Source organism: Hoplias malabaricus, chromosome 4 (assembly GCF_029633855.1).
Source record: "Hoplias malabaricus isolate fHopMal1 chromosome 4, fHopMal1.hap1, whole genome shotgun sequence".
Taxonomy (NCBI): domain Eukaryota; kingdom Metazoa; phylum Chordata; class Actinopteri; order Characiformes; family Erythrinidae; genus Hoplias; species Hoplias malabaricus.
In genome coordinates this window covers 32988476-33049576 of record NC_089803.1, presented here as the reverse complement: position 1 = coordinate 33049576, position 61101 = coordinate 32988476, and the positions used below count along the sequence as shown (strand labels likewise).

General features: G+C 39.9%; 3 protein-coding genes across 7 annotated transcripts; all 3 read right to left on the bottom strand.

Annotated features, from left to right (window-relative positions):
- Positions 1-5399: 5399 nt before the first annotated feature.
- Positions 5400-6916, bottom strand: c4h11orf96 (chromosome 4 C11orf96 homolog). The gene has a single exon (XM_066669571.1). It carries the CDS (start codon positions 6549-6551, stop codon positions 6180-6182), a length of 372 nt encoding a protein of 123 aa, XP_066525668.1. The 5' UTR covers positions 6552-6916; the 3' UTR covers positions 5400-6179.
- Positions 6917-11933: 5017 nt separating this feature from the next.
- Positions 11934-21556, bottom strand: alkbh3 (alkB homolog 3, alpha-ketoglutarate dependent dioxygenase). 5 transcript variants are annotated; one of them, XM_066670014.1, is made up of 10 exons: positions 21133-21556; positions 19867-19960; positions 19405-19478; positions 19271-19305; positions 19114-19161; positions 18892-18998; positions 18216-18304; positions 17237-17446; positions 16503-16601; positions 11934-15328 (listed from the first exon to the last, which is right to left on the bottom strand). In XM_066670014.1, the coding sequence occupies exons 2-10, from the start codon at positions 19937-19939 to the stop codon at positions 15236-15238; spliced, it is 828 nt and encodes a 275-aa protein (XP_066526111.1). In that variant the 5' UTR covers positions 19940-19960; positions 21133-21556; the 3' UTR covers positions 11934-15235. The 5 variants fall into 5 exon arrangements, with proteins under 5 accessions (XP_066526111.1, XP_066526115.1, XP_066526112.1 ...); XM_066670018.1 differs by having other exon boundaries at positions 11934-12788; XM_066670015.1 differs by having other exon boundaries at positions 21258-21556.
- Positions 21557-28128: 6572 nt separating this feature from the next.
- hsd17b12a (hydroxysteroid (17-beta) dehydrogenase 12a) lies at positions 28129-43418 on the bottom strand. The gene is made up of 11 exons (XM_066669645.1): positions 43137-43418; positions 35467-35513; positions 34971-35046; positions 32641-32748; positions 32405-32469; positions 31657-31701; positions 31495-31529; positions 30916-30997; positions 30094-30159; positions 29830-29979; positions 28129-29347 (listed from the first exon to the last, which is right to left on the bottom strand). Exons 1-11 carry the CDS (start codon positions 43315-43317, stop codon positions 29240-29242), a joined length of 963 nt encoding a protein of 320 aa, XP_066525742.1. The 5' UTR covers positions 43318-43418; the 3' UTR covers positions 28129-29239.
- Between the last annotated feature and the right edge of the window lie 17683 nt (positions 43419-61101).

The following is a 61101-nucleotide window of genomic DNA, read 5'->3' as shown; positions in this document are numbered from 1 at the left end:
ACTCTTACATTGTCCAAGTACTATGTCTCTACACCTGACCTCATCACTTCTACATACTATACACTACCAAAGCTACTATCGCTCAGACTACATATCTATGTTTTAAACTATAGTTTGCACTTTAACTTCTATCTGCTGACTTTGCACCAGAGGCGATTGCTCTAAGACTGCAAGGGAAGCTCAGCTTCCCCTAAAATGTCAAAAAATAAGTGATCAAATATATACTCTTGAGTGTACATGTCATTGAATAAATATGCACTACAACACGCTCAACTTTTGTTCAGATTCAGCTTCTTATCACTGGTAAAAACGCGGCTTTCCTCTCAATCATTCCCTTCACGGTGTTTTAAACATTGTGGACGCTGAGCGTCCTCAGAGTTCAAAAGCGAAGCAGCGAAGTGCAGCGAAACGAGACGAGTCATTGGATAAATGCTGGGCTTTGTTCTGCCCATAGGACGCTCAGCGTCTCTGGGGGTCTACGGGGCAGTGGGCTGGCCTCGGCTGGCCCGAACGCTCATCTTCTGCATGATGATTGGATGATCTGTCTGAGGCTGAATCCCTTTTAGATTGACAGCGAAATGAGCGAATCAGCGATCCTTTGGTGTAAAGATCCGTGGGAACATTACATTTTCATTCTGTTCTGAGTTGAACCGGAGACTTTCTTAATCCTCTTAGTGGCATTTTCTTTGTTAAAAATGACTAGCGACAAGTCGAGCTTCTATTTCTGGTGGGTTTTTTTGTAGCTGCTTGTGTTTGGAGACTGACTTCTATCACTCTTTCTGACTTCTATCGCAGTTTCTGTCCAGTGGGTGCGGCTGAGCCCCTCCACCGTCACAAAGCACTCACAGGCGGACACACTTCACATGGGCCAAGGCCGTTTAAGCAGCCTAGCTCTGCTGGCCATTGAGAGGACACTAGTCAAGTCCCTGGAAAATACGCCTTGTTGGTACGACAGGGTCACAGATCATTTTCTTGAAAAGGAACGGAGGGTAGAATTTATGTATAAATAAACCGACACATTTTATGATGTAGGCCGAAATTGAGCTTCCCCTCCTTGAAAGACCAGCATCCGCCACTGCTTTGCACATATTTTGTATTCTGCATTTAAGGTTTATGTATATTAGTCTTAGCTTTAGCCTTTGTGTTTTTGGCTATTTCACTGCACAGGAAGTGTAGCTTGAACAGTGTTTCATTATACTGAACAACCCTCTGTTGGTTTAATTACAATAAAAAATTGAATCCTGATAAGTAATTCTGCGAACTCAGCTGGACTCCAGCAACACAGGACCACTGTCATATGCTGAGTCTGCCTTGCTGAAGTCAAGAATCTATGTCATATGAATCTTATAGAAACTTACCATGGAATAAGGTAAGTTTCAGCAATTTTGTGCATCTATAAAAATATATATTATACCAAAACTTATTTTACATACAACGTGATGGAAATTAGATAATGTGACCATAGCCATTAAATGTAATGTTTTCAAGTGAGGATAACATTGGAGGCATTAATCTCTGCAGATATCTGGCTCCTATCACAACTGCAGTGAACTATATTGACTAAGCAAATTTGTCTTGCAGTGTATTTCATTTCATTCAATCAATCAATCAATCAAAGAATCAATCAAAAATCAAACACTGTTAGTTTAAATTGCAATGATAGAATCATGCATGTAGAACATTGTACAAACATTCTTTTAAATAGAGGATTAAAGGAGAGTGATAACACTTTTGGCCTGTGTTGCAGATATGTGATCTTGAAACAAAAACCTGTCAGTTTTACACATGGATTTGAACTAACATTGATTCAAGACTAAAACGACAAATAATGAGTCAGCACCACAACCGCGCAGTGTGTTGGAAAAAAAAATAAAAACAGAAAAAAAGCTGTTCACTGTCAAAAGGATTGATCTGTATGCCTTAAAGTGGAGCACAGCTTTCTCATATTACCCATCAAAAATAGGCTATTCATATTAACAAGACTGAAAAAAAATCTATTTTAAAACAAATGTGCAACTAAATTAAAAACTTTACATGAAAATGTTCCTATTAATTTAGAAGTAGCATAACTCGTCTCATTATGACTATTGACCACGCTACCTAATAAGCAATTAAGTCTGCTTTCTTTCTCTGACCCAGTTTTTCCTTTGAGGTAACTTTCCATCTGTGGTAGCTTCTAATGGCTAAATGCCAGACAGAAAAGTAGCTGGAAGATAAGAGTGAGCAATGTTCTCTTCATACATAATTATGCCTAGAGTTTGTTTCCAAGCTTGGTTTGGTAAGTATGTGGAAAAATACTATCTTTATCTTTATACCTTTGCCTAAAATGGAAATGTGTTCATAACTATTTTAAAAAACATATTTTTGGATATGTGTGAGACACACACTTTCAGTTTAGTCCATGCATGGGACAGATTCACAAGCCTCAGCTGTGTAATTGAATGTCAGGTTGCTTCCCTTAAACCTTTGTAAATTTGTATTTGAAAACAGACTTACAACAAAGTGAAGGCTTAGACTTGCTGCATTAATCAGTTTCATGACACACATATTGACAAGTCCCATTATCTGCTCCCTCGCCAACTGCCCTCATCAGTGGTTTGAGGAAATGAGATTTTGGATGAGAGATAACTGGGTTGCCTTCTGTTCAATAGGCTTTTTAACTGAATTCTTCTGACGGTGCAATGTTGGAGAGAGGGTTGTTCTGTTAGTTATCTGAAGTAGATAGAAAGAAAGAGCAAGTGAGGGAGTGAGGGAGAAATCAAAAGCCTGAAGTTGCCTGTCTCTTGGTTCTGGCCCAAAACTCACGAGGATTCGGTTTTGTGGCACATGAGAATCTAGGTCAGGAACAGAGTGAGCATGGTCTCAGACAGCACCAGACAAATCTGGAAAGAGAAGAAAATTATCCAGGATTATTCAGAATATCATAAATATAAATGCACATTATATATTTAGTTTGTTTTATAATAAAATATAATATATGAATAGTTGCCCCCTCCAGGGTGTGTTCCTGCCTTGCGCCCAATGATTCCAGGTAGGCTCTGGACACACCGTGACCCTGAACTGGATAAGCAGTTACAGATAATGAATGAATGAATGAATGAATAGTTGTTAATCAGTCTAAAATACTTTATAACCTTATGTGGCAAGCAAAAATAAATGTAGGCAGAATGCTTGATCATGAGGACTTTTACATGTTCAAAGCCCAATGGTACAATGCATCTATTCATTTTCACCTCTCATAGATTAGTAACGGCTCAACACGCGTTCATTATCAAATTATTTATTTACTTATATTAATGTAAAATATCTGAATTAATTTCCATTTGTCAGATAAAAAGGCTGTTAGGGGTCTACTAGTCTCAGCCACAGATTCTCCACCCATAAATTAACAGAGCGTGTTAAACTGGCCTCACTTTCAGGATTCTGCCTGTTGCATTGATTGGCTCTCTCTATTTCCATGTATACACATTCCATATATTGTCTGGCTCTGGTACTGGTCCAAAGTGAATCACAAAGACTACTTGTACCTCCTACTCATTATGCCAAAATAGCAGACTTTTTAATTGGTCTTTTTCGTGTCAGTCAAATTTCTTTTACTGCAGTAGTACGCATTTCTTGGCCATGTTAAATACACCCTGGAGGGGGCGCCGGTCCTTCACAGGGCAACACACACACACCCCGACACATTTGACCAATCCACCTACCAACATGTGTTTTTGGACCGTGGGAGGAAACCAGCACACCCGGAGGAAACCCACGCGGACACAGGGAGAACACATAAACTCCTCACACACAGTCACCAGGGCTCGAACCCACAACCTCCAGGTCTCTGGAGCTGTGTGACTGCAACACTACCTGCTGCACCACTGTGCCACAGGTATCATTCATTCAGTGTGAATTGTTTTCAGGCACAATGAAATTAATAAGAGATATAGAACAGTGGGTTATGTAAGCAAGAACAGGAGTGGCCTTCCAGCTGCTTGCTGAGGACATGTTTTTTTGTTTGTTTGCTTGTTTTTGTTTAGTTTGTGTGTGTGTGTGTCTGTGTGTATGCACTGATCAGGGACTGGATCCAGAGACAGAGTTCAAGAATAATGTGTATTATTTAAGAGGTAATTTATTTTTAGCATGAAAGACAGAATCAAAATGTCATAAAAAGGGCTATAGCATGAATGTAAGGGTCAAAATGCAGTCTCAGCCTGGCTGGTGTGGGACGATGTATTGCTGTTTTTGGGTGAAGACTTGGAGGAGCTGTCCACAGGACATTCTGCCTGAAAACAGAACACAAGGTTTGTTTTTCCAACAGTTTCGAGACATAATGTTTCATCACCAAGGCAACCGTATAAAAAGTAGGCTGCAGGGATCAGATCTGAGCAGAGAGGTGAGGGGATGAACTGGAGCAGTTTCATATAATCGACACATTTCTGTTCTTTCTCTTACATAAACTCAGATAAATGTGTCATGGTTGCTTCAGATATACAACCCTGGATCATTCAGCCGTGGTCATCTAAAGCCTACAGAAATATTAAAATCAGGGGGGAGTTAATGCTGTATATGATTTGTACCCCTAACACAAACACAACAACTGGGATACAAATAAGAAGCTTTAAAGACATTTGTCAAAGTACAGTGATCTCTTGAGTTGGCAACACAAGCATGTATTTCTGTAATGTAACTGGATCAGAAGGAATGTCAAATTGAGGCTATTTTTAGCTTCCATCCACCAGCCAGCGAAGAACAGATCACTCTCTGGGTGAAGAGTCCAGCAGGGGCTTGTTGAAATCTGTTTTCAAACCTAGGGTGAAGCACTGTGTAAACACATGCTAGTGATCCTGAGAGAGACTGACCATTGGACTCTGGAGTCATGATAGCAGTCTACACAGGGCCACACTGATCCACTAGTGGGCCCTAGAGGCTAAGCTGAGTGATTATAAAAATCTATCCTTGTTTGACAAAACCGTAGATTCATAGCAGTTTAAATAACTTTACCATAACATTGTTTTTACTTCAGAAATGAAGAGGCAAATGATGGTACATTACTTAACTTTAAAAAAAAAAAAACTTAATATACCTACACACACACACACACACACACACACACACACACACACACACACACACACACATATATATATATATATATATATATATATATATATATATATATATATATGAAACGCTCTCACAGTGTCATAGGGAGCCAACATATTTCTAACATATATTTAATGTGGGTTTATATATTTTCTTTGGCAGTTTGCACAGGTCCTGCCTCTCAGACATCTTTGTCCTTTCTCCATACTCCTCCTCCCTTCACCTTCCTCCTTTAGATGAATTTGCCTTTCTTTAGAGCAGGTCAGAATAACCTTACACAAACACAAACTGTCAGACATGCACTGGATTTATATTTGCATTTATTTATTAAAGTAGGTAAGAAATCATTTTACAAAGATAATAAATGTAAACCAAAAGTACAAAGGCATTTTATTTTTTTTCCTTTCTCTCTTTCCCTTTTGAAACTGTGATAGTGACCTTGCAAGCCCACAACGTCAGCAATACATGTTTCTTATCTCATTGTTACATTGAAAGATAATCTGTGAATAAATATCTGTAACATTTAGCAAGAAAATAAGCTGTTCCTCTCTGAGTTCATTAGTAAATACACTAGTTTGGCAGACTCAAGTATCTTCGTCAGTTCTCCTGTCAATGATTCGAGTGCATAATCATGATGAAGTGTTAAAGGTTATCAGTCCGGAAATCCAGACCGGATCGTGGATGAGCCATTCTCTAATCTGTAACCAGGCACATATAAAATGATTGACATGTGGGTTTGTCCTTTTGTCCTTTTGGAAAAGCAAGTAGAACTTTAAAGCTAATGATAAATTGCTTTAAATCTTAAACTGCAAATGATGTATGATTTTTATTTTAATTTATTTTCTGGAATCTTTTAGATTAGATCTAGATGTTTTTCAAAAGCTGAGGAGCGTAAGATGTCCAGTCAGCCATTGCTTGGCTTGACTGGATGCTGTAACTAAGTCATAGCCACAAAGTATGCATTATGCTTGAAGAGAATGATATGTGCAATGTGCGCTGGAGTCCAGTCCAGTAAAGTCAGTGTTACAGTAGAGGAGAAGGTTACGTACAAAATCACATCTCTCCCTCTATCTCTCTGTGTCCCTCAATCATGGGGCTGAGTCAGAGTCACTGGAGTCCAGGCTGGCCTGTGTGGGAGAGGTGGTTCTGCCGGAGTGTGTGGAGCCTGTGTGGTGTAGTGTCTGTGTGCTCCTCCTCAGACTCTCCAGCGATTGCAGAAAGGAGCGCCTGGCTCTCTCCTCCTCCAGCGGTGAAGCTCCTTCTTCCTCCACCTCCGCAATCTCAGCAAAGGTTACTGGCTGAGTTTTGAAGCGCGCCTCTCTGGGTCTCCGGGGTCGACTGCGGCCCTTGGCTGGGCCCTTGGGCACTGGTAGCTGCTGGGGAAACTCCTCCATGGCAGAAGCCAGTATGTGGGCTGGAAGCATGGAGAAGCCCACTGTCTCCACTGGACGTGTGGCCATGGGTGGTGGTAAAAGACGCTGAGCGTTGGTCTTCTGAGGTGCTCTAGATGTTCCTGCTCCTTCGCTCCCCTTATCTCTGTTTGAAGAAGATTCCAGTGCTGACTTTTAGTCTACTTCACCTCCGTTCAAAAGAGTTCAAGTGTACTCACAGTCCACAGAGAATGATTCCAATATGTCTTATGGTCCTGCTGCTTGGAGGATGCTTTGAATCCACCAGGCTTCCTTCTGGCCCTTGCAAAAGCTCAAGCTGCAGAAGTCCCCTCTCTCTGGCACTCTCTGCAGTGCAATGCGTTTTTCCAAGGCTGCCTCCTGCCAGTGGCTCTGGATCTGGGTCGTTACTGTGGGAGATACAGACTGAGAGAAATCCAGCCCAGGCTTTTATAGCTGCATACTCCCTCAACATCTCCCCACTGCCTGCAGGCCCCTCCCTCAGCCTGTGAGTAGGCCTGGTTCTGGCCAGCCATACCAAGCCCCCCTGAATCAGCCCCCTTAAATAAACGCTTGCTAGAGGATAGCTGAGTGGGAGGAGGAGGGGGAGGTGGAGCAAAAGCAGCACGCATACAACATAACATGCGCACACACACAAACACGCATCAACCAGCTGGAATTTGCTTTAAGATCAAAAGTTTCCCATGAAAGCAGTGGTGAGCTCAGCACAGTCACAAGTTGCAGACATCACCACACACACACGAAAACATGCAAATGTCACATAAACAAGACAATGCAAATCAGGGGATTTACAGTAAGCTTTCATCTGACTAAAGATATTAAAATGACCACTAGTTGCTGTGAATGTGAATATATCATTAGTGCTTGTTCGCTTATTTCAGTATTCTTTTATAATTCAACTTTTTTTTCCCAGGACAATACATTAACAATCTATATATCGCTGCTCTCTAGTGAGAAACATGTACCTCAGCTGTCCTCACCATTTCTGGAAGTTTCATGATGAATGGACCAATAGAAATGCTACAGAATTACTTGGAATTAAATCTTTTCACACTGACTTCCACTGAGGGTTAAGAAGGTGTAAAGTGGCCATATAAGTGGACATAAGTGATATTCATTGGGCACTGGACAGCGTTGATATAGTATGTAAGTATATACATGAAATCTCAATGAACACTTATTTTATTTTTTTTTTGTTTGTCCAATATATTAGATATTTATATTTGCAATGCTTTGCATTGTTCATAGCCCCCTTTCACACTGTTCTTTAAAGGTCAGGACCACCACAGAGCAGGTATGATTTGGACGGTGGATAAGTTTGAGTGCTGCCGTGACAGTGACATAGTGGTGATGTGTTATTATTGTGTGTTTTGCTGGTGTCAGACACATTTACTGTCCACAGTATTGGACTACCTTGTTGGTCCACCTTGTTGATGTAAAGTCCTGACCATTGAAGAACAGAGTGAAAGGGTATGCACAGTAACAGATGGACCCCAGTCTATAATTGTAGAACTTCAATGTGCTCTTGTATGGACAGTGGAGAAGAGGAAACAGACAGTGAGTGTAAAAACAAGGAGGTAATGTCATTGTTATGGCTTCTGAAGAAGTCATTAAGACATTTTTTTAGGTTGCTGACATGGCAGCATCCCCACCCAACAGTGTCACAGAACTAACGAGTGTCTCTGTCGTCACTTTCTCTCTATTCCTCTCCCTGTCCAGATCCATTAGGTCTATAATTACTTCTGGCAGGACAGTGTCAGTTATGATGCACAAACAAGTGCACAGTGACCAGAGCTGTGTCAGTCACAACGTCACAGCAGAGGATCAGCTGGATGTGTAAGAGACTATAGCTGAGCTCTTTTCATCATATAGAGCCAGGATGTGCCTTCATAATGAGCATGAGCCTTAAAAAAGCTCTTAACAGCAAAGGGGATATCACACTAGTGCACACTCACTCACCCACCCACCCTCCCAATTATTTCTGAATGCCATACTCCAAAGGCCAAAGATTGGGGGTAAGTTGCTGTTTTACTATAGGTGACCTGTTCTATTTTGGGACTGCAAGGGCAACGCGGTCTTTCTCACTCACTCACCCTATCCAGAAGCCCAGTCCACTAGTCACTGTTTGTCTAATGACATCATGTGTGGGAAGTTATTCACACTATGCGTTAAAAGAATGTGAAGTTAATTTCTTTTACGGTAACTTTACTCATTATTTATGTATCCCATTAATATTACCACAGTTTTCTGTGGTCTATATATATTTATCATGTTAATCTTTTATTTCTTATATTTTCCCTTTGTTTCATACGAAACCATGAGGAATTTCAGTAACATTCCCATGACACGCAAAGAAGTAAAAGTGTCATCCACTTTTCATTTCTCAGTTGTCTGACTGACAGCCACAGCAGCAGGTTTTATTCTATATGCCTTACATACAGGACTAATGATGACTATGTTATACCCAAGACTGGCATTTTTAATTATCCTGTTGTTCGGACCCTGCAACAGGGTCATCAGCCCCTAGGCTGCAGCTTGTCATAATAAACTATATAAACAATGAGACGGTATCACACAAGGGGTTTGCTTTACAAGTGTTTTTGAGTTCACGCTATACAGCATAAATGTCCTTGACTTTACAAACAAGGCTTGATTTACATTTTCCAGTTGGGGGAGAGGGGCTGGAGTGTGAGAGATTTGACTAAAGACCTAGTGACTGATTAATGGATTGTTTTTGTTTTGTTTACGTCATACTGGTGTCATGGTCATATGCCTTCAATATAAACACTCGTAATGGTTAAACTGAGTCAGTTTGGGTTGATGATGTGTAATTCAAATTATTTTTCTGCACAGACATATTTTTTTTTTTTGATATCCCTTTTAATCTAAACTAACCACAATCTGTATATCTCTATCTATCTATCTATCTATCTATCTATTTTTTTTTCATCCCAATTACATTCAGAGTTTTGGTTCATCTCAATATTACATGTCAATAATGCTCAGAATAAGGACAAAAATAATCATAATCCATACAGTCATAGCCAACAACTCATCAAACAGTCCAACTGTAAAAAGGTAAAGGAAGAGAAACAACCCAAAAAAACTAAAAACTGACCATTTAATTGGTGCAGTAACTCTGAAAATGTCACATCACAGTTATAGGGTCTCCTTGGTCAGACAGTGGAATCTAACACTATTTTTTCATACTATGGCAATAATGTCTGAGAGTAACAGGATTAGCAACATCTGCTCTGCTCAGGTTAAGGGTGAGCTACGATCAGTGAATGCAATTCAAAAGGAGTAAAAAATACTTTTTTAGGAAAGTAAATTCTCAGTGGGCAAGCCCTACATCCACTGAGGCAACTGTTCTAAACATAGTATAAAATTATAGCCACGTCTCTGTAGAGCCCCCTCACACTCAACAAAAAAGTGCAATGCTCATAGGCAGTAAGTTGCACTCTCACATGCCAAAACACAGCCGTCCCATATTGCTTATACACAGTCTATGACAAGCAGTTCATCAAAGACTAAATCCCTTCAGTATTTCCTGAAGAATTACATCAGACAAGTAGAACACTCTCAGTCATAGCCACATTATCACAAGTGATTATTTGACTGTTGGGGATTATTAGGTCATTAGACAGAAAGATAGACAGATTAATTGCTACTGTTTTACTCTCAGAAACTCTCATTTCCCATATATACATACATATATATATATATATATATATATATATATATATTTTTACATAATTGGCCAAGAACTTTATATATGGAGGTCATATTAAAAGAACAACAGTTTCAGTGTCCCAACCTCTCTGTGGAACACAGATGGTAAATTATCTTGAATTACAGGAGCTCTATGGGAGTAGTACGAGAAGGGGTGGAGTTTTCCTCACACCATCTGGAGACAGGGAGGTGTGTGGTTGAGGGGAGTTGGTGGTGGTTTTTGGTGGCTCTGAATACACAGGCCTAGTATATCAGTCTCAATATTATCATTACCATCATCACAAACATTCTCATGCCATGCAAATGACCGAGTCCATGCAGGTCAGTCTTATTTGAACTCACTGCTAAACATGGTAATAACTCTCTGGTTAGAAGACTGAAGCACAGTTAAACTGCAAATGTCTGAAGTAGGAAAAGGGGTTGAATTCTGACATGGTGGTGGTGACAGAGAGCTTGTGTTTGGGTAGATGTCACAGGCAACTGAGATTAGCGTTCTGCTCTGCTCTGGTCTAATGGGCCAAATGTGGTGGGCTGAGTGGAAACAGGAGCCATGCTGCTCTGATGTAACTGAAAACAGAGTCAGCCAGCTGGACTCAGAGGACAACTGTTTTCCAGCACTCACACAGGCATTGAAAAACAAAATACGCAAGTCCAGCTAATGAAGCCTAACCCTGGGCTACTGTGTGGGAAACTGTGGCAAGACAGCCTGCATAACCTTCTAGAAGAAGATTATGAGAGCAAAACAAGACATGGACTTGCTGTGCAGAACAACACAGCACCATTTAAGATATGTTCAACTAACTCCAGTTTGTAAAAGCTGATTACATTAAGTAAAGGATTGCTTAAAGGTCCTTTTTTTCACACTTACACATCTCATTTACAAAGAATTTTTTATACATTTTATAATTTTTATAATTTATAATACATTTTTAAGAATTGTCCAATGAAGAATATGCTCAGAGAACCAAGTGTTTTTTCCCCTGTTGTGGCAATGATGCATTCCTCCCTAATATGCTTCATGTCATGCTTTGTTATGCTCTGTAACAGTTTAATATCCCTCAACTCTGTGGTATGGTTTTTATATGCAAACCAACATATGCAAATATGTATTTATATAAATGCATTTTTTTTCTATCAGTGTTCATTTGCTAGCATTAATTACAGAAATAACCACTAGGAAAATCCCCAGGGATAAAGAATTGCACTGTTGTATAGGGCTGTCGGAGTGAAAGAATTTTTTGTGGTGTTTTATCGGGGCTCAAAACGATATGCGATATTACCGTCCCAAATTACTTAATTCATCCTAATTCTAATGCTACTCTCCTCTTTGTCACCTGGACCTGGCCTGAACTTTTGTCACTTTTGAGGCTGCTCCATGACTCATGTGCTGGAGGAGGCAGTTGGGCTTCGATAGTTGGATTATAGGTAGCGGGATGAGATCTCAAATTCGCATTTCTTTGTTCCCCAATGACTTTTCTGGCACAGACTTTGCATATTGTCTGAATAACCTTTCATTTGGTTGAAAGCTGAAATGCTCCCAAACTGCCAAAGTTGCTTTTGATTTTGTGACTAGGATTGCTGCCATTGTGTCTATTTTGTAAAACAAAGTCCTTCAGCTGCAGTTCATATGGCAACAAGGGGGGACAAATTACACTCAACAATTTTTTACAATTTTTAAAACAAATTTATTTAACATTCATTACACACACAGCAAAGTTTAAAACAAGACCATGCAAAAAAAAAAAAAAAAAAGGGAAAACGTGTACATTGCATTTGGCTGGTCAATAGTGCGGTATTACCATACCGCGGTTATTGTGACAGCCCTACGGATGTAGAAGCTTATAATTACATGCTTCGTATTCAGTCTCCTATTTATATTACCCATCTCAATTTATTCTGCATTTTCCCAAAATTTCCCAAAATCACCAGTACACCTGATTTAACATAAAGAAGGATTTATTAACCACCATAAAACTAGACATTGGATGATGTCTTCAAATAATAATATTGGACTGCTATGAGAAGGGATGTAGAAAATGTCAAACTAAAACAGTGACACACAAAATATCACTATTTACTGTAATAATTTAGATTTTATTTTATTAGGTTTTGTATTTTTAGCTTTATATTTTTTCAGGTGCCTAAAACATTTGCTGAGTATTGTTGCTATGGTTAAAGTTTGTTTATTTCTGCAATAACTGCAGTTAAAGTTTCCCCCTGATTTGGTAGTGCCCTGTTATATTTAAAGCTTTGTAAATACCTCTATGGGCTAGTCCATGTTCATTACTGCAATAAGACTGTACTCTTACAACAGAGATTTTACACACAGATATTTACAAATACAAAAGTGTTCTAAAACATTAGGCAAAATCAAGATGTTGTCTTTGCTTCTTTGTTTCGTTCTCACCATGAGTTGTGTCAGGAGAAGGTTAGGCACAGTGTACCATTACAATAAACAGCATGAGATATTGCATTCCAGAACAGAGGGAGCAAGGACTTGACTTTCCAAACAGAGGTCAGATTTTATGGACTCTCTCAAGCAGCCCGAAGCATTGACTGTGAAGAATGAAGGTACACACCATAGCTTTAATTAAAGTTCTGCAACAAATCACTAGTAGATAACACTGAACAACAAGAAGAGATTTATGCTCTCTTGTGGAGTCTTAATGATCTGATAAAGGTCCTTAGTTAAAGCCTTAACTTGAGATAGCATCTCGCTGCTCCCAAAAAGGCAAAGTCATAACAATAACTTTTATATAAAAAAAAAATACTTGTTTGTATACTTTTACAAACCAGCTTGTTTTGACAAGCTTTAAAATCAAGGCACATCTGAGACCAAATCTCGTGTGACTAAACGTTAACAGTTTAATTATGATAAAATTAGTATACCCCTTCATGGAAACAGTCTGTGTTTATGACTGGTTTATACACCCCTCAAACATAAGCTATGACGTATGTGAAAACACAGATGCCCATTCAGTTCTTAATCTGATTCAGAGCAAGTACTTCATGACTCACAGGGTACCAAAAAACAGCAACCCCACTTATACAACCCGCATTAGGTCTATAATATTACAAATAAATGTAAATAACTGGCAGTAAATGTCTTTATAGACTCCATTAATGATTCTGCCCAAGCAGAGGTAAGCAGGACTCAGGAAAAAGTATATAATGCTGTCACAATAATCACAATGGCTATTAGCTACACCAACTTCAGTTCTCTTACACAACCACTAGCCAGAATTATGCAATCACCACACTTAGAGGACCACTCATTTCCCCACTCATTTCTGATATGGGTGTGCATGTCAGGTAGAGGACTAGAGGAGATGGCAATCATTACTTCAACAAGTGTAAACTGAAACTGTAGACACTTATCATTAATCTGAAATTTTAATGATGTAGTCATTGTTCACAAAGATAATGCATCTTGCCACCGATCAAAGAATGTAAGCTTTTCTTCTGGAAAGGCTTATCAAATCAATGACATGACCAGAATCTCAATCAGATTAAAAACATAATGTATTTTTAAAAAAATTGGTCCATGGCAAAGCTCCAATTTGTGAAGTTTATTTGTTAACCACAAATGGAGAAACTGATAACTAGGTTGATGAAATATTGTTTCTAATTAGTGACGCCCATGCCTCAAAGAAATCACTCCATCACAAAAGCCAGAGTCACCAGCAATATACTTTAATTAATTATTATTGTTTATAGAATTATTTTTAAATAATATTTTCTTTTTTTCACTCTACATTAATATACTATTTTTAAAGAAAACAATTCATAATTAAATAAGTTTGAGGTATGTTTCAAAAAGCCAGAATATTCAGTTATTAAACAAAATAGTTTTGTGTTATATCTGTGATTTGTTGATTTGATACAATAAGTCTGTCAGGGGTTATAAACTTTAATATAGTATCTCAAACAAACACAGTATGTTTGAGAAAAAATTATAAAATGCACATATAAACAGTGCTTTGGATATGAGACTAGCACTGTGTCCAAAATGGCTTCCTATTCACTATTCTCCATATTACTCATTATACAGTGCACTATTATTGGGAACTGAATTAGGGAGGGTACAATTTCAGACACTAAGTCCTGCAGGTTTTTACCAAATAACGCAGTGCATTATGGGTATCTGCTATCCAGTAGTATCAGTTAGTGTACGTGGGTTGTACACTAAACAAACAATAATGCACTACGTTGCACAAAGTTGTTCTTCCATCTTTAATTGAAGTAGTTCTCAAAAAAAAAAAAAAAAAACGTTTGAACACTATCATATATCTGCTTTATATTTTCTTCCATTATCCATAATAGGATTTTACTCTAGACTGAACTACGTATCTCATATTCAAGAAATTGTTTAAAAATGTTCTAAACACGCTCCTGAAGGAGTAAATAATCTGAAAAGAGGTTATGTTACAATCAATCACTGTTTTGTCAAATAAATAAACAAAACCACTCAATATTTTGTTCATGTTCTGTAAATGCTTAGCTTTTTCCAGCCTTCATCTGTGGTGACCAGTCCGTAACTATACACATCCTGTCTGTCTCCCATACTATAGCGTCAAAGTAGGGCCAAAAGAAAACCAAAAAGCAGAATTCATCACCAACATCACCAAGATATTAAGTTTTGAAAAGATTATAAAAAGAATATCACGGGCTTGCGCATCGGCGCGTGTAGTATGTACTCGGGGGATGGGGCTTATCTTCAACAGCCAGTGGCGGACTAGATCCCGCCCTTCTCAAAACGGCCACAGTTCAGAATCGAGCAGCTTTTTGAAGTTAAAGCGAAATCCCGGAACTCAAAAGCGAGACTGAGAAAAAGTGCAGTGCAAATAAAGAAATATTCTCTTTATAAACCTGTTTTTATAAACCTGTTATTAATAACAGTCCTCTCCTTTTCAAAATGTAATTTCTCAGTTATAGATTCTGCTATTTGGCTCTCAAACCCTTTGGCCCTACTTTGACACCAATCCCATTTATGTTATCTGTCATCACATGGAAGAATGCTGTGGCTCTAGATATATAGTACGGAAAGTCAGATTTATCCTAGGTCCCCGATCGTGGTACTCCTTCGCCACTGAATGCTGTTTAAAAGAGGAAATGTAACATTAATAACAGGTGGACAACAAAGGAGAATCAGTGAAACAATATTTTGTCCAAACAGGGAATATTGCTAGTTATTTTACCAATAAATTTTTATTTTAACAACAAACAATGAACAAACACTCATTAAATAAAGACATGTGAACTCCCTGTTCTTCCCTATGAATGTCCTCTAGGTTCATGCTAAACATGTTTTTGCAGTCTAGGCTTGTCTAAAAAGTGACCAGTCTGGAACAGTATGAGACATATTTCTGACTGCAGTTCAGAACATTGTAATCTCAGATGGTCTCTGGGGAATCTGTATCTACAGCAAAGCTGTCACAGCAAAACTGGCCAACACTCCTTTACAGTTATGTAACGTGTCCCGACAATTATAAATATTTAGTGTATTTTCAAAGCACTCTTTAGCAAGTCATCCACCATGGCCTGAGTAAGCCTTATTTTGACCATGCAATGTAAATTGTGCTTGATTAAAAGGTTCAACCATGTGGCTTGGGCACATTTCAGGTTCAAATTATGGGCCTATGAGATTCTTAAGGTGTTACAAAAAATGTCGACCTTTTTCCCCTTCTTTGTGTTCTCTGAAAAGGCTTGTAGCTGGACTCTGTGCCAACATTTAATAGCAAAGCTACAGCAGGAGAGAATGACCTCCAACGGGCTTTTAGCATTTAGCCGACAGGTCAGTGATATGTGGTGAACAAAACTGTCTGATCACAAAAATGTTATATGTCCATTTATTTTAATCCCCATCAACATAAGTCATAAAAACCATGCAGAATATGGTGTGGTATAGGCAACTTTCGTTTTCCTTTTCTCACCCTGACACAAAAGCATTTCATATATAGGATGGTCAGCTGATGTCTAAGGGTTTGATTTTAACATAAGAGCTAATTTGTGATGAGTTCTGTTGTGATCATTTCAGTTTACTTCAATATATATAACCCAGATTAGACTGAAACCATGTCCTGAGGCATGTAATTGTTCAAACAGGTTTGCTAGACAAATACTTTAAACCATAGTTTAAGTTCATAAAGAACTCAACAGGATTGCTTTACTGACATAATAGATAAGCTAAGGTCAGTGCCATTACAACATAACATCACAAACAACTGTCGCTGCACACTTTTCTTTTTAAAGATACAAGTATCTCTTTACCTGCCAGTCATCTTGAGTGCATCCTTCCATAATGAGAAGCGTTCCATGGCTCAGTGGTATCTTTAACTTCTCTGAGTATGTGTAATCCCCTTTCTCCTCCTACAATGAAGAACCCCAAATCTTTCATATCATAACACACACTAGAACAACAATTCAGTCTGTAGATCTGCTTTACTAATAAATTAATCTATTTATTATTTCAACTATTCATCAGTGTTTTCTCAAAATATTGTATCTACATTTAATTATTTCAGAGATACAAGGTTTTGCACTAATAACATAATATTTGATTATTATTTAATCAAATCATAAAATCTCCCATGGTTTCCTCTCGCTAATTCCATCAAAAAAAGCATCATTATTCCGTTTTTTTTTTTTTGTGTGACAAGGGTTTATCATAAAACATCCAAAATTATATTGTCACATGTGCTACCAATTAGTAACTATATATTTTAATATTTACACTATGAATAGTAAATTTAATACTTTTAATGTTTAATATTAAGCATTGTGAATTATTAACTGATATTGTTGATTATTCGTTGCAGCTCAAGTGTCCAGACATCCATTCATACTTCAAAAATCTCACTGGCAGTGCACCACCCAAACATTCAGACCAGTCATCCGATATTTAGAAAATCTGTTGATATTTCTTTCACACAAACCCCTTATTTGTCCTGCACTGCTACTTACAAAGACCCATAAGGTAAGCAATAGCACAAGTGTTAACTCACTGGAGGTGGCTTCTTCCGGAGACTAAAGACCCGTGTGTCCCCGAGGCTGAGGGAAGCAATGGTGGGGTGAGGGCCTAAAGAGGCCTCATCATCACTGTGCCATGCAATACTGTCCTTTCCATCACGATACAAGTTACACAATAATGAGTTAAAGCTGTGAGAGATTTCCTGCTCTATGGACTGACGCAGAGTTGTGAGGACAGGATGCCACTAAGGGAGGAAAAATGGTTGAATCAAGTGCATGTGTGGGAGAATAATGTGTTGTTTACTGTGAGTACATCTCTAAATGCTTGTATATACTGGCCTATCAGAGGTGGTTTTCAGGTCTAGAAAGTAAAAACCGCTTTCAAAATGTTTTTTAAACTGCCCTGACACATTAGTGTTGCTCACCTACCTTGTTGGTCCACCTTGTAAATGTAAAGTCAGAGACATTAGCTCATCTGTTGCAGAAAAGTTTGCTATTGGTTGGATATTTTTGGTTGGTGGACTATTTTCAGTCCTGAGCCTAAGGGGTTTAAAAACTCTAGAAGCACTGCTGTGTCTGAACCACTTGTACCGGTTCAACACACATTAACACATCACCACCACCACGTCAGAGTCACTGCAGCACTTAGAATCATCCACTATCCAAATCAGACCTGCCCTGTGGTGGTCCTGACCACTGAAGAACAGAGTGAAAAGGGGCTAACAATGTATGCAGAGCAACAGATGGATTGCAGTTTTTTAATAGTAGAACTACAGAGTGCTCCTCTTTGGTTAGTGGTGCTGGGAGAGTTCACAGTGTAGAAACAAGGCAGTGGTTATAATGTTATGGTTTATCAGTATAAATATAAACTAATTGTACATATAATAAAGAATCTATTAAATAATATTTAGTCATAAGTAAAATAAGATGTAAACAAGGAATATACAGTTATATTTTATCTTAACTTACTTAAAACACAAAAACTAAATAAAATATATAAACAGCTTCTGATACCTGAGGGTTGGCCTGCATTTTAGAATGAGAATATGTATAAGGGAGTTCTCCATACCAGCAAGTCAGTCTGGGTTCATCATATGCATCACCTGAGCCAGGAAACATTTCACATTGTCATATAGTGCAACTGCATGTGAAAGTATGTTCCCTTGTCTGCAGTAGGAAATTATAAAATGCGGTTTGTAGACTAAAACACTAAATAATAAGAACACATTTACATTTTTAAAAATTTTTATGAGAAGTTGCAGGAAAAGGCCAGTGACAACATGTTGGACTTTTAAATTTCATTTTCTACTTGTTCCAAATTTGGGAATAAAACTGAACCAATTATCAGCATAAAAATATGTCTCAATAAAAGGAACATTGTGTGAGCCTCAGTTAGATTTATATTGCTTATCCAAAGCAAATATTTATATCTTTAGTATATTTAAGCCTTTTTAACATGCTGCTACTTCTGGAAAGGATCAACCAAAGTGCTAGAAACTGTAGCAGGCTTGCCAATTTGGAGAGGAAGAAGGACTGGAAAGAATGAGTCATCATGTGTACACACATACACACACACACACTTTTACTTTTTGGTTTTTAATTTTTTTTCACAGTTTATAATTGAATCTTGGCCTTTTAATTCAACACATTAAGAGTCTATGTCTTTTCCCTTTCATTTATTATCACTTACCCATCACGCCATAATTGGTCTTCTGTGACCATGGCAGCTCAGCCAGTAGTGTAGCGAACATCCAGTCCGCCTCCTCCAGTGGCAGAAACCCAGGGAGAAGCCGTAGTCTGACACAGACAACGGGGTGCAGGGAGACCCCACAATTAGGAGCAGGAACAGTAACTTAGGAGCAGGAACAGTCTGTAACAGAAATGTCTTATTGGTTTTATCATGCAATGCTACCTGGACACTCCAGTGGGTCCTTGGCTGATCTCATAGTCCCCAGCTTTTCTAAGAAGGAAAAGAGAAATATAATTTATATTTCTACCTTTATGGTTCAAAATGGTAAATATTTATTACTGTGTACTCAATTATCAGTGAGAAAATAAAGATCACTTACTCTATCACCTTCTCTGTGGGTATCACTCTGACAGGCTGAAATACATTTGTAGAAGTGAACAGACGAATACAGGAACATCGCAAATATACCATCTCTTACCTCAAGCCACAAACACACTATTACTTGGCACTTACATCAGCTGGCTGATGGAACTCATACGTTCTTGGCCCAGTGTTCCATGACCCAGGCAGTGGCTGCTTACCTGCTCCTGAAACAGTAGAGGATATCTGGTATCTTTTCAACCATGCATGATTAAAATCAGTTGCCTGGTTTCATTATGTACATTGAGCTTAGAAAATAATCCCAGAAATGAGATTCCAGAATGAATAGTATCTTCGTAGCCCTTGCATTTAACACTGGACTATAAAGTCAGGAAAACATAACGACTGACAATGAATCACACTTTCGATTTCTGAACATATCATAATTATCATTAACACTTATAGGAGAAACTGCACAGTTCATTACATAATTGTCAAAAGTCAAGCCTCCCTAATAGGAGAAAACCTAAAAGTTTTTGTTGGCCTCATTTCTGATAAATCCCATTTTGTGAAATATCACAAAAAGGACTAGCAAAGAAATTAAGAGTTGGCTACCTGAGTGTGATGCTTTGGTTGCAGGTTTGGCCCAGGAGCCCTGCACCCTTGCTCTCTGACGCTTATCACCCATAGAGTTTTGAAGAGTCCTGAACTGAAAAGTTAAAAAAATATTTTGTTAAAGGCAGTCATTATCTGTGCAATAAAGTCACATAGATCCACAGAGGATGAATCACATATAACTCCTTACAAGGCTATATGATTCATTTTTATCAATTACTTATTGGGGTTTCTTTGCATATAAAGATAATTAACCTGATAACTGACAGTCTAGAAAATGCAGGCAAAAAAAATCTCACAACATCAGCTGCAAAAACAAAATGAAACAAACAAAAAACCAATTGATGAACAATATTAATTTTTTTAAAGAATCAATGTTGACATCCTCAGTGTGAGTGAATGTGTAATTGTGTGTCGCTGTGAAGGACTGACGCCCCCTCCAGGGTGTGTTCCTGCCTTGCGCCCAGTAATTCCTGGTAGGCTTTCAAATTTTTGCAAGGTTTTTCTTGTTTTACGCTTTAGTGTGTGTAAAGATTGTTAAACAAATTTGACAATGGCAGTGTGCTAACAAATTTAAATGGATAGATTGGGGTTCTATATAACATCAGAAGCAACCAAGCACAGCTATTTACATGTCTGGACATTCTGGACCTCTGCAGTCTTCAGAATTACAGCCTGGTATTCTTGTTATAAAAACAGGCCTGGATTTAAAACTATATATAAACCACATTTGCAATATTGGTCAGAAAAATCACAATTAGCAAATATATTTTATTTGGTCAGCCTTACAGTGCACTATACGGTTTATGACATTTTGTCACCTTCACCACACTGTGCAATGTTTGTAAAGCAGGGAATTGTATTAAACAACGTGCGGCTCTTTAGGGGTCTTATCATGCACAGTTTGGATGCAGCAGCCATTAATTTAAAGTGCCCCACTTTTTTTCATATGAAAGAACCTTTGCATATTCAGTACATTAAAAATGCAGTTACTCCCTACCCAAATATGCAGACTCCTCCACCAATCCCATGCAAATTGATGTGATTTGTTCCTTAGATTTATGAGGTAATTAACCCTGGCTGTCCGAATTCGCCAATTTAAGACAATCTTTGAAACACTGCAGTTGCAAAGTATGAATGCTCAGCCACATTGTTGCTTATTTTACGCATGTCTTCTAGCGTATAATCAACACCACGTGGACATGTTGTTAAAGTAATACGTATTTTAAGACCTAGGCAGTTCAGTGTGTAATGTACTACGCTTGCCTGAGACTGGGTGCAACAAATGGGACTTTGCTGCCACCTTCAGGCGTACATCGGTACAAACGCTGCAGTTAAAACAAGGTCAGCGGGTTCTCCATAAATGTTTTCTCGGGGTGGATTAAACGTACCTAATACTATAACGCTTGGACTCTTAAATACTTCGGTTCAAGAAGAGCGAGGCTAAAGTGCACGTCTGTGAGACACAGCTGTGAGCTGTAGCTCCTCTGAAACAGCACTGTTAACATGCAAACATCAGCGAGAAGCTTCACAGACCAAAGGTCCACTCTCGGGCAGGACGAGCAGAGGCGTGGAGAGCTCACGAGTTTCAGGTGGAACTGAGAGATGTCTGTTCTGTGTGGAAAGATGGGTTTTATCAGGAGAAGTTGCCCCTCAGCAGTTTGAAAACAAATCAGAGTGTTCCTTCCATCCGTCCGACTTCACTGACGCCGTCAGCTTAATGGTTCCGACCTGAGGAGAAATTGGAAAACAAATACGGCACACAACTCACCAAATCCAAATATCTACAGACCTACAGACAAACATTATACTGCTCATAACAAAAACGCCTGCCTGTTTAATTATCCCGTTTATACAAGTATGAGTGTATGAGAACCATACACTATGTGTCCACAATTTTGCAGACACCTGTTCAAACATTCATCTACATTTTTCATCCCCTCCAGTGAAAACCAAGTTCATGTTAACATGCCCATGTGGATTTGTTTATACACTAGAATATGTATCATGTGTGAAATAAGCAGTGATTGCCATGGCTGAGCAAAAGTGCAGTGTTCCAGTGAGAGGATTAATGCAGCCAGGATTTCTTATGATACAAGCCTAAGGAGCCAATCTTGTTGATTGGCAGACTGGACTTTTGAGTTGCAGGCCGATTGTGCAGGGATGGGTGACAGGTGAGCAGTAACTTTAATATTCTCGTCTATGCTCATACTGAAAACACATTTTTGTGTTCATTTTGAATTGATCAAGTATGCTTTTTTTATCCTCATGGATGAAAAACCAATAACATACTCTAACACGTAATTGTGCCATACCTGCAGCTTAACAATAGAACACTATTTCATATTAACATCAAACATTATTTTTTAAATTGCACAGAAGCATCGCACAACCTGCATGATATTTTTGGCATTAAGAAAATTAACTGCAAAAAACACAAAGGAGTGCTTACAATGGTTTAACTTTCACAGAAGTGCCTTTAATCATCTCTCAGAAAGTAAAAGCTGGAATTTAGAGAAGAAAGCATGGAATAAAACAAAGACACATAATCTTGATTCAAAGCACAGGATAGCTCCCACTTGTAGAGCAGTATAATTTTATAAAGCCCACCAACATTTAGCAATGGACCTGTGTTCTCTCAAGAGATGTAGCTTTGTCCGGTGTCTTTGGAATGGGTTGGATTGGTGTTTTTGAGTCAGATCTGACCATCCAGCATTACTTATTAAGGTTCTTTTGCCTGAATGCAAGCACTATTTCAGAGTAATAAAGGCCGTATAATTTAATTACATTTAATGTGGGTTTTCAGTAGGAAGTGTCTCATGTCCTGATGTCTAAATGAGGAATGAATTTTCAATCCGTCTATTGGGTCGAGTTTCAAGGGGTATCTGACTAAGACTTACCCAGCAAAGACACAACGTTGTCACAACGTTGTCTACTTTCTTACAACGTTGCTACAACGTTGTCAAAAGGTGGAACTGATTACGTTGTCTGAACAACGTTGTCACAAGTTTATTATTAAATAACGTTGCTGTATGGCAATATGACGACCTATTGGCCACTTATTTCAGACAAGTTGATTTGGGTTGAAATAAAATTTAGACGCGGCGTATAGAATTTCTGGGTGCCCTTGCGCATGCGTTTGGTTAAACCCGTGCTCGTCAGGGTGCTGGCAGCACGAGCCGCTAATTGTTGTGGTTTGAAGCATCAGGCATCAGGGGGCCCGAGGAGATCAAAGAATATTTTGAGACTTTCCTTTCGGATTTCACCCGATCTAAATACAAATGCAGCCTGATCCACAAATGTGGCCAGCAGGCGAACAAGCCACCGCTTGGTGGCACTGTTGTTTTAGGACGTGTGGCGCCAACATAAAAAGAGACGCAACATTTAATATGGAATTCAAACTTCCCTAATTTCGCTGCACACTAATAAAGTTATATATATATATATATATATATATATATATATATAATTTCGCTACAAATAAAATACTTGAAAATCATTCCGTATTTGGACACTAAAAGCTGTGGTGGGTATAAGGCTGATAGGGGACCTGTTGTGCTCCGTGTTTTTGAGAATGAATTGTTAAGGCGAGTGATTGTTTCAGACAGATGCTCTCCTTCAGCCGGAGGGAGGACCTGATACCCCAAGGCTCCTAAACAGAATATGCGCTTCTCATTGGTCATCACTTTTATTCAGCCAATCAGCAGCCAGAGTTAGCTGTCTATCATTTACTGGGGCAGCCAATGGAGTCATACTCCCGCCTACAGCGGAGTGTTTTGCTGAGGCCTTGAGAGCAACAGGTCAGTCCTGAGACACTGGGGGAAACAACAGTGCCACCTAACGGTGGCTTGTTCGCCTGCTGGCCACATTTCTGGATCAGGCTGCATTTGTATTTGGATCAGGTGAAATGCAAAAAGAAATTCTCAAAATCCAAAAACCCGTGAGAGGAAATGAACAAATGCACGTCATGGAAAACACAAGTGACTTGATCCACAAATGCAGATTCAACAATTTACAAATTCTAGACTTCGACTTTACCAATATATGAAATATAAACAAATATATTTATTTTCCACTTCCTGGATCAGGGCCTTGTCATGGCGGAAGGGCTTGTGTGGTTTCATGACCTCCAGGGCTATGTCGTCGGGAGCTGTTAGCTCCCAGTAGGGTCTCCCATGGTGGACAGGTCTGGAGTGAAGCTCCAGACAAACATGATCCAAAAGCATCCCTATGAGTGCACCCATTAAAACTCAGTGTACCCTGCCCGGGAGAGGGTTACCTGGACATACCCCTGGAGCCAGGCCTGGGGGTAGTGTCTGACGGCGAGCACCTGGTGGCCGGACAGCCCACGTAACCCAGCCTGGCTCAGCCCGAAATGGCAGCGTGGGAGTGTGGGTTCACCACCCACAAAATCCAGAGTAGGGGTGCGGTGCAATGCCCATCGGGCACAGAGCGGGGGCGAAGGGGCCCCTGGTGTTGTGGAATTTGTCAGCGGAATCTGGTTCTTGGTACATGGAACATAACATAACTGGGGGGGGGGGGGGAGCCAGAGCTGGTGCGTGAGGTTGAGAGATACCAGCTAGATATAGTTGGGCTCACCTCTACACACAGTGTGGGCTCTGGAACCAAACTCCTCGATAGAGGTTGGTCTCTATCCTACTCAGGGGTTGCACAGGGTGAGAGGCGCCAGATGGGTGTGGGGATACTCACAGGTCCCTGGCTGGCGGCTGTACAGCTGGAATTTATCCCAGTAAATGAGAGGGTTGCCTCAATGCGGCTCCAGCTTGCAGAGAGGAATACTTTGACTGTTGTGTGTATATGCACCAAACAGCAGCTCAGAGTGTTCGGCCTTCTTGGAGGCAGTGAGGGGATTCCATGCACTGACTCTATTGTTTTGCTGGAGGACTTCAATGCTCACGTTGGCAATGACTGGGAAACCTGGAGAGGAGTGATTGGGAGGAATGGTCTCCCTGATATGCACCCAAGTGGTTTGATGTTGTTGGCCTTCTGTGTTAATAATGGTTTGTCCATAACGAACACCATGTTCGAACATGAGATTGGTCATAAGTGTTCTTGGTACCAGAGCACCCTGGGCCAAAGATCATTGATCGACTTTGTAGTCGTGTCTTCTGACCTGAGGCCATATGTTTTGGATACTCGGGTAAAGAAAGGGGCTGAGTTGTCAACCGATCACCATCTGGTGGTGAGTTGGATCCGATGGCGGGGAAGACCTGGTAAACGCAAACGTATAGTGAGGGTGTGCTGAGAAAAGATGGCAGATGACTCTGTCTGGATGGATTTCAACTCTCATGGGGAAATGGAGTCTGAATGGACACTGTTCTGGAACTCCATCGTGGAAATGGCTGCATGTAGTTGTGGTCAAAAGCTTGTCGGTGCCTGTTATGGAGGCAACCCAAGAATCTGTTGGTGGACACCGTGGGAGAGGGAAGCTGTCTAGCGGAAGAGGGAGGCTTTTCGGAATTGGCTAGCTTTGCAAAAAAGGGCTGCAGCTGTGGCAGTTACTGAAGCAAAATCCAAAGCATGGGAGGAGTTTGGAGGGGCCATGGAGAATGACTTGCGGGCGGCCTCAAAGAGGTTCTGGAAAACACTCTGATAGCTCAGGAGGGGGAGGGGGGACACTGTCCAAGCTGTGCTCAGCAAGGATGGTGAAAATCTGAACTCGACTGTGTGTATTATTGAGGGTTGGGAGGAGCACTTTGAGCAGCTCCTTAACCCAAGAGACATGCCTCCTGAGAAGTGTCTGGGGGGTTGGATTCTATTTCCTTGGCTGAAGTCACTGAGGTGGTGAAAAAGCTTCGCAGTGGCAAAGCCCCAGGAGTGGATGAGATTCACCCAGAGTTACTGAAGGCACTCGATACAGTGGGGCTGTCTTGGGTGACACGCATCTACAATATTGCATGGACCTCGGGAACAGTCCCTCTGGATTGGCAAACCAGGGTGGTGGTTCCTATTTTCAAAAAAGGGGATCAGAGAAATTGTGCCAGTTACACTTCTCAGCCTCCCGGGGAAAGTCTATGCCAAGGTACTGGAAAGGAGAATCCGTCCGGTAGTCGGACCTAAGATTTTGGAGGAACAATGCAGATTTCATCCTGGACGTGGAAGTATAGATCAACTCTTTACTTTTCACGGATGATTGAGGGGGCATGGGAATTTGCTACTCCACTCTACACATGCTTTGTGGATTTGGAGAAGGCATATGACCGTTATCCCCAAGAGATTCTGTGGGAGGTGCTCCGGGAGTATGGGGTGCCAGCGTCACTTCGGCGAGCTGTACGGTCCTTGTACACTTAGAGTAAGGTAGTGGTAGTTAGTCAAGCTTGTTCAGTATGGGCATTGGACTCCGCCAGGGCTGTGCCTTGTCTCCACTCCTGTTCCTGATATTTATGGACAGTGTGGCGAGGTGTAACCTGGGACAGGAAGGCTTCCGTCGAGGACGGATGTTTTTGCGGACGATGTTGTTCTTCTGGCTTTTTTGCATGGAGGCCTCCAGTGTTCACTTGAGCAGTTTGCAGCCGAGTGTGAAGCAGTCGGTTTAAGGATCAGCACCTCCAACTCTGAGGCCATGGTTATCTCTTGGAAACAGATGGCATGCTCCCTTCAGGTAGGGGGTGAGAACCTGCCCCAAGTGAAGGAGTTCAAGTATCTCGGGTTCTTGTTCACAAGATTTGGGAAGAGGGATAGTAGGTTAGGTGCAGCGTCTGCAGTAATGCAATCACTGTACTGGACCGTTGTGGTGAAGAGAGAGCTGAGTCATAAAGTAAAGCTCTCAATTTACTGGTCAATCTACATCCCCACTCTCACCTATGGTCATGAGCTCTGGGTAATGACCAAAAGAACAAGATTGCGGATACAAGCGGCCAAAATGAGCATTCTCCGACGGGTTGCTGGGTGTACTCTCCGTGAATGGGTGAGGAGCTCAGTGACTAGGGAGGAGCTTGGAGTAGAGTCGCTGCTCCTTCGCGTTGAGGAGTCAGTTGAGGTGGTTCAGGCATCTGATCAGGATGCCTCCTGGACGCCTCCCACTGGAGGTATACCAGGCACGTCCAACTAGAAGGAGGCCCCGAGGTAGACCCAGGCCACACTGGAGGGATTATATCTCCTGACTGGCCTTTGAACGCCTGGGGATCCCCCAGGAGGACAGAGAGGGACAGATATGTCTGGGCTTCTTTACACCGCGACCCTGAAATGGAAAAGCAGAAAAGAAGAAGATGATGATGATGATGATATTTATTTTCGCATAAAATTATGATATATCTATGAAAACCAAAAACACGTATTTATGAATGTAACTGTATTTGTACAAATTGCAGACCGCGAGACACAGATTGAGATGTATTCATTTGTGAATAGTGAAACATATGTGACTTGTGTTTAATTTGTGGATTAACATTTACCCATTTGTAAAGTAATTTGAGACTAATTTCTCTTCATAAAAGAATGGCAATATAGCACAGTACAAATCACAGCATAATATGAAAGAAATCCAAAATACGAAAGTGAATGAAAAACATACCTCTTTACATGCCGCTCATGACCCATTCTGATTCTAATGACTGATGGAAAGTTGTCTTTATGTTAAGTGGCATTTATTTTAGATAGTGTGGCATGATAGTGGTCTAGGCACATTTATCCTTTTGATTTGTGTAGATTTATAGGGGTGTAGGGTTATATCTCATTGCAAATCAGTTTGTCTTACAAAAAAAACAAAAAAACAAAAAAAAAACATAAGCCACTAAGTTTGTTTTTAAGTTGTATCTTAGTTTAAGAAATATGCAGACACGTATGAATACCATGCATGTATAAGGATGGGTGAGTTTTTAAACATTCCATAAATTATTTATACATTTGCTTCAAAAATACGTGTTTGATTTTTGTACTTTTTAGTTAATTTTGTAAACAGACTGTAAACAGACTTTCTTACTAGAAGGGGAAGCCACCTAGGTTTGAATCCCAGGCCCTACTTCTTGCCCTAAGCTGGAAAGCTCATTTTGAAGTACACACTTTTGGCGCAGAAGGTAGGGCAAACATTGCCCCAAATTTTTATTAACTGGGTAACATGCTACTCTTACCTTTAAACTGCAGATAATATACTTTAATATTAAACATTTTTGAATCACAGTAGATCATGAACAGCCTTAGCAGTGGCAGGTGATTTTAGTCCACAGTGGAAAATGAGCACATTTCCAGAAGTATTTTGATTATCGTTCTTTTACTTCATGTTTGCTGAACTGATTAACATACAAATAATGAAAACCATATGTCACAGCTGTACCACAATTAAAAAAAAAAAAAAATCACTTATTGGAAAGAAATTTTATTAACAATAACAAGTATACATGAAGTAAGAAACAAAAGGCACATAAGTCTTTGTGTAAAAATTCAAGTTTTCCATCTGTTGCAACACCTGAGCATTTCCATTCAACTGGCTTTGGTCCAAACAATATCATACCAAGATTAAAGTTATAGAATATATTTAAAAATAAGACTTAAAAAAAATAATAAATACATTCAAGATGTTGTGCCCCCCCCCCCTTTTTTTTTTTTTTTTTTTAAATAGTCAATAAGTGCATTGCTTTGTCTGACCCAGACTAGCAGCTTAAAGATCTTCAGTAACCATGACTAATTTTTTTTTAATTTAAAGGCACATTCTGCATGATCAGAGATTGACAGTGTGTGTGTCTAGAATGGCTCTTTATAAAAAGCCCCATTGCATGTAGTTACATTAAACATGTAAATATAAAACACACAAAAACACAAACCACCACCAAAGGTCATAAATAAAGTATGAGTAAATGGTACAAATGTAAAAAGAAGATTTAAAAAAAAAAAAAAAAAAAAAAGCCAATATTCATCTGATCATTCAAGAATTAAGAGGAAAAAAATAAATTCACTTTATTGAGTGTAAACAAATATGACAGGGAACTGGCATCAGTGCGCAACAAACTGTGCACGATTGGCTGTTATATACACACACATGATATGTATAATCAAACCCACCTTCCATTCAAATTACACTCTGCTTACAACAGCAGTGAAAAGTATTCCCCTTCATGCACCAGTGCAGCACTCTTTAGACCCTGTACATAAAGCTACATCCCTACTCCCAGATCAAGCAGAAATGCTCACCAAATTAAAGGCAGTGTCTGAACTACTTCATTTCAAGATGTGTCAGTGTGACATCTGTGCAGTCAGTAGTTCTTAAATACACACATACATATTAAAAGGTACTCCATGAGGCAACACTTCAAAATACAAAATTTCAGACAGTCATATCTAAACTATGCTCAGAAAAACAGGAACAAGGACACTTTGGATGTTGTTGGTCAAGTTCCTTTTAGGCAATCATTGTGAGCTACTTCAGCTTTCTCCTCCTGAGGTAACCGCCACGCTGAGCCTTGTTCATGCGCATGCCAAAGTAAATCACCAAATTGATGGGAACCAGAACAGTGGTCAGCCATCCCTACAAAACGGAGAAAAATAAAAATAAGATTGAGAAAATCAAAGGCTTGGTAATTTGTTTTAAAGCCACGGGTGTCATTACAATGCAATGAAATATTTGTTCACTCTTAGAACTGTTTTATGCTTTAGCTGCAGTTATATATGCGCATTTAGTTGTCTACATAGTGCTTGGTTATTAACTAAAGTATTCAAAGCTATATCCACCAGGGGGCAGATCAGAGGCAAAAGATACCCACATCAGAACTCCTAAAACTGATTTTGTACAAAGTCAACAATGGACAAGTAATGCATAAATATTTTATAAATAGTCACAGTCTGGTATACTGCCCCCATTGCACGGTATTGCATGTTGAGCAGATGGTATTCATTTCTAAAAAGACATGCACAGTCTGTTGCCTTACACCCTTTAAGATCAAAAAAGGTTATCAGCCCAAAATCTAGGCTTTTCAGCTGACAGTATGTGGAGAAGTGTCCTGTTCTTACCATTACTGCATGGGGGAAGTAGCCATTCGTCTGGTCCTGCAGGCCCACAGTGGTCAACTCAGCAGCTACATAGCGGTCAGGAGTGGGCTTGTCCAGAGTGGGTTTCCTTATCTTTGTCATCTTGGTGGCCACAAAGAATGGCAGCACACTCTGCAATAATTAAGAGACATATTAGACAGTCCTTAAAGGCCAGAGCCACCCCCCACACCACATTGCATCAGTAAAAGCCTTCTTTCTGTAGAGAGTGAAATGTAAAAGTCTGACCTGGATGATGAGCCCCTTACACTTGTACTCCGCTTGGAGTCCACGAGAGAAGAAGTCGACAAAAGCCTATAATAGAGTTGTAAAAGTTGTTTTAAAAAAAGATCGAAAGTCCCCTGATATGTAGTGCTCATCTACCTCCTGGAAAACCAGAGCTTGGAGCAATTTGATAACAGAACATTTATGTAATGTTTTACTATTGTAGTTAAAATATACACATTTAATTCACTTTACATATGTAAATGTTGCGATGCTAATTCAAGTGGGTTTAGCCCCAGGTTCTACAATTGAGAAAGATAGACATACTGGCATAGAGAGATATGCACATACAAAAAAAAACAATTTCCATTTCTTTGAATTACTGAATAACTTGACCAAATTAATTCAATGTTTCTCCATATTATGATCATGCACTTTGCCAAACAAGATCGACCTAATGAACTAATTAACAAACTGATATGGATTTTAGAGCAGGGAGAACACAACATGCAGCTGGAGTTATTCCAGGACCATTAATAATCTGAATAAAGAGCATAAACAGATGATGTAACCCAGAACTTCAGTCCCAATCCTGGGGACCTGTGTTCTTTGCAAATGTGTGTTTTCTCACCCTCATCCAGCTCACTGACTAAAATTAACAAGCCACTTTGTGGGTTGGGACAAGTGTGAGGGAACACGGGCACAAAAACGTGCGCAGCCTGGGATTCCCAGGAATGACACTGGCAGCCATTGACAGAACCTTCCAATGATTTAATTTAAAGTTTAGTGCAAGCTGATTTGATCTGACGTTTAAAAGGTGGATTGTGTAGAGGAGTATCCACTTGCCTTGGTGGCGGAGTAGACAGTGAGCAGTGGAACTGGGTACATGCCGCTGGCAGAGGAGATGTTGAGGACAACACCTTTAGCTCTGAAAAAGACAGGATTGAGTTATAGCTTACTGTGCTTAGGCTGAGCCTGATATCACACTGAACAAGCTCACCAGAGACTCTGAAATGAGAATCTACACCATGACAGATGTAACAGACTGGCACACTGCACGCACACACACTAATTATGATCGCCTTGTGTGTTGCCATGGCACCAGCTTTCTCACGCAGTACCCCTGCAGCTGCAGTAGTGTGCTTTAGAGAGCTGAGGTTGGTCCCATTTGTACAAAATTTTCCTAGCTCCATGATTGGCTATATTGAGTCATGTGTGATTCCAGGGCCAATCAGGACAAGGCATTTGTTACTCGGCTTGGCAAGCCTTTTCCAAAAAGTGTGGGAAATGGGAGGTAATGCTGGACTGCAGGTTAAATAAATAAATTCTACTCATATCTTCACTACCTTGCCTTTTAGTGTTGGTTTCAAATTTACTGTATTTTTATTTGAAGCTCAAGTTATGTTAGTCAGTGTAAAGACTTACCTAGCTTCCATCCTGGGCAACACCAGACGAGACATCTGATGAGAAAATAGGTTGTGGAAGAAAACATGGTCAAGAAAAAGCAATAAAGTCCTTTAAAATCCACCAAATGCAATCACGTCAGACAGAGGCACTGTTTTGGTTTAAAATGGAACAAACACTTACTTGGCACACAGAAGTAATGTTGACATTAATCATTGTGTTAATAAACTGAAAGAAGAGGAGACAACAGGTATGAGACAGTGAGAAAACCATAAATATATCTTAGTGATGTCAATCAAGATCCTTATGACATTTTAGCTTTACATCATGGGCACACCATCTGTATGCATCTTCTAGCACTTCTGTTTTAAACATGGGATATTGTGTTCATGGCTGAAACCGCAGCAAATACCTGCTTAGCATCACCACAACAGAACACACAGAAGTGCCTACCCTTATGTCTCAATATGTGTTAAAAGTAGTTTATGAAAAGGTTCCCATCTTGTTCCTGGATTGATTGTACAGTTGAAATACCAAAGACCTAACTGCTATTAAACTAAGACATCAGTCAGTGTGAAGGTTCTTTAAACTTTTTAAAAGGTCTCATTTATCAAAACAGTTCTCCAAAGACCAACCACAAAAAAAGGCAGTTAAGGAAATTAGGTGTGATTAGTCTAGGGTACAGCTGCTTATGTTTACAGAACCTTGATCAACTTCTCCTTATTTCAGGTTACAATGCCTTCTGTTCGGAATCTACTCACTACTTCTGCTTAAGGAGGAGGCACGCTAACAGAGACTTGTAGTGAAGTTTAACAAAGGCCATAAAGGTAACTTTCTGTAACCTTTATGGAACCTAACATACCTCTAAATGTGACCCAGGCATTAAATAACAGTAATTAGTTAAATTAAGATGTACGTCAAAGCTACTCACATTGTCTAGATCTGGGATGTGCAGGAAGAACTCAGGGTAAGGGTAAGAGATACCAACATTGTTCACTGTGAGGAAAAAGTAAGGAAATGATTAGCGTAACGTTAGAAATATTGTCTAGTTAAGGGGTCAAACTGTGGAAGGATGGTATACCGCAATAGTTGAAGTGTCTGGGAGATTTAGATGTGTGATACAAGTGTCTGATTTAATGAAAATTAATACAGTTCATTCAAACTCACCAAGGACTCCAATTTCCAGCCCTTCAAGTGCAGCTTCAATCTTAGGGTAGATATCAACCTGCCCAAAATCCACAGCCACTGTCTTAGTCTTCACTTTAAAGCGATTCTCTGCAAGAGAACACGTTATCAAAATAATGATTCATTTGAAAATGTATACATGTTCACCCACCATCACTTGCAGACACTGAGGACTGGCTTCTCTACTGCAGGAGTTCCATTCTTTGCCACTGTGCTATAAATAGCTTGCAGAGAACACCATACATTTTAAATTGTGTGGACGGCAGGGGGCGCTGCGCACAAAGAAATGAGCCCCTTACAACTTGCACACCCCTCCTCTACTTCAGCTGACGTGCCTGCAGCAATTAGAATGTATTGTCCAAAGACTCATTTGTCTGAACCCTGTTCGAGGGAGTTATGAGAGGAAAATTCCTCTGATGTATCTGGGTGTAGAGAGCTGTTGTTTGAGGAGACACAGCGAAGACAGAGCTAGGTTTGAGACAGGGAACTGCAGGCCACTGAACATGATCTAATAAAGACTATTATGTTAGCAAACATGAAATCTATTTTGAGGGAGCCTTTCCGGCTTTAAATAGCTTCGTGACTGTAGCAAAGTGGTCTTTGTGACTCCTAGCCCCCGCACTGCCAGGGCCTTTGGTTGAGGCGTGAGCAAAAGAGTGCCAGGTTTGGCAGGAAGAGACCCAGCTCGTGACTACCCATAACCCCCCCCACTTCCTCACCCCCTCCCTCCTTTCGGTGAGCCTTCAGCACGACTGTGGTTATGGCAGAACCCCTTTCCATTTTTCACCACTTTAATCTCTTCCCCTTTCTTCTATACATGCGGAGGAGCAATACAACAAAAAAGATGCCACAAAGCCAAGGAAACAGGAATATGAATTAGCACTGACAAATAGAGGCTCTGCTGACTTCCAACAAGAGGAACCAAACGCTGATTTAGAGATTCAGAGTAAAAGCTGTATTAGTTAATTATTCAGAGCAGAACACACAAGCAGGGCCAGAATTACATCTCTTCAGAAAGGGAGAAGCCCCCCCCCCCCCCCCCATTCACACTAACACAGTCCCTCTTCATTCAGCCTACTGAGATAGAGTGGTGCAGAGAGAGAGAAACTGGTGAAGTCCATAGTGACTGCACCCTCCCATTCAGAAAAGCAGGGCCAGCTCTGTGAAACAGTGACTAGACTGGAGTGTCTGACAGTAAGAATTAGAAGGACATTTATCATTTTAGCATCAAGTTATTTCAGAAACAGTAGCTTCATAAAGACATCAAAAGCAATGGCTCCTGTGCAAACAAAGCATGAAAGGAGAGAGAAAAAAAAAAAAAAATAAAGTCTGGCTACGTGCAAAAGCGAATCAAAGGGTGTGCAGCGGGGAGGGTTGCAGACGTCAACGAGTGTTTAGACGGAGATCCTCATCTTCCTACACCCCCTGCTCTCAACCCTGAAAATTTCCATGACGACAGTCATCAGAAAGGATTGCAGGACTTACAGGGAGGGGAGTCAAATGGGAAAATGTTTATGGGCTTGTCTTTGGGGGGTGTTGTTGTTTAAGAGAAGTCTGGGACAAACAACAATAACATTTAGCTGGAGAGGAATTATGGTCTGCCTGTCTGCATACTGTTGCCCTTATCCCATATTTGTCAGAAATAACTACCACCTTCATATTGTGGGCATTTACAAAACACCCAAAACTGATCCGTCAAATGATTTTGACAAGAAAAACATTAAATCAGATTCAGACAGAGTGGCTAAAGTGTGGTCAAGCTCATAAGTTGAGTACGTCTTTATTTGCATTTGGCTGGCCGAGGTAAGGATTAGATTAAATAATCCTCGCTGATTGGCCACATCAGTTCCTTTTCATATATTTTGAATTCACGATGAATGAGCCAATACAACTGTTTAATAATTGCTTGCGGTTCTCCTTCATTTAGTTACAATTCTGAAGATATAATGGTTTGTTGGGAGCTAGTGAAATGCATGTATTTGCATTACAGGCCTTGACTAGGTGTCAATGGCAGGTGTAGTGGAGGAGATGCACAAAGGGCAACTGGAGCTCTATGTAGTTCTTTGACTATGTGCTCCTGCCAGGCTGCATTAACTATCTGGCCAGTCAGCTCTCCATGCCCCCTACCCTGCCTTTCAGGACGGCACTAAAAATAAAGTCGGCTTCATTAACATTAGGGGGACTGTCTGTCATTCAGAGAGTTAGAGAAGGGTTCTGGTTCGTTCATTCGCCCATGTGGTGTGTGTGTGTGTGTATGCACGCGTGTGCTGGGGCAGGAGGGGCAAGGGATGCAGAAACCATAAAACACACACCGAGGGACTGTGCAACATCGTCCAGCTTCTCCTGAGAGCGGCTGATGAGCATCATGGAAAATCCTCGCCGAGCAAGCTGTAAAACAGAAGAGATCAGGAAATCTGTTGAGAAATTACTACAAAAATTACACAATATATGACAACTACACAATGTCTACATTTGAATGATCAAACAAAGGAATAGTTCAGCTCAAACTGCAGATCTTGCCAGCAGTGAATAAAATCCTATAGTCACCAATGAGCATTATACCAGTGGCACCAGACTTTGTCAACTGTCCACTGCATTTGTGAAGTAAGCCGTTTTCTACTTTCAGTTGGCGTCAGAAAACTTTCCAAGACTTCTTGGAAGTATATGAAGGTGTGTGAGAAGGCCCTTCTCCATGAACAGTTCTCCCATCGCCCTCCCTCCCGTGGCCTCAGAGAAACCCCATCTCCTGTGATGAGTCACTGTGCTTTCCGTGGAGGGAGAGAAATAAATAAGTAGAGGAACCCTTACCTCCTCCGCATAGGATTTCCCAATTCCATCCGTGGCTCCAGTCACCACTGGAAAAAGAAGATGGAGAGAAAGAGGTCATGAGAATTCAACGTTTATCTCACACAAACAGACTAAAACACTACTTTCAGCACGTTTGTTGAAGGCTGAGAGTTAGAACCTTGTTCGGCAACTCTCGTCATTTGTTTGGACATGTTGTACATGGACTCCTGAGCTCCATTCACTGCACTAAAAAGAGTGACCACGATGGCCTTGTACTAAAAGCCTTAAAAGGCCAGGTATAAGCATCAAGTTGCATTGCCATCTTTCAGTGAGAAAATGCAAGTCCAATCAGAATCACTAATGTCAGCAAATGTCTTATAGAACAGGGACAACTTGAATAAAATGCATAACAGACAATTGGCAAAATTTCTAGCAATAAACTATTGGATTAATCCAGTTGATGCTCTGTAGTAGATTTGGCGGTTTGGCTTAAGCCACTGGGCCTCCATGTTTTTTTTTCTACAACTTGCCTGCAATGTGCAATAAAACCCAGCTCTAACGTACACATTCCTCTATGCATTATTATTATTATTATTTTTAAAAAGGTGGAGAGGATAAAGGGACATATGCATTATTTTCCACAATGCTCACATTTAACACTCCCAGCTCAAGAAAGACTGATCCAGGCAGTGGTCATTCACTAGAGCAAAGCTGTTGGCTAGAAAGAGGGAAAAAGCAGAGAGGGAGGGTGGGGAGTGATGACGTCTGTAGAGCCTGACAGAAAGGGAGGGGTAAGGAGGGATCCTAGGGACTGCCAAAAATAGAAACAAGAGGAGAGGAGGAGAGAGGGAGACTGCGCAAAGTCAAGGGATGAAGAGGGAGAACTCGATTCACTAGCTATTTTTAAACTCATGTTAAGAATCAAAAGCTCTCTGGCTCGAAAAACTTCAATGGGTTCAACAGCATGAAATCTGATCCATGGCTCTGCAAGTTTGGAGGAGGAAAAAAGTCTTTACAATTAGAGAATAGTTTAGCATTAAGCTTCTAAGGAACTGGTAACTAAGGAGTTCCTAACTTAACATTCAGATCTTTTATCATCTAGAAAATAAATAAATAAGGGGGAAAAGGGTGAAACTCGAGCTTATGAATTCTTACTAATTCTGCATCCTGCCAGATTAACAGGTTAACAGATCTAGGATACAATCCAAGTCTTGCATCAGCGTATGGGCTCCTGTACTTGCGGCATTCCATCAAAGGTCAGTTTGGCAAAAAAAAAAAAAGTTGCATGTCATTCTGACAGGTAGTAGCTATAGGAGTTCAAAACCATGTGAACAGGTGCATGTGCTCCTACAGAAATGGGGAAATGCACACAAAAGATCAAAGATAAAGTGCAGTACGTTCAACAATGCACCACAATGCAGCGTTCTCTAAAAAAAGGGTCAGTGGGTTCAGTTAAGTGTTAAGATGGGCTCCTTTAAATTGAAGCCACACCTTACATTGTACATTAATGGGGAATGGAAAGGAGGGAGGGAATGAGGAATCATATGCTAATATATTTTGCTATCATGAGAAATACATACTGCCTGTATCCTTATACATTCTCTGAAAGGAGTCCTGTTTTCCTGGATTTAGTGAAGAACAACATGAAATCACATTGGTTCCTTAAAGTTTTTGAATTTCAGTGCTAATGCAAATGTGTCTGTATTTAACATTATATGAGATGCATCATGAAAATGTAAAAAAAATAAAATAAATAAATCTACATACCATATTAGCTATGCTATATATTGTCAATGTCACTCAAACTCTAATGCCAAACTGATTCATTACTTCAACTTAACCTTTGTAATTAATAAAACTAAGCTACACTCTACTGACCTATACAAGTTTTCTGAAATCCAAAAGCAGATGCTCTAATGGAACACCCCCACCCCCTCGAGTTAAGCCCACCCCAGAGTTCCTGGCAGGGTTTAATTGCCCTCACGTGAGCAGTGCCATGGAGAGGATCTACGCAAGCTGCTGCGTGAGTACTACGAGAAGCACTGACGTGCGACCAGGGACACAAGTGCATGCTGCATACAAAACCCAGAGTCTCCATGCATGTACACACACATGACAATAAGAAAGGGCGCATGTAACAAAAGGGGCTGATCATTAAACACAGTATCCCCTCCAACCCTTTGCCCATTTGGTTGCTATGGAGTTGGTTGGGATGAAAATGAAATGGGGCTTATATGAAGGGTTCAAGCAACTCAGCTGAGTGTTAATTCATTTCTCATGCCCTTTCCTCCACTTTAAGTGTCTTGGTGCTGTACTGCAGAGGTCATCAGTGTCTGTTCACGAACACCACGCTCAGAAATATGGACTGTCCCAGCGTCACACAGGCGCACCGGCCCCGCTCCCATTCTTCCTAGGCTAAAAAAAGCAGCAGAGTGAGTAAAAATAGCTGCCGTGTCTGGAACAGCCGCTACACCTGAATATCAACAACATGCTGCCCTCCCTCCATCCATCCAGCTGCCCCCCCAATCCACACATCCCTCCCTTCCACACACACCCCCACCCACTCTCTGCTTTCCCCAGCAACCCAGCTCACCATGGAGCTCTTGCTGCACTACATTAGTGCCAGAAAAGCACTCGAAGCCCTGCTGCAGAATCCTGCCCTATTCAACAGGGCATTTCCACTTATTCCCCCTCAGCCTAAAAGGAACTAACTGTCGTGATGTACAGACCAGCACGTCACTCTAGTATGCAGTGGCACGCTGATGCTACACAAATAGAAACCTTCTACATAAAAAGTGTCTGATTAGATCTTTGCACTGGGCTCTGTTATATAAGGTGTATCCATGGCATGGTTCTAAAACCGGCTTCTACTGTATGCAATCTGTCGCAACCCAACTCACACCCCCCACCCAACCCCAAACACACCACCCCACTGCCCCCTCACACCACCACCCCCCAAAATGAATGAGCTCGTCCATCTCTGGCTCAGTAGTTCTGCAGAATGCTAAAACACCCACTCTTGCACCTCCTCCCACTCCTAAAAGCAGCAGATCTCACTTTAAATAGCATAGGCCTGTCACATGGCCAGGAGAAAAACTACACAGCAGAGCAGTTCAGCACCCAAAATAGCATCGTTACTCTGATTTAAAACAGGGGGGATTTATTGTGTCTTTAAAAAACCCACACAAGCAATATCAGAAATAGTAGGAAGTAGTTGCAAGTTTTTACTACAAAAAAAAAAAAAAAAATCACAAGTTCTCCCTTGTTCCTAAAGCCTGCCCCCTTTCTCCAAAATTAGAGTAGACCAAAAATATGCCGTGTGTATATTAAAGCAGAGCTGCTTATTCAGGCTACTCCTATAGAGAAGAGATGCATTGATGACAGTAATTATTAGGAAATTATTATTTTTTAACCTCTGAACATCTCTCTCAGTTATTCTGGTGGAACAGGTTTAGCCAGGTATAAACAGGTACAGCAGGACTATAGGAACTGCTCAGGTGGCAGTGGCTTTTCTTGCATTGATTCCCATTCCTAATGTCAGCTATGGGCTGAATCAAAGTGTCAGAATTAGACAAGATGTGCTGGGAATCTAAGACGCAGATCACCACTAAAATAAATGAGAACAACGCACACGTTTTCACCAGGACACAGTCCATTTGCCCATTTATTCCATGTGTTACGAAGAAGAATTCTCTCTCTCCAATTAAGTATGAGATACATTCGATGTCTAGATTAAGCAAATGCCGGAATGGGTTATGTACAAAATATAATATTAATGCAACAAAGTGCATAAACTGATCTCAGAAGAGAAACGCCAGATGGAAGATTCCCTTTTTCTGTAAATAAATAAATAAAAGCGACTGAGTCGTGACAGAGAAGAGAAAAGGGAGGGAGGGGGTCTTGGAGGGCAAACGAGAGAGAGAGAGAGAGAGACACTAGTGATGGAGAGTGAGATGGAGGCTCAGACAGAGAAAAGAGGAGGAGGGAGAATGGGAGGGGCTGCAATTTTACCCAGCATCCCTTTGCAGCACGTGGCAACAAGCGTGTTGGTCACATGAATGGCAGTGTTCACTTTGAGAAGCCCCCCCCTTCACTCTGTTTAATAGCAGCCCGCCAGTCTCTTTTTCCTCACCCCCCCCTCCACCCCTCTCCATCACTCCCACTCACTAACTCTGAGCCCTTCCGCCTCCACAGCACCGGAGCCAGTCACATTTTGTCACCATTCACACAGCACACCAAGCTGCACATTCACAAGCATGCAGCCTCACTCTCTCACCAACACACACAAATACATTTCATTCACATGTGCCTTTGCCTGCTATGAATGGGAATTCAGCTATTCACAAACCAGAGACTTGCTCCTCTGTCCATTTTTCACCACTTTAAGGCAGCCAATGTGTTGTCATTAGTTTGCAGCAAAAGTTATTTCAAAAGTTGGCCAGAGACAAAGTAAGACATTGCTATGAATGTTAAGTGAAATTCACGTTTTTAATATACATCACAACTCGGGTCTATTGAGCTAATTAATTTGATAAAACAATTATAGCTACAGATAGTTTTAGGGATGTGGAGTACCATTTTTAACTTCACAAGGCTGAAAACCAAGTCAACTTGAGGTTACAGAGAGAACAACTATCTGTTCTGAAATAAATAAATAAAAAAGGAAGACATACTGAAAGTTAAGGTTAAGCTAGCTTTTCCTTCCTAAAAAACATGACAAAACATGATTTTCAAACCCAATTGGACATGGGCATACTTATTGAAAATGAACAAACCCAATTGGACATGGGCATACTTATATAATCTGTGATACAGTACGACATGTGAAAGAGAATTGGTGGTGGTGGGGGGGGGGGCGGCTTCAACTGAAGACTCACATCTCATGATGTAACAGCAGTTATCGTCTACACACAACTGTGCTCTTGGGGAGTGACTAAAAACCCTCACACAGAAGGCCTCAGTAAATGTGAAAGCACTGACTACCTCTATACTGCTCGAGTAGAGACGGTAATCCTGAATCTACAATAAGACTGGGTGAGCTGGTGGGGCTAGTTTAGAAGCTGAGAAAATCATGACAGTAAACGAAGCTTTGGTTTGCTTTATGACCTTCACAACTAGAGGTGTAATACTGAAACTAGACCACCAGGGGTCTCCTGAAGATTGGGAGCAGTGGAGGGATCCCTGTACAACTGAGGGAATACTACATTCTGATGCAGCAGCATGACTCACTTTCATAAAGTTAAAAAGATTGTCTGAGTGTGTTGCACTTGTACAGAGCATATCTAAATCCATACCCTGCGCCCTGGGTGAGGAAACGTGGGGAGTCACCCGACAAGGACGCAAGACGAGTACCTTTCATAACCTGAAGGGAGGGAATAACTTGTTGGTCTGGATGTGACACAGGCTGGTTGAGGTGTTTCACAAGAAACACCCTTGCATTTGGCAACCACATACCTCAGATATTTGGGCTGGACAAACTGTTCAAGGAGCAGGCAGTTCATGTCACTGCCCAAAGAAAATACTAATTAAACCAATCAGTCAAGACGTACCTTGTAGAATACTTCATTTAAGCGTCATCGACATAATAGTTATAATGTTAAGGACTTCAGTGTTAGTCTCAGACTTCAGAAGCTAGTTTAACCTACTATTTGAGGAAGTACAACAATTTCTCATTTATTATTAACTTTTATAATTTGCTGGGTCTCCCTAAAGCCTCTCAGGACAAAGACTATTTTAAAATGGTAAAGTGAGCATCACACTGAACCACACTCTGCACGCTCCTCCTCTCTCTAGTAGTTACCATGACCATAAAGATACATCTGGGAAACTGGGTCATGACATTTTAGACTAGAATTCACTTCCAACATCAAGAACTTTCACACAATGTTTACTCAAATTAAGTTACAAATATCTACACTGTATCAGATTAGTGTATGAGTAGTAATAATAATAAAAACAATCAGATGTACATCTAAACACACACGTTGTGTGACACAATCTGGTAGTAAACCCGAGTAAATCTCCTTGATAACGCCACTGTCTAGACGCCAAAGTGAATGAGGATATGACGGCTGGAGCTGAAACTATGAAACTGGCTGTTGCTCAACCTGACTGGACCAGTGGTGCGGGATTGCGAGAGGGGAGCGTTTGCCCCTGCCCTCACCTCCTGTTTCGACCTGCAGCTGAAGCGCGCAGAGGGCAGAGCGAGTGTCAGCGGGAGAGAATGTGAGACGAGTCCGACCGGACCCTGCCTCACTGACTCACCGTTTCAGGGCGTGGTCCGAGGACAGCGCATCGACACCAGCGCACACACTCACACAACACGTGTACTGGTGCAGCCTGTTCATTCAGTGCGCTACGAACCACACAAACCTGAGCACGGGGTGAGGAACATAAATGGCGTTTTCAGCCCCGAGCTGTGGGTCATAACAGAACCGCCGCTAGGGGGCGCACAGCACCGAGGCGGCTCCAGTGAGGAGCCTCTCCACTAATATAACCGGGTCCTACATTCAGATCTTTAAAAATACGTAGACTTAGAGATTAAATGAATACAACTAATACTCGTCATGGTAATAATAATTTTAACAGCATACAGATCGAGATAAACGCTGTTATGGCGTTAATCCGGTGGGGATTTATTTTTCAGATGGGGCTCAGTGGAAGTTTCCAGAGCGGCTCTGAAGGCTCCCCTCAACAGCCGCACGTGGTACGGACCTGCATTATAATTGAGATTGGCGTTTTAAACTGCGTCATGTTGCCAAAAGCAGCCTAAACGCTGCCACCACATGAACGGTGCTGCTGTGGGTTGCGTTGCGGGGCCATTAGAAACCCACCGAGGCATTTAGCCACCCCCTTTATAAAAAAAAAAAAAAAAAAAAAAAAAAAGGCAGAGGCATTCACCGAGAGGAATCAAACCTCGTGCTTGTGAGGAGAGCCGCAGCGCCCGAGCACAGAAACTGGAGAACTGGGTCAGAGCAGGCCGATCCAACCCAGCTCCAGCCACCCTACAGGAGACGGACACGGCATACAAAATTAAAGTCTAGAAAATAAAACCTCAACACATTCAACAGCCGATGCCTACAAACTAGAACCTGACCCATTTAATTGTTCAGGAGTCTATAGTGATAATTATAATGCAAATAAATCAAATAAAAAATAAGGTATTTAAAATGACTTCTAGTCTATATTACACTGATGATTCCTGTTTATGTTCTCATCAATATTAAAGCAAAAACGGGGTGCCCATTTCTAGAAAGCTGCCTTGATTTAGTCTGACTTCATGAGAGTGAGTCAGAAGCTGCGATTATGTGCGCACAGTCCGTGGATGTATGGCGCAATCTGTCAACCTGAGACTCTCACCGCCTCAGTATGGAGCTTTCTGCACAACAATCAATGCACCTCAGTTACACTGACTCTGATCAGGCGATTTCTTGTTAAACGCATTACATTTATCCTCCTCGTCATCACTACAAATGGGTCAAACATATTTTTATGTCTTTACCTGGGACGTGCTTAAAATCAACTCAAAACAATAATTAATAATAATAATACTAGAGAACTGGACCCGAAAGTTCAATTGGCAGTAGTCTGAAACCGACCCTGTGAAGTTGAGGGAGTTTGAGCTGAAGGCTCAGTCCCAGTCAGATGTTGACTCAGCCTGTGAGGGCTGGGAATGAGCAGATTGAACTCACCTGCCCATTGGCCCAGTTTGGGTGAGAGCAGGTCTCCGTTGCCCAGCACCCATATCCTGAAGGCGGAGAGGAGTGTGTAGATGATCCACAGAAACAGAAAGGCTGTGGTGAGCGTCCCGACCCAGAGCAGAGCAGCCTCGGCCCCGCCAAGCAACTTCTGCATCTCGCTGAACACCTCCATGTGGCCTGCTCCGGTGCAAATTAGGCGACGTGCTCTGATTTCACAGCCTACAACGTGCAGAGCCCCCCTTTATAAAGCAGGTTGTGGCATCACACCCCCACAACTCCTCTAACATACTAGTCTGGCCGGATTTAAGTGCACACCCCCCACCTACTCGCTCGCCGTCCCGGACACGCCCCCGCGGGCCGCCCATTGGCCCAGACTCCCATCCTCCAACGCAAGGTCGCAGCGGATTGCCTGCTTCCGGTGCCAATCACCAGGGCTCCTCTCTCATTCATCAGATCGTCTCTCCGCCGAAGGGCGGGGCATCAGCGGCGGCGGCGCGCGAGCCCATTGGACGAGCGCCCTGCTAACCTCCATTCGAGCGCGCCCATTGGCTGTGGTTCAGAGCGAGGTTTTCCCCCGTTTCAGTCAGCATTATGAAACCTCCAAATCCACGTTTTCCACTTCTCAGCCCCCACTATTTTATGAATGAAGCTTTTCGCCCATTGGCTGGAGAAGCCAACGCTCTCCCGCCTTCGGAGTGATCTCCGGGCGATTCGATTTGGTCACAGGAACGCCGTTCACGTTCATTCACGGGTGCTGGCTCACATATGACTCATACACTCTTAGCTAAAAACAAAAAAACAAAACATGATGCCTCCGTGTTTTCATGGTGAAGAAGTTCTACAATGTTCTCCTCGTTCCCTCTAATTGTCTGTTTGCCCTCGGCGTTCTAAAGAGGATAGAATGCTCTACAACGTGTTTGTCGTTCTCTCTGGATCTTTGTGAAAGCCTTTTAAAAGACGCGCCTGGTTTACTATCAGAGAGAAACCAGTAGGGCCGCTGCTCTGTCGAGTTGCGCTGCCTTGTCAAAATATACTACCATAATTTACTTTTATAAGTTGGCTACAGCCGCCTAAATAAAATATCACGTAAGGTATTTCGATGGACTAAAAATAGCTAATCAGAAAATGCTGCTAAACAAATTATAAACATAATTATTAATTATTAGTAGTAATTACTAATACGGTGATAAGAAATAGCTTCAATTGTTATTTTATTTATTTGTTTATAATAAATTTGATTGTCCGTGTACAGTTTTGGAACACTGGAGCAAATAACAGTAAGCTAAGGTTGTGTAATTGTTAAAAAAAAGATAAGAAACAAATGACAAAAAAGTGTGGATCTGAGCGTGCGCAGACCGGCTAAGCAGGACGTATCAATAGGTGTTTTGTCAGTATACCGTCTAAAAACCCCGTGAGGTAGTTCAGAATGTGTTCACAGACCTCCACAGAACCATTACCTTTAGTAAAGCGCTCTCGAAAAACCTCTCTGGATGTAGGACAAATAAACGTTAAAAGAACTATGGGGCAAACATCATTTTTGGCTACACAGGGAAAGGCACGACGAGGACACACTGTACCAGCATGAGAAACATTGTAGTTTGTCTGCAGCTCAGAAACTGAGGCACAGTACACCAAATGAACCTGAGACGGGGGAAAAACTACAACTACCAGGCGCGCCTTGCTGAAATCTCGCGAGAAGCGGCGATATCTTGCTTTTCAAACACGGAAGCGAGCTGGATTATGTAAATAGTGAGGGAGAGAGGAGCTGAGCTGGAGGAGAAGGTTACAACACAAAATAGTTTCACGAGTGTGAGAGCACATCGAGAATTTCACCAAGGTTTCACAAGCATTAAGGGACGGAACGTGGTGGAATAGTCAGATATGTGTAACAAGATACTCCCTCTTTAGCTTGCTGTGATGTCTCTCTCAAACTCTCTCTCTCTCTCTCTCTCTCTCTCTCTCTCACTCACACACAGCAGCTGCTTCTCTCGTCTACAAGGCACTCGAGTCCTGTCGCCATTCTCACTCCTCATACCCATCTGAGTTTTAACGTAGAAATTAAATGCGTAAAGAACTGCAAGTCTGTATTAACACAGGAAAAGCAATCCTCGCACACTGCAGAGTACAAAAAAGTAATGGGTCCTGAGGTTTAATCCAAAACACAGCTGGTCGTTTGCATTTTATTTCGACTGGGTTTCACCAGGTTATACTCTGACACTGCTTTCCAAAACTGCTTTTTGTAGTCTGTTCAGAAAGTTTAGTGAACAACAAAAATCACGAGGAAAGGTGCAAATGTTTCAGTATGTTAAATAACCAGTGTGAAGGATTTTATTTATCTTAAATAAGACACACAAAGAACACAACCCACTGGATAAAGAAAAATCTTTTTTATTTATTTTAGCACAAACACCACAGCAAAACAAATAATGCTAATTGGCAATAAAAGCACTATTAGATAAAGGCACAATACAGTGTCAACATGCCAATGTACACAAGAAATGCACGATATTAAACAAATGTACAAGTTGTTATTGTAGTTAAATATATATTTAATGACAATATTAAAATCTTTCTTTTTCATATTTATTTTTATGAACATAAATATTACTACAGAGATAATTGCATTTTCAAAAATCCAGCATTTAAACAGCACATTTAACCCAATCAGTTAGTGCTTGAGCTATAAATAAAATTATACATTAAAAAGGCTGGTTTAGTTGGGATATTATTTAGAAGTATTACTATTATCTCGAATATTCACCACGAGTGTGTGATGAGAAGTATATGGCCCGTGTGGCTGTGTGTCTCATGTTTATTCTTATGTAAATGTAAATTATTCGTATTAACACAGCTACAGATACTTCAGGGAAACTCTCTGTGTTCACCTACTAATCTACAAATCTGTTCTCACTCCCCCTAAAGTATCGATACATTCACATGTCTGAACCTCGACACTCGACACATTTTAGAGAAATCCCAGCTTTGAAATAATTTGCGTAAATCCCACTTAACGTTAGGCCATTTAATTTTTGAGCGGGCACCCACATTAAGATCTGGACATGACAGGATCTACTCTTAAAAACCTACTCGTCTTGTACCAAATTAAATCAAAGCATCCAGAGCCAAGCTTAGAATTATTATAAATGTGATTTACACAGTGTCTGATCTGTGAGGATATGGGTAAAGAAACTATGTGATCGGCTGAGAGGATGTGGCCCTCGGAGGGCGGCCATTTCAGAACCAGCAAAAGTGGAGAGCGACGCTCCTCACCGCTGCTACTGTACGTCTTTGTCTCTCTCTCTCTCACACACACACAAACAAAATAGTCTATGCTGAAATCATCATAAACCCAGCTTACAAAATTAAACCAGCCATTGCGTGAAAATTATGTCGAAACATGTTTTGTGTAGTCTGTCTTTTCTAAATCCATAATAAGCCCAGCACCAAGCCACACCTGCGCCGTAACAGCCAGACCACAGCTGGGGACGTGTCTTTAAGCATAGTCATAACACTACTGTTTAAAACTGCCCCTACTCACAACAATACTGCCGTATTCTCTATTAGAATTATACATACAATTTTCACTAAGTGCCTCTGCCATTCAGCATACGTCACCTTAAAAACCCGTGAAGCACACGCAGTCGTCACGCAGCTGTACACGCGCACATGAGCACAAATTTAAAGGCCAGCATTAAGGATAGTTAAATTTAAAGTGTTTAAATTGTGCCTTTTCCATCAACAATATTCACTTTCCCATGCCTGGAAATAAAGGTCTGGAACTGCATCATAAGCATCAAATGTGACAAGAAAAATACAGCGTTCACAATGTGCCTTAACTGCTCTAAACACAAGGCCTTCACAAACAGTCTCAGATATCAAATACCTGACTGGATCAAATAATTCCTTTATGAATCCTCTGCCACTTTACACGGAAAGAAGAGACAGGAACAAGGCTTTCAGGACTGTCCCCCCTCCCTGTGGGTGTCATGTAGATCACCTGTAAAAACACCAAGACAAAAAATGCCCAGAGATTGATTACTTTACTATCTGCTGCTTCAAGTGAATCAAAGTTTTAAATGATCAACACTTTCATTTTATGAACAGGACAAATAAACAGATCCAGGACCAGTTGTTTTGTTCATAATTTTACAATTCACAACAACGTGAAAGAAAACAAGCTCCCGACATTTTACACTTCCCCATACAGTAACTAAATTCTTGTGTTCATGGTGTATTTACCGGATGATGATTTTGTGGGGTATTCATATGTATGTATCTATGCTTTCAATACATCTCAGCATGCAGTGGAAACAGTACTAAATATAGAGACAGAACTGTGTGATAAAGCTGGGCAAACGTGCTCATAATGTCAACTTTTAGCCTCCTACAGATTCAGGAATTGGGAGGAATTTTTAATGTGGATTTCTTACAGAAATGTAATGAGACACAATCAAAACCTAATGCATTTTATAACATATAGACAATAGCAGAGAGTCAAATTGAATAAATTATTGTTACAAATAATTTCCTACAGATACAAACACATAAACAGGTGTGTATTATAGACACACGCACACACACACACACACACACACACACACACACACACACACACACACACACACTAGTTGGTAGAAAACATACACACATTCCAACACACACTGATAGAGGTAGCCTCATACATTCACAGACAAACAGTTAGAAGTCTACAAACGCACACACACACACAAAAACACGGACAGATGGACAGATATATGTATACAAACACACACATGCATGTCTACTCATTTCATAATGAAACAGTTATTATCTAAAATGTCACACAATGCTGTAACCTCTGTTTTACCCATAAAATGTAATATTTTCTTACTTCACCCTGTTCAGTTCCTAACATTACACCTTGTACTTCTTTCACTGCATCACAACTAACATACATCCACAGGCTTTTTGGTCAAATACTTCTTACCTGTTCAAACAAGCCACACACACACACACACACACACACACACACACACACACACACACACACACACACACACACACACACACACACACACACACCACATTTGTACAAACACATGGTTGAAGAGGAACGTGCTCGATGATAGCATGATATATGTGTTCACTCAGTTAAATTCAGTTATTCTGGGCATATACATCTAATCAATTTCTTCACAAAAACATTAACAGCACAGCATTTTTCAGTGGTGTACAGATGATGGTCAGCTTAAAAATATAGCCACATACTTGAAAATCTTTTAAAGACATTAAGGTGTCTAATGGTTCTCAGAGAAATTGTTCAGAGCTGAACTGAACCATAATTTACCATGCTTCCCTGAACTTGCACAATGGAGAGATCTCTATGTGGAACACATGGCACTTTTAGATGTTTCAATACTGAATGACACTGCTTTAAAATGCACTCATTCAAAAAAAAAAAAAAAAAAAAAGCAGGAGCATGACTTGAACCAGAATTAGCTCTAACTAAAGAAACAAACTAAACAAAAGACAGCTTTATAAATATAAAAATAAGAATATACATATATCTGATTGGGAGGAGTGGGGTTAATGGGGTGCTGTCTTTCATTGTTGCTTCATTGAAAAAAATACCCCTGCAGCTCAGACAGGGGCCTGCCAGTTGCATACGTTGTTCTGGGGTCTGACTAAAGCCTAAATAACCTTTTAGACACTGTTGCTTTATATACGTACCAAACAGGATTTAAACATGCTTTAGACAATTAATCCAGAGCTATATATAATTGTAATTTTCAGTCTGTACAGGCAAAACATATTTAAAAAAAAAAAATGATGGCACTCCCTCACGGCTTGCTCAGTAATCTTAGCCAGCACGTGTGCTCCTCCGTCTGTCTCTGGACTCTCTCTCTCTCTCTCTGACACACACACACATACACAAATACTCAGACTACTGTGATACACACTCAATTACAAACTCATCTGACAGTACACACACTCATACACGTATATATTCACATTCAGACACAGTTACAGACACATACAGCCTTGCACAGCTCCATGTGAATATGATCAATCACACTTACAGACAACCTAACTTTAGATAAATCATGTTAAATGTCACCCACAGATGACTACACCATACACAAACATAGTAAACACCAATTTATTTTTAAAGATACTGCGCATCTATGCACATATTCTATAAACACATACAGTGGGGTTCACAGATTCACTGGGCGTAGTGCTCATGCTTTTCCTTTTTTTTCATTTAATACATATTCTTTTTTAAACTACAAAATATCAGCTTATTAATTTGAGTAAAAACTACAATATTTGAATTATCTGCATGAACTTCAGATTTTCATATTTTATATCTCGCCTTTCTGTGTTAATGACAGTTTGCGCTCAATCTGGCACACACTCTGATCACTAACTCTGACAAAAGCCTGTGAAGAGTCGATTAAATCCATCTTAAAATTGTCTGAACATGTGCTCTATGTTTAAGAGCTGGGACTAAAACACTCTGACATTTTTTTTTATGTATAAAGACAGTGTTCAGCAGTGTTATAAATGTGCTTACATTTTACCAGTCACCAAGAATGATCACAACTCTGAACCTTACTTTTGTACGTTTCCAGGTTTATGTGAAAAACAACTTTAGTGTTAATTTTGTACTCTGACTTTTGAATTCCGCTGAGGTGTAGTAGAACAAGCCACATGTGTGCACATTATACATGTGCACATCCTTATTTAAACACACATCTAACAGACTAAACCATGTGTGCTCAAACACACACACACACACCATGACACCGTATTGTATTCTGAGCTGCTAAACTCTCTGCATGCTGGAATGACCATTATGATGATTGATTTGTCTGTACGTCTTCATATACTCTACAAGCACACGGTCAGAAACCCATCAAAAGCGTCCGCTCCTTTTCATACAGGCAGCTGAACTGTGTTTAACTGTATCAGAGCTCCTCTCACAGTCTGGAGTGAAGACAAGCTTACTGACAGATTGATGTAATAAGTTTACAACGTGTATCAACAAGACCATGCCCAGAAAATATCTGTAAACAGTCCCTTTCTAACATCTGAAGTCTCAGGATAGTGAGCCCTTTCTGCTGTTCAGAAAACCGCCAAATGAGTGAAGAGTTTCCAGGAACAGACACAGTCCACCAGCTACTCTTAACACAACCTCTTTAAAAAGATACAGGTTTAAATACCTTTCTGTGCCCTCTTGCTCCTAGATCCAGTAGCTCAAATATCCTCCATAGGTAAGAAACTGGGCCCAAGAGACTGGATCAGGAGGGATCCAACTTCTCATGCACGTTGTCAAATTTTAACCCAGTTTGCCTGTGAAAGGATGAGAAGATCAGACCATTAAATCATGCCATTTAATTCCATCACTCACATGGTCTCATTTCAAGCTAATCACAACATTAAATGACATAGATATCTTTACATGCTTGTGTTCTTTGCATCTAACATATATTTTGGCCACATACATATCTGCACTCTGCACTCAGCTCCACAATGGTGTGTGAACTCTGTATATTCTGAAAGGTTTAAAAGCCCAACGATAAGACGATTTGTATGTACATTATCTGTTTTCTTGGATAAAAATGAAACCCACAGCTATACAGGAGCATTATTTAGTACCCATCACTGAATCTGATTTAACTGTCAGCCATTATGGTTTTTATTTGGCTTCATTTTGTTTTTATGTTTTTTTTTACATGTAGACAGGATCATATACGCATGAATGATAACACACACATATGCATACACAGATGCTCACACTCAAACGACCACCCGCTCACACACACATGCACTCACACAGAGGACAGTCAAACAACGTGACTAGAAGAACGGCTAATGGCATTGGGAAGCATTTAATTGAATCACAGAGCAAAGCAAAGGACTCTTCATTTCTTCTCCAAGAGGTACATGTCATGTTTAACTTATGCTATTAAAGCCACGAACCAAGCAAAGAGTAAAAGATTCTAAGTTTTAAAAGTGGGCTCAAAAATGCAGGCGATTTAGAGGAAAATGTCACAACAATTTAAAAAGCAAACAGATACATATATACTATTGACTCAAATATTGCAATCTTAGCTTTAAGACGTTGTGTACTGGAGTAGAACTGAACCTAAGCATTGTTTTAAATTGTCTATGTGCCTTGGATTATAAAAATATAAAATAGGTCAAAATATCATAGCACTTGTACAGAAAAGTCCCAGCCTGTAAAACACTTGTGTAAAATATGTATCATTATGGGAAGTTTAATACTGACTCAGATCTGATTACTCCTGGGTGCTGACTATTAGAGTAACAGCACAGTTACTGTATTTCACCACATTCAGTGACCCCTCAGAAAAAAGGGAAATTGTATTAACAACAAAATTGATTTAGAATAACTCTTTATAACTTTGTCTCTGATGAAAAGATTATGTTGTATTATTTGTACCTTTTGAATCTGTTTGAATCTGAAAAACCCCACTCCTTTCCCTTAATGAAGGAATACGTCCAAAAACCATGCTAGGGTCACACACTGGTTGTGATAAACTATGACACACTAAAGGCTCATTCACATAAATTACACATTCACACACAAACCCACCACGCTTCCAGACACAAGATGTAAACATAAGACATGTGCGTATGTCCTTCTACGTTCCCCCTCTGTCTCTCTCTAGCTCTCGCACTCTCTCTGGCTCCCTCTCAAACTCACAGATTATAGCGACAAATACAAGAGAAATATACTATTCATAATATTCACTGATAGATATGTTCACATTAAGCAACTGTTGTTAAAATAACTCCAAAATTTGATCTTTGTACAGAATTCCAACTATGTGTATAGGTTGACTCTGTAAACCATACACACTTTTATCTAAGCACTTTGTAACACATCTGTACATGTCTGTAAATAGTTCTGCCTTAATATTCAAAAACAAACTCCTAGTTAAAAACACATGCCTGGTTCTTGGTTTCTACTGTATTCAGTTTTTTATTTATTATTATTATTATTTTTTTCTTTTTAGATGAATATTCACATTTCACAAGTCATAATTCCTAAAGAACCTGTTCAAATCCTGATCTCTCGAGAATGAAAAGGCTCTTTACTCTGCACTGTACATATGCCACTTCCAATACTGACTAACTATGCATTTTAACATGAACACACTGAGCATTACAGCGTCATCACAGACATTCCTAAGTTTCTTCTTTTCACAATTACAAAAAGCATTAATCCCAAAGCAAATGATAAGAATCATTGTAAATATATTAGCAAAACTGTGCTGGACACTAATGTGTAAAATACCACACGTTTCCTGTTGCAATCATGGTCAGTTTAAGCAGACATCATTTAACCTGATCTTTATACATTTTAATACAAACACACAACCCTCATACAAACATACCCTTTGTTTTAACCTACACACACACACACACACACACACACACACACACACAAACATTCTCCAGCTCCATGCTTATATACTTATAAAAGTTCAAAGAAATGTGTAATTCTGTTTTAAAATGCATTGAATCCCACTTCCACAATTTTCCTTGTTGGGAATGGGTTTAACACAAAAATTATAATTCTACAATAATCTCCAATTCTCCCTTTCACTTAAAAACAATAAAATATACTTTAGATTTCAGTTGGTATTCTGTTACAAATGTATAGGTATCATTTTGGTATTAAACTATCACAAAACCTACAAAAATATCTATGCTAACAAATATTATACATGCATACCCATATATTTTATATTTAATTTATATAACACACACACACGCTTGCACACACACACACAAACACACACACACACACACACACAATGATATGGCCAGTGTTGTCAGTCTGAATATATATATATATATATCAAGCCATCTTTAAAACTTGTGTTTTAAATGAATTCTGTCAAAATCCTAACTCTAAGTAGTTAAAGGTGAATAGGAATAGGATCAGAGAGACTTAACACATTATAATGTACTTTTTTGTTAATGTAAATGTTTATAAAGACAATTTTATATAACCACTTTCAGAACTAAACCTTGTCATTTGTCCATTTTTGCCTTTCTCTTTTTTATTGTCATAATTAAGAAGTTTTGGATGTTCACTGTATGAACCTATTCTAATTAATGGACCAAAAGATATGCTCCAGATTGACACGGCATAAAATCTTTTTATAATAATGTTCACTGAAAGTTAAGGCTTTTTTTCTTCTTCTCCTGAAATATTACTATTTTGGTGATACAAGTTTTATTCGGAGAGAAAATACTTTTATACATCCACTGCCACTACTATAACATTTCTCTCACTCATTTAGAGTAAGTGGTCTGATTCATTTAGGTATTCTACTGACTGTTCTCATTAAGCAAACACGTTCACAATGACCTTAGATACTGTCTAAGATTATAGGAAAACATGTTTAAAGAATCTTTCCTGGAGCTCATTCAACATATTTTGCTCTTAGAATCATATCTATCTCAGTATTTATAGTACTGAGGGTCCTGGGCTCAGATACACAAACCTAAGGATGTTCTAGGACCAATTTGTCCAAGAATAGTATATAAGTAATAAAAGTTCTTTTTATGAACAGTTCTAGGAATTTTCCTTTAATTGTTGTAGAATATATATATTACATAGAAGTTAAACTTAAACTCCTAAAAAAGCTAAAGAAGGGCTTTGATTTTCAGTGTTAACAAAACTATCAGACATATGAAACCAGTATCAAACATTTCTTAACAATGTTAAGAAATGATAAAAAAGACATCCATTAAAGGTTTCTTTATGGTTCCAAAAATTCATTTCTTTTCAAAATTTCTTTACATTTTAGCCTGTATAACAGTTACCATAGAATAGTAGTTAAATCCAAATTATAACACCAAATTATGGTCTTATGTTGATAGAGGTTTTGAAACAATTCTGAGATGAAGCTGAAGCTAAATGTATTTTAAAGGAACAACTCTCTGTCCTGCTTTACATTGCCAGGTTTCTACTAAAACAACTGCCTCAGTCTAAACTTCTAAACTAACATCCTCCACCACTCACTCGTATATTCTACAGAGATACAGGACTCTTCTGTAGTTTTCTGTCATCATTAAATCCAGCTGTAAAATATATTTCCCTGTAATATTTCTATTAGAGCAGTGAAGACATCAGCTTTGGAGTTTTTTCATTCACTTTTTGTTAACTTCACTAAAACTCAGATGTTTCACATGACACAGAGGACTAGTCAAAGCTAAATAATGTGTCTTCTCATTTACTAGAATGTGAATGAGATGTATAATAAAATCTAAAATATTTTACACAGATATTTTAACCAAACTTACATTTTTCCTTATTCAGGGTGAGGTAAACACTTTTCTCTGTGTGGTTTTGGGGTGTCGATGTATAGGGGTCTCCCTTCAGAATAAATAAAATATATTTCTAAACAGTATCTTTATTATAATTTATATGGACTTTTTTAAAGATTAATTTTAGAGAACCAGCAATGAAACATGGGTTGTATCAGAAAAAAATCTGACTGAATTTAGAAGCTCAATGGATTTTGCTCTTTCCTATAAATGATATAAAAAAAGGGGGGTCTGATTCCTTTAAACTGATGAATATTAGGCTTTTAAATGTTTAAAAAAGTAAGGTGGGGTTGTTTCACATTTACATTGTGCTTTACTTCAGTGAATATTAGCCTGAGACTGATCAAATGATGCAAAAGTATGTTTTACATTTGAAGGGTCCTATGTTTTACCACTCTTTTTCTGCTCTGAGTGAAAGGGGCAGATACATAACTGTGAAAACTGATTCATCTGTTTAATTCTGGATCTGAATACCCGCCCTTATCCTTCCTCTCTCCCTGTGCCCTCTCTGCCTCTCTCTCTTTCTCTTCTGTAGAAGCAGAGTACCACACCCATGCAGCTCTGGTCAGGACCTCTTCTCACTCACAAATGTCCTACAATTAAAAAGTGAAAAGCACTTGTTAAGAAATGGACAGACTGTTATCACATCACATCACTCACACAAGCTTCCTGTCAAACCTGAAAAACAAACCTGCTGGGACTTTAGGTTTCACTCTGGATTGTTGCTCATACGTCTGGAATCTAGACCATATTTTTGAAAATCTCTTTCCCCTTATCTGTTAACTAACATGTCTTTGTGATATTGGTTAATGCTTTTATAAACTTCAGTGGGCTGAACTTTGCTGGAAAGTTCTAGGAGTCTCGTACATGCTGCAGTGTCACATGCTGTGTAGCTGCGTGTGCTCAGCAGCAGCACTGACAGTTTCATTACTGTGACTATGATTTAATGTGAGAATTTAACTCATGACCTGTTTCTTTTGTTTGTTTTTTGGTGTTTTTTTCTGTTTTTAATGTCCAGGACCTGTCAACCAAACTTCTGTTACATATTTCTTTAAGTTAAAAATACAACTGCATTGTATTATTTAAAAGATAGTTTTAGAATATAAAAGCTGACATTTGGTAATGAATAGTAGCAGACTCAAATTTGTATTAAAATCAAAAGTAATATATTTTAAATTTAGGATCTTCTAAGTATGAGTGTATTGATATTTGAGGGATGACTTTAAATACATTAAAAATATGTTCTACTATAATCTATATGTTCAATTGTCATATAAATAAAACCATTAAGAATTTTATGGACATGAGAGTGGAAAAAAATAGAAGACAGAGATAAAATAACCAACTTTCCTTTGAGTAATAAAGGACAAGGAATACTACAGAAACTAATATACCCCATTTTTCAGTACAATGAATCACATGAAAACAAAATTACAACTTCTACATATTTATTTAAATATCAGCCTACTATAAACCTGTGTTTCATGTCTATTTAAAGTTCAAGTTACTTATCTAAAGTCCTACTCACAAATGAATCATGAATCTAAACTCTTTTTACAACTGTTTTTTTTTTTAAATATATAAAATAAAACAAATGGATGTTATGATATTAATAAAAATGCCAATGAGGTACACGCTCTCTCTCTCACTCTCTTTCTCTCTCTCTCTCTCTCTCTCTTTGCACATGCTGTAGACTGAATAAAAAATGGCTGAAGTTATAAAATGGTGTCCGTATGTGTGTTTGCATTATTACTGTGAGCACATGGAGCTTTGTGAGTGTATGGATGCTCTGAGTTTTGTTTCTCTGATGCAGTGATGTCACAGGACCCCCTCACAGGTAGAAGAGACCCCCTCCCTCTCTAGACCCCGCCTGATTCTGACTCATCCCTCACACCTTCCCTGAGTCATATGCTCAAACTTGTAAAGAATAGCCAAACATCCTCCAGTAACTCTGCTGATCAGCTTTACTTATAGAGACCAGCTCACTGTACTCAAAATGTGAGTCTCTCTCACAGTAACCAGTCATCTGTCCAGGAATAACGAGTGAAATGTAACTTATTATCAACGACAGATAAAGAGGGGTTTATTTTCCAAAGCTTGTACTCGAGTGTTCACTGTCCAAGTCAATGTACAAAGTTATCAATGAAGAACTTAATAAATGAAAATAACAGCGGCCCACCCAGGGACCATGAATGAAACTTCCCTTGTTATCAAGGACAAATCTATTGTAGAGGGATAAAAGATGAAATGTAAGACATAATTAAGGATTATCTAGAATAGATAACAGAAAGTATGTTGTCCTTGTCAATTATGGACTGTCCAATGTCACAGTAAATGTATAAAAAAGTATAAAATATAGAAAACAATGTAGAATTAATACAATTAATAATCATCTATCCAATAATTACATGAAATTTTACTTAATATCCCAAAAAGAAAATGAAGTGTCCATTGTCCTTCTCTGTTCCAGACTGTTCTCTTTCACAAGGAATATATGAAGTTTTAAATGAAGAATGTTATAAATAATACAATTAATAAAATGAATAAAATAAACGACCATCTGTTCTGTACTAACAGTTGAAATTTAACTTATCTCAGAAATATAATGAAGTGCCCATTGTCCTTGACAGAAATGAAATATCCCAGGTCCCAGCCTATGCCTAAAGTTATAAAAAAAAGAATAAAAATATAAACAAAATTAAGGAGGATAACAGATGAAAATGAATTCTTTTTCTAGGACAGATAATGAAGTGTCCATTGTCTGTGCCTGTAGAGAACTGTCCATTGTGTTAGTCACAGTATAAATAAAAAATGATAAAAAATAAATAGATTATAAAAATAAGGGATGATAGTAGAGTCCAATGCCTCTAAAGTCCAAGTCAAAAGTAATATTAGGTTAAAAAAAACATATTTTCTTTAAAAAAAATAAATAATTAGCATGTTGGAAGTCTCCATACCATGATGTGAAGACAGAAGCAGAAAACAGGTGGCTCCTTCAGGCTCCAGGGTCTGTCCATCTGAATAAAGACAAAAACAAGTAGCAGGAAAATGTTGAAGCAGACTTGTGTTACAGTAAAGTAACTATGAACAGGACCGAGAACTGCACGGGGCTTTATTAGGATTGGGGCTGATATCACTTTACAGTAGTTACTATACACTCAGGACTGGATCAAGTGGTTTTCTTGTGTATGAACGCTTAAAGGATCCTAATCATGTTCTGAAATGTTTAAATAAAGGCATTAACTGAAGAACAAATGTTTTCCTGTGAGGCAGACATTTGCAAGCCTATAGCAGGGCAGATGTAGAACCTACTTTTGATAAAACGTGTTAGGTTTAGGTGCAGCAAGTAGCTTCTGGTTAGCACAATTTGACCACCTGACTGTTTAAATAAAAGAAGAGAAACCAGACCTAAGTTCTGAGAACTCAAACCTCTTCACTGATGCAGTTATCCGTTTTAACTAAAGCCTCTTGTTCAGACAGTGTGCTGTTCTCAAAGCCATGGTGTTCCTCTACAATCACCTCTGCAGTTCCCCGAAAGCAAATTAAAATGCAAGTGTAGTTTGGTTCATAATATGTATGCATATATATCACATGTGGTACATGAGTTTTTACTAATGTAATCGGCTCCACCAACTCCACAGTCACATTAGTCTCAGCCCTGATGAGTTCTAAGGCTGGTGTAACTTCCAGCCTGTTCTTCTTAAAGCCTCTGGATAGGGATGAACTTCAAAAACTATCCCAACAGCTGCTGCAGTGATGCTTGCATGGCTTTTTCCTCATTCTAACTGAAATGGTAAACATCTGTTAGACTTTTTCTGAGGTAGGCTGGAACTGACATGGTGCATCAAATGAAGCGGAGAACCACACCCTTACAAACATCAACAATTTATATATTATATCCACTTAAGCAACAAAATGAGCCACATGTTAAAAACAAAAGCCTAATTGTCACGTATCATATTTTAATGTTTCACACACATCAGGTATACTAGCTCATTGGACCAGTATTTTAGCTGCACCAGTGCTTTCTAGATTTTCAGCTGCATTTCTATTCAAGCACGATAATACAGCACTCTGCAAAATGTTCAAGTTTCGGAAGTTGTATTTTCTGCTTCTCACAATCCAACTAATCGCACTCTAATGCCAGTGGTGCTGAGACCTGGGCACACAGGCAGTTAGACCTAACACCTGTGCATTTTTCAGTGACCCCTCCAGGGTGTGTTCCTGCTTTGCACCCAGTGATTCCGGGGTGGCTCCGGACCCACCGCGACCCCGAACTGGATAAGCGCTTACAGACAGTGAATGAATGAATAAATGAATGAATGATTTGTCAGTGATTTCTCCTTGATTTCTCTTCCTCTTTCTACAAAGTAATGATCACAAATCCAAATCCCCTCAGAAACAGCAGCTCTAAAATGAATAACTTGTACTTAACAAACTGTTATGAGTAGGGCCATCACAACACATGGAGTGGGGTAAAGCTTAACGTGTTTGGGTGTCTGATTGTTAGTGCATGTGTGTGTGTGTGTGTGTGTCTGGGTGTCTGATTGTTTGTGTGTGTGTGTGTGTGTGTGTGTGTGTGTTTGGGTGTGTGATTGAGTGTGTGTGTGTGCGTGTGTGTGTGTGGTGTCTGATTGTGTGTGTGTGTGTGTGTGTGTGTGTGTGTGTGTGTCTGTCTGTGGGTGGGTGGATGTGTGGATGTGAGTATGTGTGTGACAGTATGTGTATCGCAGTATGTTCCTGCAAGTGTGTGTATGCGTTTTTTAATGCGAGTGAATTTATGCACATGTATATTTTTATTAATAAATAAAACTGTAAATCTCTCTCTCTCTCTCTCTCTCTCTCTCTCTGTATCTATCTATCTATCTCTCACTATCATGATGGTGTAAAAGTCCACAATAGCTTATCATGAGCCATAAATATATATCTGCACATTTAACCCTTTTTACACACAAGCCACATTAACTCTCCAAACATTTCAGAAGGCACCGTTCAGAACAAGCTTTTATCTCTGTGGACCACGCCCAGCTTTTTACCATCAGTGCCTCACACTGTCCTTCACAATGTGGGACCAGACAAACCTTCACAGACATTCAAAGCAAACTGCTCTTTAATTAATTTTCAAGCAAGAGCAAAATATTTGGGGAGCTAATTTACAGATTTCCAGCTATGGCTTTGCACTGGACCTGGCTGTGTGCGCTCACAGCAGTTATACAGTAAAAACAGCATTACAACAGCACTGAAGACACGAGGAACAGCCGTAAAACAAAAGGCTGGGTGAATGGCAAAGTCAACCAGCAAATGCAGAACTGGCTAAAAAGAGAACAACTTACAGAGGCTGATGTGAATAATGGGGGATGGCGCTGAATGGCCTGAGAGGATCTGGCAGCATCTTTCTTTGGCAGTGAAGAAACTTCTCGAGGTCTCTGTCCATTGTACACTGAAAACAAACATAAACCAGAGGAGGGATTGAAATGCACCTGAGTGAACGGTGGGAAAGGAGAGAGAAGGAAGGTCACTAAAGGCATGAACGGAACCCTCTCTCACCAGGAAAAAAAAAAAAAAAAAAAAAGCATGGCCAGAATCATGAATGAAAATCCAAACAACACGCAGGGTTTTGCAGGATAATTAAAGATTAGAAGACAGAAGAAAGAGGAGACTGTGCATAATGTCTTCTGCTCTCTGCACTCACATACACACACTCTACTGTGTGTAAATATATATATATATATATATATATATATATATATATATATATATATATATATAAGCTTATTCATTTCCTCAGTATCACGTACTGATATTATAGTGTGCTTATTAATGTGTGTGAGTGTGTGTGTGTGTGTGTGTGTGTGGTCCTCCACATCCTTTTCACACTCAACTCAGCATGCGCACGGGGCCATTAACTCCCGACTCCTTTTGGGTGACTCAGTTCTTTGGTAGTTGGACCATTGTTTGGGATCATGGCATAATGACGCGCTGCTATTTTAGTGGCAGGGTCTGCGCTGGATGCTCGTGAACGGGTTCTGCTCGTAGTGGAGCCCTGGGCCCTACGTCAGGAGGCCAAACCACATTTGCATTAAGTGACGTCATTTTACAATAATTATAATAATAATCCTACACGTGTTTCTCGGAGTTTTCAGGCCGTTGGGTCTATTTTCAGCCTAGAGAAGCGTGTCTTTGATTACAGGCGCCGAGAGGAGACGGACTGAGGGGGAGACGGGGAGGAAACTCCGGACCCCTCATAACTTTACTGATGATAACTGTTAACACGAAACACCATTTAACCCTATTCGACCCAGGCGTTAATCTCTGAACACTGCAGTTCAGCTCATGACCCGCTCACCTCACACTCCTCAGCGCCCTCTCTCACTGTCGCACATGATGCGTGGATGAGCACCGATATCGGTTATTGATAATTGTATCAAGGCTATTTACTAGGTGTTTAACCCACAGATGCTTGCTATAGTTTGTAGTTTATTGGACTATACTTTGTCTGGAGATGCGCGAGAATTGGAACGTGCCTCGTGTCTCACCTCCATCGACGATTATTTTACAGAAATTAATCTATTTTTTTGCAAATAAAATGAAAGTAATGATTTCA

Bases quoted from the DNA above. Each gene is read 5' to 3' on its own strand.
- alkbh3 (XM_066670014.1), bottom strand. From the start codon at position 19,939: ATGGGTGATAAGCGTCAGAGAGCAAGGGTGCAGGGCTCCTGGGCCAAA. The intron at 16,602-17,236 runs GTGAGTTAACAC...TCTTCATTGTAG, and splicing joins TCCGGAAGAAGCCACCTCCA to GAGGAGAAAGGGGATTACAC. The intron at 15,329-16,502 runs GTAAAGAGATAC...TCTTTTAAACAG, and splicing joins GCACTCAAGATGACTGGCAG to CATTCAGTGGCGAAGGAGTA.
- hsd17b12a (XM_066669645.1), bottom strand. From the start codon at position 43,317: ATGGAGGTGTTCAGCGAGATGCAGAAGTTGCTTGGCGGGGCCGAGGCT. The intron at 31,530-31,656 runs GTAAGTGTTTGT...TTTTCTCATCAG, and splicing joins ACATTACTTCTGTGTGCCAA to ATGTCTCGTCTGGTGTTGCC. The intron at 30,160-30,915 runs GCAAGTGGATAC...ACTCTATTATAG, and splicing joins CTGTCTACTCCGCCACCAAG to GCTTTTGTCGACTTCTTCTC.
- c4h11orf96 (XM_066669571.1), bottom strand. From the start codon at position 6,551: ATGGCCACACGTCCAGTGGAGACAGTGGGCTTCTCCATGCTTCCAGCC.